The sequence below is a fragment of the Rattus norvegicus genome, chromosome Y (assembly GCF_036323735.1).
Source record: "Rattus norvegicus strain BN/NHsdMcwi chromosome Y, GRCr8, whole genome shotgun sequence".
In the NCBI taxonomy this organism is placed as follows: domain Eukaryota; kingdom Metazoa; phylum Chordata; class Mammalia; order Rodentia; family Muridae; genus Rattus; species Rattus norvegicus.
The window spans coordinates 12,815,067-12,887,155 of NC_086040.1; the positions used below are offsets into that span (position 1 = coordinate 12,815,067).

General features: G+C 37.4%; 1 long non-coding RNA gene across 1 annotated transcript; it reads right to left on the minus strand.

Annotated features, from left to right (window-relative positions):
* Nucleotides 1–26,882: 26,882 nt before the first annotated feature.
* On the minus strand, nt 26,883–47,942 carry LOC134484450 (uncharacterized). Its single transcript, XR_010061906.1, has 3 exons — nt 47,655–47,942; nt 35,971–36,084; nt 26,883–27,254 (listed from the first exon to the last, which is right to left on the minus strand). It is a non-coding gene; the product is annotated as an uncharacterized LOC134484450 (long non-coding RNA).
* Nucleotides 47,943–72,089: the final 24,147 nt, after the last annotated feature.

A 72,089-nucleotide genomic window follows, 5' to 3' on the forward strand; every position in this document is an offset into this window, starting at 1 on the left:
CAGCAAACACCATTTCTTTGTAAATATAGTGCCTAAGGTGTCCTGTCTTCTGCATAGACAACTGTTTTCTCAAATGTGATAATTTAATATTAAACACACATCCACTTGCTTCTTACCTTCATATATATATATATATATATATATATATATATATATATATATACACACACAAACACACATACACACAGAATCACACACACAGTCACACACAGAGACACATGCACAACTGCTCTTACCTTCAAGTTTACTTACATACTTACTTACTGTCTTACACACACACACACACACCCACACACACACTCACACACACCTGCTTCTTATCTTCAAGTAGATTTAGTTATTTTCACATAAATTTGTTTATTTATTCACTTTAAATGTTGCACACTGCCCCCCCCCATTCACCCCTCTCACAATTCTTTCCCCAGCACTTTCTCCTCTGAGCAGGAGGGGAACCCTCGGGTATCTCCTTACCTTGCATATCTAGTCTCTGTAATCACATCATCTGACTCTGAGGCCAGACACAGCAGCCTAGATGGATAGGGGTGGGGAGGTAGAGGTAATATCCAGAAAGAGGCAGAGAGCTGGGGTAAGAGATGCCCATGTATCAGTGGGTGTTTCCTTAGCTGAGACTCAACGCCTCAGTGATATGGACCTGAAGAAGTCATCTCCTGTAGCCAGAGAGCAAACAAAATGGAGTGATAGAGACACCAACTTTTGACCCAAAATTTATTCTGACCACAAGAAATGAAAGGGCCGTGCATAGAGCACAGAGTGAGGAATGATCATCCAATGGTTAGTGCAGATTAAGGCCCACCCCATGGATGAGCACCAATCCGTGACACTATTAAAGACACTCTGTTATGCTTGGAGAAAGGAGTCTATCATGGCTTGCCTGTGAGAGACTCCATTAAGCTGCTGACTCAGACAGAAGCAGACATCCACTAGCAAAACCACAGGTGGAGCTCGGGGACTCTGATGGAAGAAGAGAATTAAAAGGATTATGGACTCTAAGGGCATGGCACTCCATAGGCTTTGTCTTCATGTGGGTACCGAACAACTAGAATTGGGCTTTCCCAAAACATGTTGTCTGTAGATGGGATATCTGTGCCTTTAAAATTCATTTATTTATTTACTCACTTTACATCCCAATATCGGTGCTCCATCTTCCAGGTACACCAACACCCATTGTCGGGAAAACCCGTGAAAAGACAAAGCTACACATTTCCTACCTATGTCCTGGGGGCTCAATGTCAGTCCATGTTCACTCTCTGGTTGGTGGTTCAGTCTTTGGCAATCCCCAAGACTCCCGGTGAGTTGACTCTATTGGTCTTTCTATTGAGTCGCTCATATCAACTGGGCATCAATTCTTCACCTGTTTTTTATTTTTTTTAAAGACTCCCCAAGCTCCAGCTAATGTTTGGTGGTGAATCTTCACACTTCTTTCTCTCAGCTGTTGGGTGGAGTCACTCAGAGGACAGTTATGCTAGGAATATGTCTGTAAGCATGATAGAGTATCTTTAATGTGTCAGGGATCAGTGCTTGCCCACGGGGTAGGTCTCAATCTGTGCTAATCATTGGTTGAATGTTCCTTCCATGTCTGCTGTATCTATCTTTGTCTCTGAAGATGTTGTAGTATGTGTTCATGGTGGATTGAAGGTTTTGTGGGTGTTTTTTTTCCTTGTCACACCACTGGGAGTCATGCCTGGCTACAGAAGTGGCATATTAACGAATCTGTATCCCCAGTGCTAGAGTCACATCAATAGACACCCTGGGGATTTGCCTTTCCCAGGTCTCTGGCACTTCCTAGAGATGCCCACCCAACACTTGTGTTTTCCATTCCCTTTTCCATGGATTCACAATACCTAATTCCTCCAAACCCACTATACCTAATTCCTGCAAACCACTATACCTATTTCCTCCTACCCATTACTTTCTCTACTTCCCCTCCCATTCAGTTTCCTTCCTCCCTACATCCACCACAATATCTATTCTGCTAAATGCATTTTAACACAATATTTAGGAAAAACACTGAGTAAGTACAGGAAGTATCCCATAAGTATTTGCGGTGGATGTTTAGGCAAGTTATGCACATATTAAATTTTATAAAGGTCAAAATTACTACATATATTGTTAGAAGAGACATTGTCTTCATTACATTTACCATGAAGGAAAACCATTTATATATTCTATTAAGTTATACAAGGGAAACTGTTAAAAGAGTTATACACATCACACAACTTTATTACTTTTAATGCTCTCTTTATTGCAAATATTTACACAATGAAAAGTACAAAGGCTTAAACTCATGGGAGTGTACTTTGTTTCAAAGTTAAAGTTTATACATACAGGTTGATGACAACAGTCATCTCAGACTCAGTGGCGATAAATACATCAGGGAGTTCTCTATTACTTTACCTGTCTTCTTTCCTTTATTCCTGATGAAGACTCTTCTCATTTGCAGCCCCTATTGTGAGAGATGGATCATAAAATGCCTGAAAGTCTACAACCCAGAATCCATCTATAGGAAAGAAAAAAAGACAACATCTCCAAATGGTACACGCAATCAAAACTTTCTTGTAGATCTTAATACTTGAAACAAAATGCAAAGAGAAAACAAATTACCTAGGATATTACAATATACAGGAAATGATAGCTGTAGGAAGCATTCACAGGGGATTTTAAACATTTGTACCTAAGAATGAAACTGCCTCCATGAAGTTGAAGATTTATTTCTTTGGCAAGAAAGTCAGTTTGCCTCTTGAAAGTTGTGCCATCTGTCCATCCCTAGAGCAATGGCCATGCTTTATGAATGTGAACAAATAAACACATACCAGTTTTCACTTCTTCAAACAATTTCAAGAAGAACCTGAGAGAGAATGTATAATGTTTTAGAGATACAATACAGGAATTTAAATTAGCCAGCAAAAATATATTGTTAAAATTTTCTGCCTTCTATTAATAATTTTGACTATTCTTGCTATGAATAAAAAGATGGCTATGTAATGTGTACCAATCCCCAAAGCCTGAAACATTGTGGAAAACTGTCTTATTCCTCCATAACTTGGTGTCTCTCTCATGTAGAAGACCAAGGAACTTTCTGTACTTTAATGTATTTGATCTTGGGAGCATGCAAATAAATCTTTCAGTTCCAAGAACAAAGACATGGCCATCCAATGTGACCCATATGAAACAAAATCTTTCTTCCTGACGTCAATGAACTTTAGCACACTGGTAACAATGCAGAGAGCAATATGATGGAATAATCCTGTAATAATAATAATAATAATAATAATAATAATAATAATAATAATAATAATGGAATAATCCCCTCAAGGGATCACGGAATAAGGATAGTAAATGTTGAGATGTGTTTTTCAAGTGATATTGTATCCAAGAAAGCAAGTTTCAATAGGACAGACTCCTCACACATGAAAATTACTCAACCTGTCATGGCTTCACAGAGAGAGTTGAGAACCAGAGTGGTCTTTTAGGACAAGTGAAACATTCGCCAACCTCCTAAAAAGAAAAGCAATCCAGACAGTCTGTGTGAGGATGGTTAGCTTATGCATGACGGACACACACACACACACAAACACACACACACACATGCAACACACACAGATACACAGAGAAACACAGAAAGAGACATAGACAGACAAACTGACATACACACAGACACAGACAGACACAGACAAACACACAGACACAGACACACACACATACACAAACACACAGATACATACTCATATACACACACAGAGAGATACAAAAACACATACAGACACACACAGACACACACACACACATACACACACAAATACACAAATACAGACACACAGACGGTAACCAATATACAGATACACACACACACACACACAAATACACATACACACACACACACACACACAGACATAAACTCATCTCTTGTCTCCTTCCTAGAGTGTCCAGGTGCACAACAGGTGTGAAAGTATGGAGTGGACCCAGGAAACAGTCAGCCAGCAGAAGATTGGTCTGCGTGAAAGTGAATTATGGTTTCTTCCAAGGATTTCAGTGTCACAGCTCTGTTATAAGGCATTCAGGGACACACTATCATTGTGTGTATAATTTCTCAGGGTGAACAACGGCTAAACAAACCTTAGAGTGCAGGAAGGGTTTTCCTGTGCATTTACATCAGTTGCAGGTTTAAGGTACAAGGAAGCCCTCATTTGCTATATCTTTATAATCTCTTTCCCAGCATCAGTCTGTTGTTCAGGGATCTCAATTTTACCTCCTCAGAAATTGACTCCACTGAATGTGCCCCATCCCCGACCCTGAAGTCCTACTTGCTCGATTTGAAAGGATTGCAGGTTCGTACTCTGCATTCTCTGTCAGATTAAATCCTCAGGAACATGGCCCTCTAGACACCATGAATTAACCAGTGTTTTCATCGAGTTTCCACATTAACTCGTATGTTCCCTATTTCTGGCTGTTTCTCTCTGCACCGCGCTATCCCTCCATCTTCCCCGCTGACCCTCCGCTTCTGTCCTCAGTCGCCCTCACTCACTCACAGAATCTGTTCCAGTTTTCCTTTCAGATAGGTCTATGCTTTTCCCCTCACGGGCCTTCTCCTTTCCTTTGTTCTCTCTGCATTTGTGGATTGTAGATATAATATGATTAATCTCATAGCTGATACTATGCATAGGTAAAGGCCTTCCATGTCTGTGTCTCTAGTTCTCAGTTCCCTCTTGGGCTGATTTTTTTTTCTAGTTTCATCTATTTTCTCTTAAGCTTCATGATATCGTGCCTCAACCACTATGATGTCATTCACCCACCCCTATGATATCATGCCCCAAACCTATGATGTCATGCCCCACCCCCATGATGCCATGCCCCCATCCCCATGATGTCATGCCTTTGCCCCTTGCTAAAGTGTTTGTACATATTCACCAGGTAACATTCTGAATGATGCCCTGTCAACAACAGTCCTCCAGGCTCCCACCATTTATAGTATCTCCTCCTATCCTCTCCCATTCTACACTGAATGAGCAGAGGACCACTCTGGGTACATCCCCTCCCTGGGCACATCAAGTCTATGCAAGTCTAGATTCATTGTCTCCCAGCAGGTCCTGAAAACGCAGCCCGGGTAGGAGAACAGGATCCACAGACAGGCAACGGGTTTAGTGAACCCACGTGGGGACCATTGTGCTTCTCTACCTCTCTCTGTCCTTCCTTCAGCTCTTCAGTGAGACTCACTGAGCTCCATCTGATATTTGACCGTGCGCGTCTGCTTCAGTGTCAGTCGTCCCTTGGTGGAGCCTCGCAGAGGACAATAAACATAAAATGCAAACACAAGAAAGGACCATTAATAATGTCAGTGTTTGCCGTCTGCCCATAGGATAAGTCTCACATCCGGCCACTTATCCTTTGGCCATTCCCTCATTTCCTGTTCCATCTCTGTCCCTGTGTCTCTTACACAGTGGGCAATTTCTGGGTCAAAATTTTGGGGGTGGGTTTGGGTCCTTATCCTTCCACCTAGGGTCCTCTGTGGCTACAGAAAGTGACCATTTCAGTATCTGTATCCCCACTGTTACGAGTCTCAGCTAAAGTCACCCTCTTGGACTCAGAGGTAGCCTCACCCATCGCAGATTGCTGGTAAATCATAGAGATAGCGCCCACCCTGGACTGTCACTGATTTCAGTTTATTCGCTTGGCCCTATGTCCCTCTTGCCCGACACTCCCAAGAAATGATTCTCAAACCCCATTTCCCTTCCTATCCCCTTAGGCACACAATCCTTTCCTTCCATCTGCCTCCTCTAATTAGTTTATTCCTCCTTCTGAGTGAAATTCAAGCATTTTTCTTTGCCCTTTCTCCTTGTTTATCCTCCTTGGTTCCGTAAATCTTACTGTCGGAGGAAGAATGAAGAGGATGAAGAGATACAAAATGGGGAGGAAGCTGGCCTTCTATCTTGGTATAAAAAACAGGGAAGAAATATATGGTCCTTTGGAAAGCTCAGTTAGTCCTTGGTAGGTAGGGGTTGAGTGGTATCGTTGAAGAGATAGCCTTGATCTGAGCATTCTACATAAGGGACTAAGGAACTGTGAGGCTCTCAGAAGCAAATGAACTTCCCTGTTCTTATGGTTCCTGGAAATTAGAGAGTTTATATCCTTCATTCCTTTATTCCAAAACCCAAGTGTTGTGAAGGGCAAGGTTGTTTTCCTGAGAGGTCATGACCTTTACTCTTCTTTTTTTTTTCTTTTCTTTTTTCTTTTTTCTTTCTTTTTTTTTAACTTGACTATTTCTTATATACATTTCGATTGTTATTCACTTTTCCGGTTTCCGGCAAACATCCCCCTAGCCCCTCTCCCTCCCCTTCTTTATGGGTGTTCCCCTCCCCATCCTTCCTCCATTGCAGCCCTCCCCCCAACAATCTAGTTCACTGGGGGATCAATCTAAGCAGGACCCGGGGCTTCCGCTCTTTTTTTCATGAAGAAAAGGTCCTAAGGAAGAAGGGAAAAACAAGTATTGTGTCCCTAACTCACGGTAAACTCCTCCATGTTTTGGATACCTATAGTGAAGTTTGGGTCTGACACTGATATTTGAGAGAGAGAAGTGATTCTAGTGGAGACTTCAATAACTTAGTCGTTCCACTACTATTACTCTGACTACCACTTCAGATTTCCGAGATGTTTCTATATATACATTTTGAATATTATTTCCCTTCCCAGTTTCCTGCACATAAGATTCCTAACTTTTCCATTTCCTTCTACTCTAACCAACCTTTCTGCCTCATGATATTGCCTTGAACTGGGAGACAAACTAGGGAGGACAAGAGCTTCTCTTTTCAATGTTGCCGAAAAAGGCCATCCTCTGCAACATATGCATTTGTATCCATAAGTCAGTCCATGTACTTTCTATGTACATTGGTCTAGTATTAAAAAGCTCTGGTTCACTGGCATCGTTGTTCTTATGGGGTTGATAGCACCTTCAGCTCTTCTAATCCTTTTTCAAAATTTACCAACAATAGGTCCGTTTTCAGATCACTGGTTTGCCACTAGCATTCACTTGTGTATTTGACATGCTGTATCTGTGTCTCTCAGTAAATATCGGTAACCAGTTCCGTGCAGAATGTATTTCCTACCTTCATCAATGTTATCTAGTTTTTTGTCTGATGTATACATATGTACTTTGGTGCCTCTTAAACCTATGAAGTTAATTGGAAAGTTAACATGGATTCTAAACAACTATGTCAAGAATATAGAATTCAAAAATGACAATTTCAAAGAGACTCCCCCTGTTTTTATGAACCTACTGAAGTAAACTTTATTTTTTCTCCTTTTTTCGGAGCTGGGGACTGAACCCAGGGCCTTGTATTGCTAGGCAAGCGCTCTACCACTGAGCTAAATCCCCAACCCTGAAGTAGACGTATAACTGGTCCTCAAGCCATCCTTTTCCCTGCACATCACACGGTATCTTACGTTTGGCTTGAAGAAAGAATCATGTAAATCATCCTAAACCCTTATGTCTGGCCATGGGAACATTGGAAGCTAGATAGGGTAGTACAGATATCAAATGGGACAAGAAACAGAATTCAATAGTCCATGTTGCCCTTTGCTTTCCTGATGTCTGGTAATTTTTCGATAAAATAAGAATTTGGGAGATTAGCATTTGAAGTAAGTACACAGAATTTACACTATTATAGTTACTCTATAGCTGGGCCCCATTTGTGACCATATCATTGCAGAAAGTGGTATTGAAAACAGAATTTTTGTGTGTATTGAGAAATATTTACAAAGTCCCCTAACAAGGAATTTACAATAAGAAATTGAAATACAGGATATTTAAGTTCTTTTTTTTTTGTCCAGAGCTGGTAAGAGCACCAGTGGAAGGGGAAGCCCTGGGTCCTGCTAAGATTGAACCCCCAGTGAACTAGATTGGTGGGGGGATGGCGGCAATGGGGTGAGGATGGGAAGGGGAGCACCCATTAAGAAGGGTAGGGGGGGTGGGGGATGTTTGCCCGGAAACCGGGAAAGGGAATAACACTGGAAATGTATACAAGAAATACTCAAGTTAATAAAAAAAAAAGAAATTGAAATACAATATTCATTCAATTTTACGTCTGTAGGGAAAATACTGGTCATTGGGAAACAGAGGAAACCTAGAAAATTCAACTGTATGTCACAAGAATGAACTTAGGAATAAAAATATTATCTAGGAGAATCTCCTACTCTCCATGTTCCTAAATCTTTTTCAACCATGTCAAGCGCCACAGCATGTAACCACTAGTGAAGCTGCGAGAAGTCTCTAGGTTTAGAGAGAAGGAATATATAATGGTTTCCACTATGTCACAGAAGACATACCTTTAAAGTGCAAACTTGAATCTTGTCAATGTAAGGAAAATTGTTCATCAGGTAGTCCATGAGAGTTTTCAGTGACATCATCATTAGGCATCATGACCTTCACTCTTTTTGTCAAGTATAAAAGGTCCTAAGGAAGAAGTGAAAAAGAAGTATCTAGCTCTGAGTAAACTCCTCCATGCTTTGGATACCTATAATGCAGTTTGTGTCTGACACTGATATCTGGGAAAGGGAAGTACCTGTAGTTGAGACTTCATCATCTCAGTCTTTCCATTTGTATTATTCTGAATAACACTTCAGATTTCTGCATGAATATGTCTTACTTGGCAACTCTCTTTCTTTTATATCATTCTTTTTTATTTTTTACCAAAATTTGATTTTTTAACTGAATGTTTCTATACTTACTTTTAAAATATTATTTCTTTTCCCAGTTTCCTGCCCTTAAGGTTACTAGGCATTCCATTTCCTTCTTTCAAATCAGCCTTTCTGCCGCAATGCATTCCCTTGAACAGGGAGACAAAGTAGGGAATACAAGGGCTTCTCTTTCCAATGTTGCCCAAAATGGCCATCTTCTGCCACATTTGCATTTGAAGGCACAGGTTAGTCCATGTACTTTCTTTTTATATTGGTCTATTATGAGAAAGCGCTGGTTCACTGGCATTGTTGTTCTTCTAGTGTTGAAAGCACCTTCAGCTCTTCCAATCCTTTTTCAAAATTTACCAACAAGAGGTCCGTTTTCAGATCACTGGTTTGGTCCCAGCATTCACTTCTGTATTTGACATGCTGTATCTGTGTCTCTCAGTAAATATTTATATCTGGCTCCTGGCAGAATGCACTTCTTACCTTCATCATTCCTATCTAGTTTGGTTGTCTGATGAGTACAAATATAGATTTGGTGGGTCTTACACCTCTTTCGTCAAGTGGAATGTTCACATGGATTTTGCCCAACTATGTCAAGAATGTAGAATTAAAAAATGCCAATGCAAATAGACTCCGCCCTCTTTTTATGAACCTATTGAAGTAGTCGTATAACTGGTCCTCAAGCCATTCTTCTTCCTTCCCATCATCTGGTATCTTACTTTTGGTTTTAATTAAGAATCATGGTAAAACATCCTAAACCCTCAAGTCTGACCATGGGAACACTGGAAGACAGATCGCGTAGTACGGATATCAAATGGGACTAGATAACCAAATCCAATAATCCATGATGTCCTTTGCTTTCCTGATGTCTGGTAATTTTTTGTTAAAATAAGGATTTGGGAGCTTATCATTTGAAGGAGGTACATAGTATTTACACTGTTATGCTCACTCTATAGCTGGGCACCGTTTGTGACCAAAATCATTGCAGAAAATGGAATTGGAAAACAGAATTATCGAGTACACATTGAGGAATATTTACTATATCCCCTATCAAGGAATTAACCATAAGGAATTGAAATACAATATTCATTCAATTAAAGGTCTTTAGGGAAAATACTGGCCTTTGGCAGACAGAGAAAACAGAGAAAATTGAACTGTATATCACAGGAATGAAACTGGGAATAAAAATATTATCTAGAATTATCTCCTACACTCCATGTTCCTAAATCTTTTCTACCCATGCCAAGTCTCTGTCTAATTTTCTCCATTGAAAGCATGTAACCACTAGTGAAGCAGAGAGAAGTCTCTAGATTTAGAGAGATGGGTTATGTATAGGTTTTTACTGTGTAACAGGAGACATACCAGGAAAGTGCAAACTCGAATCTGGTCAATGTAAGGAAAGGTGTTCAGCAGGTAGGCTATTGCAATTCTCACTGATATCATCATTAGGCCTTCCCTGAAAAAGCTCTTTTATCCTGCAGAGGCCTAGTTTCTTTTGTGATGTCACGAGTGTTGTCCTGACTGCAATTGAATTGATGATATTCCTTCAGTACCTCTAGGGTTTACTAATTCGCTCCAAATTCAGAGTAAAGAGCCATTTGCAAGGGAGAACAATGAGGAAGATGATATCAGAGATGGGGAGGAGGAAGCTGCCCTTCTGTCTTTGTATAAAAAATAGAAGAAATATGTGGTCTACAGGAAAGCTCGGTGAGTCCTACACATGTGTTTAGTGGATTCGCTGAAGAGATATCCTTGACCTGAGCCTTCCACATATGGATATTAGTAGTTGGTAGCCTCTCAGAAGCATCTGGACTTCCCTGCTTGTTATGGTTCCTGGATATCAGAGAGTTTATACCATTAATTTCTAACAAAATTCAAGAGTTAGGAAGGGAATAGTTGTTTACCTGAGAGCTCATGACACTTATTCTTTTTGTCACAGAGGAAAAAGTTTCTAAGGAAGATGGAAATACAGGTATTGTGTCCTCAGCTCACAGTAAATTACTCCATGATTTGGATTCATTTAGTGCAGTTTGTGTCTGACCCTGTTATCTGGGAGAGAGAAGTGATCCTATTCACCACTTCATTGTCCCCGTCTTTTCACTAGTATTTCTCTGCCTACCATTCCCTGTCAATGACTTTTTAGATTTCTGACTCAATAGGTGTTATTAGTTGATTGTACTCTTTTCTTTAATTTCTTTCATTTTTCATTTTTTTACCATATTTTATTCCTAATTATTAATTGGATATTTCTATATTTATATTGAAATGTTATTTCGTTTCCCAGTTTCCTGCCCATAAGATCCCTAACCATGCTCCTGCTCTTGTTCTATTATGCCCCATACTGCCCCTTTACGTTCCAGTGAACTGTGAGTCTAACCCAAGGAGAACAAATGGGTTGTCCTTCCATTGATGCTTAAGGAGGACATAACCAGCCATAGTTGTGTCTGTGTACCTACATTGAATATTGGTTTAGTACCAGAGAGCACTGATTCATTTGCATTGTTGTTCATATGAAGTTAAAGACCCTTCACCTCTTGTAATACTTCCCCAAAATCTACCAACAAGAGGTCCATTATAAGTTCACTGGTTTGCCACTAGCACTCATTTATGAATTTTTTCTAAGGAAAGATCTATATCTGGTTACTGACAGAATGCACTTCTTAGCTTCATCAATATTATCGAGTTTTTGTGGCATTCATACACAATATTTACACTGTTTTACTCACTCTGTACCTATGCCCCTTTTTTTGCCAAAATCATTGCAAAAAATTGAATTGGAAAACAATTTTTGAGTACACATTCAGGAATATATATTTCCCCTCTCAAGGAATGTAGAAAAATATTAATACAATATTTCATCAATTGAAGGTCTGTAGGGAAAATACTTGCCTTAGAGAAACAGAGAATACCTGGGAAATTGAAGTGTATGTCACAGGAATGGACCTGGGAATAAAATTATTATCCAAAGTATCTCCTCTTCTCTATGTTCCTAGACCTTTTCTCCCCATTCCAAGTCCCTGACTAACTTTCTCCATTCAGACAACGTAACCACTAATGAAGCAAAGAGAAGTATCTAGCTTTAGAGAGATGTAGTACGTAAATTTTTCCACTGTGTCTCAGGAGAAACTCCTTGAAAAGCCACTTTCGAATCTGTTCAATGTAAGGAAAGCTGTTTAGCAGGTAGGCCATGCAGCTCTCAGTGACATCACCATTAGGCCATGCCTGAAAAATCTCTTCTATCCTGGAGATCCCTATCTTCTTCTGTGATGTCACAAGTGTTGTTGCAACTGCCTCTCAGATATTCCTTCAGTACCTCTAGGGTTTACTAATTGGTCTCTAATTCAGTCAATAGCCATTTGGGAGTGAGAAGAAAGAGGGAAAAAGAACAGTGATGGGGAGAAAGAAGTTCACCTTCTGTATTTGTCTAAAAAAGGAAGAAACATTTGGTCCATTGGAAAGCTCAGTGTGTCCTGGTTAGGGGTTGAGTGGGTTTGCTGAAGAGATATCCTCTATCTCAGCCTTTAACGTATAGGACTTAAGAACTGAGAGTCTCCCAGAAAAATCTGGACTTCCCTGCTCCTTGAAATCAGAGAGTTTATATCATTAATTTCTTTATTCCAAAAGCCAGGTATTGGAAAGGGCCCAGTTGTTTCCTGAGAGCTTATTGCTTTTATAACTTTTCCGAGAAGAGAAAGGTCCTAAGGAAAGAGGGAAAGACAAGTATTGTGTCCTCAGCTCAGAGTACACTCCTCCTTGCTTTGGATTCCTATAGTGCAGTATGTGTTTGACAGTGATATCTGGGAGAGAGAAGTGCTTCTATTTGAGACTTCATCATTTCAGTCTTTCCACTAGTATTACTCTACCATTCCCTGAAAGTTACCCTTTAGATTTCTGAGTCAATAGGTGTGATTTGCTTGCAGTTAACTTTTCTTTTTCTCTCTCTTTTTTTATTTTTTAGCAATATTTATTGCTTTTTCTAATTGGATATTTTTATATTTACATTTCAAATATTATTTCCCAGGTTCCTGTCCATGAGATTCCTAAGCAGTCCCACTAACCTACTTCTATAACCCCCGTTACTGCACGTTGACATTCCCTTGAACTTGTAGTCAAACCTCAGGAGGAGGAAGGGCTTCTCCTTCCATTGCGGCCCAACAAGGCCATCCTCTGCTACCTATGCAGTTGGAGCCATAGGTCTGTCCGTACACAGTCTTTGAATATTGGTTTAGTACCAGAAAGCTCTGCTTCGTTGAATTGTTTTTCTTATGGGGTTGAAAGTCCATTCAGTTCTTGTAATCTTTTCTAAACATCTACAAACATGAGGTCCATTTTCAGTTCTCTGGTTTTCCACTAGCACTCACTTCTGTATTTGACATGCTCTAGCTGTGTCTCTCAGTAAAGATCTATGTCCAGTTGCTGGCAGCATTCTCTTCTTAGCTTCAACAATCCATCTAGTTTTGGTGCCGGATATATATATATATACTTTTGGTGGCTTCTACTACTAAGAATTTTGATGGAAGATATACTTAGATTCTGTGTAACAAGGTCAAGAATATAGGATTCACAAATGACTATGCCAAATAGACTCCCTCCTGTTCTTATAACCTATGGAAGTTGAGGTTTCACTGGACCTCAAGCCAATCTTCTTGCTGACCATCACACAGAAACTTATGTTTGGCCTGAAGAAAGAATCGTGGTAATACATCCAAAACCCTCAAGTCTTGCCCTGGGAGCACAGGCAGGTCGATATTAGAGAATTGATCTAGAAGAACTACAAAACCGCATTCTATAGTCCATGTTGTCCTTTGCTTAACTGATGTCTGGTAATTTATGGACAAAATAAGTATTTGGAAGTTCAACATTTGAAAAAGGTACACAATATTTACACTGTTATATTCACTCTATAACTGGGCCCAATTTGTAGCCAAATTTATTGCAAATTCGAATTGGAAAAATGAAAATTTTGAGTACACATGCAGGAACATATATAATGTCCCCTACCAATGAATGTAAAATCAAAAAATGTAGCACAATTTTCACTCAATTAAAGGTCTGTAGGGAAAATACTGGCACCTGGGAAACAGAGAAATCCTTGGGAATTGAACTTTATGTCACGGGATTGGACCTGGGAATAAAATTAATCTCCAGAAGAATCTCCTTCTCTCTGAGTTCCTAGCTCTTTCTAAGCCCTTGACTAGCTTTCTCCATTCAGATCATGTAACCACTAATGAAGCGAGAGAAGTCTGTAACTTTAAAGAGATGTAGCAAATAAAAGTTTCTACTGTGTCACAGGAGACACGCCCGGAAAGGACACCCTTGAATCTGGTCAATGTAAGGAAAGCTGTTCAGAAGGTAGCCATGTCAGTTCTAAGTGACATCATCATTAGGCCATGCCTTAAAAATCTCTTGTATCCTGGAGAGCCCTAGCTTCCTCTATGATGTCACAAGTGTCGTCTTGACAGCAAATGCCTCACAGATATTCCTTCCTTATGTCTATGGTTTACTAATTGGCCTATAATTCAGAGTAAAGAGCCATTTTGGAGGGAGAACAAATAGGATGAAGAGATCAGAGATGTGGAAAAGGAAGCTGGCCTTCTGTCTTGGTATAAAAGGAAAGAAGAAATATGTGGTTCTTGGGAAAACACCCCGGGAAGATGGCTTTAGTTCTTTTGTTCTCTAGGTGCACCATGCTCTTGGAGAAATTGCTGAACATCCTAAAGACCTTTGGGCCGATGGTTAAGTTTCTAGATACCCCTTTTTAGATTTCGATGGTCCTGGGGATTGCATGACTGATGGTAAATGTTTCCCAGGAAGAGTTTGAGAGTCAGATTGATTTTTAGATGTTTTAGAAGACATGGAATTTTTCTGATATAAAATATTTTTCTGCATATCCATTAATAAAAAGGACACTAACTGGCAAGCCCCAACACAAGGAGGCAAGTAAAATCATAGATAAAGCAAGAAATTAATCTTTAGAACAAAAGAAACAGAAGCACACAAGCATAAACTAACCTCCAATTATGAAAATAAGAGAAAGTGACCATCACTAATCCTTAATATCTCTCAACTTCAATGTACTCAATTCCCCACTAAAAAGACCCATGCTCTCTCTTCCACATGGAGGTAGTCTCTACAAGGTCCCTCTACACACTCCCGGCATTTTACTGAGTCCTGATAGTCTCATACCTCTCAGGTCTCTGGAATATTGTAGAGCCACCAACTACCTCCAACATTTTAGCTCCTGAGATTGCCTGTTTCCATTCATTCTGCTGAAACTCAGGGTTTCAGTCTTACTCCCCACCAATAACTGACCATGTTCCTCTCTTTCCCTTACTATCTCCTTTCTCACCCAGGTCCCTCACTCTTCCCTCCTTAGGTTCATTTCTTCTCCCTCTCTAGTGGGATTGAGACACTTTGGCTGTTCAGCTTGTTAAACTTTTATTTTTTCTTTTATGAAAATTAGATATTTTTGTTTACATTTCAAATATTATTCACTTTCCCAGTTTTCCAGTCATAAGAGTCCTATGACTTTCCCCACCAGTTCTTCTATAAAGGTGTTCCCCCTCACGAACCACTCCCTTTCCCTGCACACCCTGACATTCCCCTACACTGGGGTACTAGCTTTGGTAGGTTAAGAGCTTCTCCTCCCATTGATGTCCAACAAGGCAACATATGCAGCTGCAGCCATAGTTCTGTCTATGTACAGTCTTTGAATATTGTTTTAGTACCAGAAATCTATGGGTCATTGGTATTGTTGTTGTTATGGGATTGAAAGCCCATTCACTTCTGGTAATCCTTTCTCCAAATTTACTAACAAGAGATTCGTTTACATTCAACTGGTCTGCCAATAACCTTCATTTCTATAATTGTCATGCTCTACCTGTGTCTCTCAGGAACGATCTATATCTGTTTCCTGGCAGCATGCACTTCTTAGCATCATCAATCTTATGTAGTTTGTGGCAGATCTCTCTCTCTCTCTCTATCTATCTATCTATCTATCTATCTATCTATCTATCTATCTATCTCTATCATATATATATATATATATACATACATATAAATACTTATACATATATACATATACATACACACACACACATATATATATATATGTATATATGTATTTATGTATATATTTGGTGGCTCCTACAGCTATGTGGTTAGTTGGAATTTTAGGATAGATTCTGTGCAACTAGTTCAAAAATGTAGAATTAGCAAAGGCCAATGCCAATCAGACTCCCTCCTGTTATTTTTGAACCTATTGAAGTTGAGGTATCTCTGGACATCAAGACATTCTTCTTCCTGCCCATCCTCCTGAGTCTTGTGTTTGGCCTGAATAAAGAATCATGGTAAAACCTCCAAAACCCTTAAGTTTGGCCCTGGGAACAGGAAGGTAGATATTATAGAACTGACATCTAATGGGACTAGACATCCACATTCTATAATCTATGATGTCCTTTTTGCTTTAATGCTGTCTCCTAATTTTTGGATAAAATAAGGATTTTGGACTTCATCATTTCAAGTTTCAGCAGAATGAATGGAAACAGGCAATCTCAGGAGCTAAAATGTTGGAGGTAGTTGGTGGCTCTACAATATTCCAGAGACCTGAGAGGTATGAGACTATCAGGACTCAGTAAAATGCCGGGAGTGTGTAGAGGGACCTTGTAGAGACTACCTCCATGTGGAAGAGAGAGCATGGGTCTTTTTAGTGGGGACAATATTTACACTGTTATATTCACTCTATATATTGGCATGCTTTGTTGCTTATTAATTGCAAAAATGGAATTGCAAAACAGAATTTTTGTGTACACAATCTGGAATATATATATATATATATATATATATATATATATATATATATATATATATATATATAAAGTCTCCTATAAGGAAAGTACAATACGAAAATGAAATACAATACTCAATCAATTAAAGGTCTGGAGGGAAAACACTGGCCTTTGGGAAACAAAGAAAACCTAGGAAATTGAAGTGTATGTCACAGGAATGGACCTTGGAATAGAATTATTATCCAGAATAAACTCCTCCACTCCATGTTCCTAGACCTTTTCTACCCATGCCAAATGCCTGATTAACTTTCTCCATTCAGAACATGAAACCATTAATGAAGGAAAAAAAAAAACTCACTAGGTTTGGAGATGGAATACATAAAGGTTTCCCCTGTGTTACAGGAGAGATACCTGGAAAAGGCACTCTCAAATCTGGTCAATGTAAGGAAATCTGTTCAGCAGGTAGGCCATGGCAGTTCTCAGAGACATCATCATTAGGCCCTGCCTGAAAAATATCTTGCAAACTAGAGATCGCTATCTTCTTCTGTGTTGTCACAAGTGTTGTCGTGACTGCAATTGCCTCTCATATAATCCTTCAGTACCTCTAGTACTTACTAATTGGCCTCTAAGTCAGAGTAAACAGCCATTTGGGAGGGAGAATAAAGAGGATGAAAAGATCAGATATGGGGAGAACGAAGGAAGCTGGCCATCTGTCTTGGTATAAAAAAGGAAGGAATACATGGTCCTCGGTATAGCTCAGTGTGTACTTGGTAGTGATTTAGTGGGAATGCTAAAGAGATAGCCTTTATCTGAGCCTCCCACCTATGGGAATCAGGAGATGGGATCCTCTCAGAAGAATCTGGACTTCCCTGTTTTAATGGTTCCTGGAAATCAGAGAGTTTATATCATTAACTTCTTTATTCCAAAAGTCAAGTGTTGGGAAGGGCACAGTTGTTTTCCTGAGAGCTCATGACCTTTACTCTTTTTGATAAGAAGAAAAATGTCCTAAGGAAAAAAGGAGAGACAGGTATTGTGTCCCTAGCTCAGAGTAAATTCCTCCATGTTTTGGATATCTATAGTGCAGTCTGGGAAGCAGCAGTGCTATTAGTTGAGATTTCATCATCTCAGTCTTTCCACTAATATTTCCACTGATTACCACTTTACTTCTCTGAGTCACTAGGTATGACTAGCTGTCAGTTTTCTCTTCGTTTATTCCTTTCATTTTTTTTTGTTTTAGCTTTATTTGTATTGCTTTTTTTAACATGATGTTTCTATATTTACATTTAATGTTATTTCGTTTCCCATTTAACTGCCCATAAGATTACTACCCATATCCTTCCCCTTCTTCTTTAACCCCTCTGACTGTGCATTCACATTCCCTTGAACTGGGAGACAAACCTAGAGTGGGCCAGTAGCTTCTGCTTCCATTCGTGATGAACAAGGTCATCTTCTGCCACATGCAGTTTGAGCCATAGCTCTGTCCATCTACATTCATTGAATATTGGTCTAGTACCAGAAAGCTCTGGGTCATTGACATTGTTGTTCTTATGGGATTGAAAGCTCCTTCACCTCTTGAATTCCTTTCTCAAAATCTGCCAACAAGAGGTCTGTTTCAGTTCACTGATTTGCCACTAGCATTAATTTCTGTAGTTGACATGATCTACCTGTGTCTCTCAGGAAATATCTATATCAGGTTGCTGGCAGAAGGCACTTTTTAGCTACATCAATATTATCTAGTTTTGGTGGCTGATGTATGTATATACTTTTGTGGCTCCTACAGCTATGTGGTTAGGTGGAATTGTGACATGGATTCTGAGCAAGTAGGTCAAGAATGTAGAGTTCAGAAATGACAGTGCCAAATAGACTCCCTCAAGTTATTATGAACCTATTGAAGTTGAGGTTTCAGTGGTCCTCAAGCCATCCTTCTTTCTGCCCATCCTCCGATATCTTATGTTTGGCTTTCAGTGAGAATCATTGTAAAACATCCAGCCCTCAAGTCTAGCAATGGGAGCACAGGAAAGTAGATAGTATAGTACTGATATCAAATAGGACTAGAGAACTGAATTCTATAGTCATTATGTCATTTGCTTTGCTGAAAATAAAATTGGAAACAGAATTTTTGAGTACACATACAGGAATATTAATAAAGTCTCTTATCATGGAATGGACAATGAGAAAATGAAATACAATATTCATTCAATTAAGGTCTGTAGGCAAAATACTGGCCTTTGGAAATAGAGGAAACCTGGGATATTGAACTCTATGTCACAGGAATGAACCTGGGAATAAAATATTATCTATAAGAATCTCCTTCACTCTATGTTGCTAAATTTTTTCTAGCCATGCTAAACCCCTAACTAACTTTGTCCACTGAGAGCATGTAACCCGTAATGAAACAAAGAGAAGTCTCTACCTTTAGAGAGATTTAGTATGTAAAGGTTTCCATTCTTAAACAGGAGACTCTTCTGAAAGTGTCACCCTCAAATCTGTTCAATGTAAGGAAATCTGTACAGCAGGTAGTCTACGGCAGTTCTCAGTGACATCATCATTAGGCCCTCCCTGAAAAATCTCTTGTATCCTGGAAGCCCGAGCTTCTTCTGTGATGTCACAAGTGTTGTCCTGACTGCAACTGCCTCTCAGATATCCATTCAGTACATCTAGGGTTTATTAATTGTCCTTTAATGCATTGTATACAGCAATTTGGGAGGGAGAAACAGAGGATGAAGTGATCAGACATGGGGAATATGAAGCTGGCATTCTGTCTTGGTATAAAAAGGGAAGAAATACGTGGTCAGTGGGAAAGGTCCTTGAGTCTTGGGTAGAGGTCGAGTAGGATCACTGAAGATATAGCCTTGATCAGAGATTTCCACATATGGCATCAGGAGCTGGGAGTCTCTCAGAAGCATCTGAGATGCTTCTCAGCAGATCTGAAAAATAACTTGTTATTTTTCTTGGAAGTCAGATACTTTATAAAATTAATTTCTTTATCCCAAAAGCCAGGTGTTGGGAAGGGCACTGTAATTTTTCTTGAGAGCTCATAGCTTTTACCATTTTACCTTGAAGGAAAATGTCCTAAGGAAGAAAGATAAGGCAAGTATTGTGTCCTCAGCACAGAGAAAACTCCTCCATTCATTGAATTCTAATAATGTAGTTTGTGTCTGTCTCTGATATCTGGGAGGAACAAGTGCTTCTAGATGAGACTTCATCATATCAGTCTTTCCACTAGTATTACTCTGAATACCATTACCTGACAGTAACCCCTTAAAATTCTGAGTCAATAGTTGTGATTAACCGGAAAATTTCTTTTCTATTATTTCTTTCATAATTTTTTTTTAATTTTTAACAAATTTTATTGCTTTTTTAATTGGATATTTCTAAATTTACATTTAAAATATTAATTCCTATCTCAGTTTCCTGACTATAATATCCCTTACCAGTCCCCTTAACCTTTTCATTATAACCCCTCTTTCTGCCCCTGGACATTCACTTGAACTGGGAGTCAAACCTAGGCAGGACCAAGGGTTCTATTTCCATTGTTACCCAACAAGGCCATCCTTTACAACATATACAGTTGGAGACAAAGGTCTGTTCATGTACATTCTTTGAATATTGGTCTACTACTAGAAAGCTCTGTTTCATTGGCGTTGTTGTTCTTACAGGGTTAAAAGCACCTTCACCTCTTCTAATCCTTTCTCAAAATCTACCAACAATAATTCTGTTTTCAGTTCACTGGTTTGACACTATTGTTCATGTTGTGGTTTGCCCTGAAGTTATCTGTGTTTGATGCTAATTCTACTGCCCCAAGGTCAGCTGCATAGTCCTGTACTCAGAACTAAGGTTACTTCACCAGAACCATGACCCCATTGAATTTGTAAAGTATATGTGAGTGGCAGGAAGAAGATAGAAGGAGGGTTATCATGGGAGGAGAAGGCAGAATGAGCGAGAGAGAAGTTTGAAGGGAGAGGAGGAGACTAGAGGAAAAAAAAGAGTGAAAGGAAGATGACAGAGTGAGAAGCCATGGTAAGTGAATTTAAGATTCTGCTCTGTGGAATTACAGGTCATTATTAATGTTCCTAAGGAATGGATGGTACCTGGTTTGTATGTTTAAGTGGACAATTATATCGAATCAACTGGATCAAAGTGTATTGTATTGTGTGTTTTTTTATGTGAGGGTTTGAGTATTGGAAAATGTGCGGTGGCATGAAACATTGCGCAGCTGAGGAGTGAGGTGTTTCTGCCAAGATATCTAGCAGAGAATCTCAGACACTTTGGTGCCAGAGTTAGCAGGGTAAAAGAAAATTTATTTTTTATTTTTATATTTTACAAGAACATATTCACTTCTGTATGTAATATGCTCTAGCTGTGAAATGTGCTCTCAGGAAATATCAATATCTGGTTCCTGGCAGAATGCACTTCTTAGCTTCATCAAACTTACCTAACTTTTGTGATATATATATATCCTTTGGGTGGATCCTACCGCTACGTGGATTTTCACATGGATTCTGCACAACTAAGTCAAGAGTGTAGAATCCACAAAGGACAATAACAAATAGACTCCCTCCTGTTCTTGTGAACATATTGATGTTGAGGTTTCCCTGGACCTCAAGCCATACCTCTCCCTGTCTTCGTCTAGGATCTTATTATCCTGAAGAATGAATCATAGTATAAGATCCACAACATTCAAGTCTGGCCACGGGAACACCGTAAGGTAGATAAAGCAGAACTGATATCAAATAGTTAGAGAACTGTATTCTATAGTTCATGCTGTCCTCTGCTTTACTGATGTCTGGTAATTTTGGGATTAAATAGGGATTTAGGTGTTTATCATTTCAAGTAGGTACACAATATTTGGACTGTTATATTCATTCTATAGCTGGGCAACATTTGTTGAAAAAATCATTGCAGAAAATGGAATTGGAAAACAGAAATTTTGAGTACACATTCAGCAATATTTATAAAGTCCCATATCAAGGAATGTACAATAAGAAAGTAAAATACAGTATTCATTCAATTGAAGGTCTTTTGGGAAAAACTTGCCATTGGAAAACAGAGAAAACCTACAAAATTGAACTGTATTTTATGAAAAGTACCTGGGAATAAAATTATTATTCAGAAGAATATCCTCTACTCCATGTTACAAGATCTTTTCTATCCATTCCAAGCCCTTGAATAACATATTCTTTAGAGAGATGAAGTACATAAAGGTTTCCACTGAATCACGGGAGACATACCAGGAAAGGGCACCCTCAAATCTAGTCAATGTAAGGAAAGCTGTTTAGCCAGTAGGGCATATCAGTTCTCAGTGACATCATGATGAGGATCTGCCTGAAAAATCTCTTGCAAGCTGGAGAGCTTTATCTTCTTCTGTGATGTCACAAGTTTTGTCATGATTGCATCTGCCTCTCAGGTATTCTTTCAGAAATTCTAAGGTTTAGTAATTGTCATTTAATTCAGAGTAAACAGCTATTAGGGAGTGAAAACAAAGAGGATGAAGAGATCAGAAATGGGGAGAAGGAAGATGCCTTTCTGTCTTTGTCTAAAAAAAATGGAAGAAAGATGTGTGATTGGAAAAGCTCAGTGACTCCTTTGTAAGGGTAGAGTGGTATTGATGAACAGAAAACATTGATCTTAGCCTTCCACATATGGGATTCAGGAGCTGGGGTCCTCTCAGAAGCATCTGGATATCTCTGTTCTTATGGTTCCTGGAAGGCATAGTGTTTATATCATTCATTTCTTTATTCAAAAGGGAAAGTGTTGGGAATGGCACAGTTTTTCCCTGAGAGCTCATGGCCTTCATTCTTTTTGTCCAAATGAAAAAGGTCCCACAGAAGAATGGAAAGGCAAGTATTGTGTCCTCAGCTCAGGGTAAACTCCTCCATGCTTTGGATTCCAAAAGTGCAGTATCTATCTGACTCTGATATTTGGGAGAGAGAAGTGCTTCTAGTTGAGACTTCATCATCTCTGTCTTTCCACTAGTATTACTCTGAATAACACTTTAGATTTCTGAGTCAATAGGCATGATTAGTTGACAGTATTCTTATCATTTATATCATTCTTTTATTTATTTTTTGTGAAATTTTAGTGGTTTCTTAATCTGGATATTTCGATATTTACATGTAAAATAATATTTTCTTTCTCATTTTCCTTCACATAACATCCCTACATATTCACTATCCCTACTTTAACCACACTTTCTGTCCCTTGAAAATCCCTTGAACTAGAAGATAATCCTAGGTTGTATCAAGGGCTTCTCCTTCCATTGGTGCCCATTAATGCCATTCTCTGCCACATATTCATTTAGGGCAATTGGTCTGTCCATGTAAAATCTTTGAATATTGTTCTAGTACCAGGAAGCTCTGGTTCATTGGCAAAGATGTTCTTATGGTGTTGAAAGCACCTTCAACTCTTGCAATCCTTTCTCAAAATCTACCAACAAGAGGGCAGTATTCAGTTCACTGGTTTGCAACTAGCATTCACTTCTGTATTTGACATGCTCTAACTGTGTCTCTCAGGATGTATCTACATCCGGTTTCTGGTAGAATTCACTTCTTAGCTTCATCAATCTTTCTAGTTTTGGTGGTATATATATATATATATATATATATATATATATATATATATATATACAAAGTATTTTTGGTGACTCCTACAGTATGAAGTTAGGTGGAATTTTAAAATGGATTAAAAATAGACTCTCTCTTGTTCTTATGAACCTATTGAAGTTGAGGTTTCACTGGTCCAGAAGCCATTCATCTTTCTGCCAATCCTCCTCTATCTTATGTTTGGTCTTAAGAAAGAATCATGGTAAAACATCCTAAACCCTTAAATATGACCGTGAGACACTGGAATGTAGATATTGCAGATGATATCAAAAGCGACTAAAGAAGAGAATTCTATGCTCCATGTGGTCCTTTGCTTTACTGATATCTGGAAATTTTGGATAAAATAGGATTTCAAAGTTTATCATTTGATGTCGGTACACCATATTTACACTGTTATACTCAGTCTGTAGCTGTGCGCCTTTGTTGTGAAATCATTGCAAACAATGGAATTGGAATTGTGAATTTTTGAGTACACATTCAGGAACATTTATAAAATCACCTATCAAGGAATATACAATAAGAAGTGAAATACAATATTCATTCAACTAAGGGTCTGTAGAGAAAATACTGACCTTTGGAGGACCGAGAAATCATAGAAATTGAACTGTATTTCATTGTAATTAACCTGGAAACAAAATATTATCTAGAAGAATCTCTAATATCCCATGTTCCTAAATCTTTTCTATCCATGCCAAGTTCCTGACCAAATTTCACCATTCAGAGCATGTAACCAATAATGAAGCAAAGAACAGTTTGCAGCTTTAGAGAGATGGAGTTCCTAAAGTTTTCCACTGTGTCACAGGAGACATACCAGGAAATGTCACCCTTGTATATGGTCCATGTAAGGAAAGCTGTTCAGCATATAGGCTATGGCTGGTGTCAGTAACATCATCATTAGGCCCTCCTTGAAAACTCTATTGTAACCTGGAGATCCCTAACTTTTTCTGTGATGTCCCAAGTGTTGTTGTGAATGAAACTCCCTTTCAGATATTTCTTCAGGACCTCTAGCATTTACAAATAATCCTTTAATTCAGAGTAAACAGCCATTTGAGAGGGAGAACAAAGAACATGAAAAGATCAGAGAAGGGGAGAAGGAAGTTGGTCTTCTGTCTTGGTCTAAAAAAAAAAAGGAAGAAATATATGGTCCTTGGGAAAACTCAGTGAGACCTTGGTATAGATTGAATGGGAATGCGGAAGAGATAGCCTTGTCCTGAGTCTTCCACATCAAGAGCTGCAAGCGTCTCAGAAGCATCAAGACTTCTCAGTTCTTATGGCTTCTGGAAGTCAGAGATTTTATATCATTCATTTCTTTATTCCAAAAGCCAAGTGTTTGGAAGATAACAGATGTTTTCTTGATAGCTCATGGCATTCATTCTTTCTGTCAATTATAAAAAAGTCCTAAGTAAGAAGGAAAAGCCAAGTATTGTGTCCTCTGGTCAGTGTAAACTTCTCTATGCTTTGGATGCCAATAGTGCAGTTTGTTTCTTATACTAATGTCTGGGAGAAAGTGCTTCTAGTTGAGATTTCAACATCTCAGTCTTTCCACTACTATTTACACTGACTAACACTTTAGATTTCTCAGTCAATTGGTGAGATAAGCTTGCAGTTTTCCTTTCTTTTATTTCTTTAATTTTTTAATTTTTTTTAGCAAAATTCTCAAATCTCATCGTGGATGACGATGTAGATAAGACCCATTAGATGAAATGAAGAATTAAAAAACTCTCCTGATGATGAAAGTGGTAAGGAAATCACATTGATGTATCATAAATGCAGTGCCAAGAGCAATATTCAGTCTAGTCTGGGGAGATGCTGCCTTCATCAGAGACCACAGACCTTTAGTGGAGTATGATTTAGTACTAAACTGGAAGGGAAAATTATGGTTGATATTGTTCTAGTAGATCTCACAACATTAAAAAGTGTTTCTTCCAGATAAATGAATGATTATTGTAAAGCAACTCCCGGAATGAACTTATGAGACCCACCATTAGCCTGTGAAATAATGTGTTAAAGAAGAAATCTGTGTCTCTCCAGGGACAAGCTGTTGCTTTCAAACCAACCGTAAAGTGTCCATTCTATGAATGATACAGGTATATACACGTTATAACAGGATGGATACAGAGTTTCTTCAGGTCCATGAATGAGGTATTCAGCAGTTGACCTGACTCAGCAATAAAGGTAATTTTTGCCAACTCTTGAGACCTGAGCTCCTTCACTAGGAGCTCCATGATTGAAGGAAAGACCAAACTTCAGACAACATGTCTCAGATTTGTATTTAGTTCAGGTTTCATGGTCTTGGTCCTCAGAAGGAAAGACATCTTGTTTTCCAATTCTTGTTTATCCTATAATCCTTCTCTCTGATGCACTCATGCAAATAAATTACTGTGCATTTCATTGATACGTTATTATTGCTATTTTAATTCTCTTGTCAAGAACTATAGAAAATAAGAATGACTGTATCAAAGCATCATATGAAAATCAGACTAAGGGAATGTGGCCATTGGAAATTTGTAACTGAGCTGAAACTCTTACTAGAGACAAACTGCTGTAAAAGGTCTTTTCTAGATACCTGGTGTAGTAGTTGTTGTTCCCCAACAGATACTAAACGATGAATATCTCTCTATAGAGGAATCAGACTAGTCACAAGGATCACAGATTATGGACCACATAATTTAACAATGGCTGACTATTTGTAAAGTCCTTGAATGTTTTATTAGTTTATTAGTCCAATAGGCTAGATGTCTCATCTGGTCATTGGTATATGGATAAATCTTCAGTATGTAGGTTCTAATGTTTGTGAGGGTTTGGTAGCAATGTGACTGCAAGCAGGAAAGGTAAAAGCTTCTTTCTTCCATGTTTTCTATGGGGATTCAAATAGAATGCATGGTTAAGAATACATTGCTATTGCCATGCTCAAACACACCAGTATCTTCAACTAAACATTCTTTTCTGGGAAGATGCACCCTGTCAGCAAGGCTCATGTGTATGTGAACTGCAAGATCTTGTGTGGGAAGGCTGTCCTGTTCATCAATCCCAATTGCCCCTATTACAGAAATATCCAAGACTTCCTCAATCAACTCCTTTGCAAACATGGTATTCTGAGATTTGAAGACATTACATCTAATAACAACACTAATGGGATTCAAGATTACTTACAAAAGCTCACTGGAGTGAGAATAGTTCCTTGGGTCTTTATATGTAGAGAAAGAATGCATAGGCAGACACAGTGATCTAATCTACCTGCAACAGAATGGGGAGCTGATGATGTGCCTGAAGCAGATTGGAGCTCTGCACTTATAAAAGGGGTGGCAGTAGAAGCCCATGCTGACAGGAGACATTCAGCCATCCTGAAGCCAGGCAGAGAGTTGATGTGCGTCACAGAAGATGTCAGCATTTTCTTATGATTGACATTTTCAACAAATTGGCTTTTATTCTATTACTCAGTGCAAAAATCGGTTGCTGTTTGCCTCAAAAATTGTGGTAGGGAAATTTAAGGGGCAACAGAGGTTTGATTATTCAGTCTTCATGTGCTGACATGTCTCTACCTTTAAGTCTATGTTCCACAATCCAATGCATTTAAATCTACAGAGAATCAGTTACTGTTTCTCTACCATGCTGATCTGCTGAAGTCATTTTACAGAAGTCCACTTCCTAGTAATTATTAAAGGAATGAATATTGAGAAGTTGTTTATGATCTACACACAGGCCTTTCACACCCAAAGCATGTACCATCCCACTTCTGCATTTGCAGCTCTCAGCCATCCTACAACCCACAGAAGTCAACAATTGTATGAGGATGCTGTTTGAAAAAGAGATGAATAGATTTATTATAATTGTTCTTCACTGTACCCATATTAACACAGACGGCAGAACATATGATGCATTCAGCTCTGTTTGTAGTGTTTAATTGTCCATAAAGTCACAAACAGTTGTGAGTTGATTCTGTCAGAGTACCAGCAAAGTCAAATATGAAAGGCAAAATTTCAGAACTCTCCTTCCAAGACTGTTTGTGAAAGATGTTGTTTGCAAAACACTGTCCTAATAAATTTATTCCATTCTCATTTTGATATTTTCCTTTGATGTCTTGAAGTGACGTTTATTATTGATATGCAGGTCCCGTCTATGGTCTCCAGTGAGAAGGATTCATTCCTCAAATGAATGTATCTGCAGATGCCTGAAAAAATATATATAACAATTAGATCTTGATAAAGTTCTAGGTTAAAGATGCAACATCCTACTCCAAAGATCCATATAAGAAGTACATTTGACCTTGCCCTTATGCAGAATTCGACACATATTCCCTTTGTCGTTGGAGTTTAATTAATCTCAGATGAATAGTTGACAACCAAGAATAGCCTTTAGAATAATTTTACCCTCTTCACTAATAGTTTTGAGCAAATGGAAAACTAAAAGATCACAAAGAAGAAATGGTTATAATCAAAAGATACATGTGGTTCAGCTCTAACTCTCATGGTCTAGGTGACTTTGGACACGCTCATTATGGTCATGTATTGCTCTCATAAGACTCTGCAGAAGGTTGTTCCTACTGCCTCACTTTAAGCTCCAGGAAGACCAAGCCACCAGAGCTGATCAAGTTCCCTTAGAATGCACTTGAAAGCCACATACGCTGAGGAACTTTTGATGTGCTTTAGCTCTATTTTCAGTTTTTTTTAAGCCTCTACCAAACAGCAGGCTACCCATTTTACTCCCTACTCAACACCTCTAAATCTGCCCTAACTCAGTTGCTCAGTTGACATTAGTCATTGCTCACCACCCCAAGTATGCTCTCATCTTACTGTGTTTCTAACATCCTGCCTGCTACACCAATTGCCACTCCATACTAGGTTTCACATGACTGGTAGCTCTTACTCCACACTTGTGTCTACTAACCTGCCTGCAGGAATACTAGATATACACAAAACTGGTTGACCAAGAGCATCTTTATTGAACTATACAGAATCAATTTGGAAACACGACCTTCAGTGTTCGCAGGATGATTCCTGATCTAAGAATCAAAACGCGACCATACAAGACTCAATACATGTCTCCGGTTTTGGAAGGGAGATAGAGCAGTTAGAATTTCTGAGTTGAAATTCAAATAATTATAATATATATGTAGTATAATTATGGCAGGAAAAAAGGATCCAAGAAAGTGTAAATGGGTAACATTAAAGGCAAAAGAAAAAACAAAAACAAACAAACAAACAAAAAAAAAACATACTACAGCCAACAATGTGGACCTGTCAGAAAGGCTGGGCTTTTTTCGGCCATCTGTATTTGTACTTGAAATTCTTCCGACCAATTATTGATCTCTGCATGTAGAAAAGAATAAAAAGAAAAAGAAAACAAAATAAAATAAAAAATCAACATAATTTAACAAAAAGCAAAAGCAAAAGCAAATCAACCCCATTTCTAAAAAAAGAGGATCGAGTGAAGATTGTTTGAGGTTCTCATTTTCAACTACAACTACAAGCCACCAATAGCTTTCAATGCAAAAATTATTCATTATTTTATTTGAAACTTCTCTGTGAGTCAAAGAAACAAGGTTTATACAATGCAAAAACAGAAAACAGAAACAAATCATACTGTAGAGCTCACCACTGATATTACAATGGTGACTGTGGGCAATGCGGAGAATACGTGTTTGACAATGGGTCTTGTGGTTTTCTATATGCTGGCAATATCTATGACTCTGATATGAGTTAGAGTCATCACCAAATCATCACTAAATGAACTGCTCCTTTTCTTTGGAGAACAAGATGTGGCAAACATTTGACTGACTATGATTTGTAATTTGGACCTAGCATCTGTAGTAAAGCTAAGGCATCTGATGGAATATCCTCCACCAAAACAATGGATCGTCAATGTTGTTGCCAGCCAAAAACCATGTCCTGAGTCTACTCTGCAATCTCCAGAAGAGGTTTCAAAATGTCAAACTTCACAATATTTTATTTGTGGCTTTGTCTTGTTGTCACTTTTTATTTTAAATAAAGTGTGATTTCTGGCATAATCCTTCTAATTTTTCCTCCTATAGAACTTCACTTTTGATCTCAAATTCCATTCATGAAGGGGTACTCTTTTGTTGACTAAGTTTTCTATTTTCCTTTCATGGCTTGCTGTGATTGCTTATTGTGGCTGTCTAAATGATTCATTATTGAGCAACTGACACCATCAGAATGGCTTGTAGGCATCAGTATTTTGCATTTTCTTGATGGCTAGATGATGTATGGGGACATTGCCCACTGTGGATGGTACCAACATTAGTAAGCTGAGGAGGTTATAGAGAAAAGGTAGCTGAGCAGATTAGTAAGCAGAATTCCTCTTAATTTTCATGCTGCTTCCGTGTGTCATTTTCTTGTATTCCATTATGAACTGTAACTTGTGAGGTGAAAAAAAACCTTCAATTTCCCTCCTTGGCATTTTATGATTACTATAACATAGTAGTACGAACAGAAACATTTGGCATTTTCTGGAGATCTGATCTGATAGTCTAGACTCCTGTTGCTATGTAACCTCACCTTTTAAATCAATAAATACATCCTGGACGCTCCAATCCTTTGAAATATTCACTCTGCCAACAACATCACACTGTGTATGTAACCCTTACATTTTTTTAATCTCATGATATTTTTCCTCCCTCTTTGTTGCTCTTTAAAATTATCTCCCTAATCATGCTAGCACTTAGCACTTTAAAGTTGTCCTCTGTCCCATAGTAGAATAATTATAGTCAAATTCTTGAGTTTCATATAAGTGGGTGATTTATTGTAGTAAAATTATCTAATCAATATTTATTGCATTAGCTTTATTAATTAATTAACAATAGACATTATTATATTATCCACTTATACTTAAAACTATAAAAGCTTTGATTTATTCAAGTCTTTAAGGTCCTTCAGAACATCAGCTGGAACATTTCCATATATATTCTGGATGGATCATCATTACTTCATATGTCTTCTATCTAATAGTATGCTTTACAACTTTGCTAATCCAGGGTATTTTGTTATATATTTTAAGAGGGTTTCAAGTGGAATATTACCCTGATTTTTCTCCCATTGCTTGAAATTGGAAAACAGGAAAGATAATGTGTTCTGAGTAATCACTTTGAATTCTACTATTTATGAATGTATTTTCAAATTTAAGAAACTTAATCATTTAGAGAGCAATTGTCTCTATTCAGGATCACTTCTATCTAATTCATAGTGGTCTTTGCATTTTAAATATTTTTATCCACAATATTTAATATTATATTTTCAGATTATTGTGAGGGGAATTTTACCCATATTTTCTCACAGTATGGTTTGTATTGGCAAAAAGTAAAGCTAAGGAATTTTGTGTGTTCATATGATGTTCTGCTTTTATGACCCTATTTTTCAGTCTTAAGAGACTGATACATTTTTAGAGTTTTTAAAATGGTATCACAACATCTGCAAATGAGAACATTTTGATTTCTTCGTTTTTCATTTGTATTCCCTGGATCTTCTTCAGTTGTCATATTGTTCTAACTAAAATTACAAATACTATAATACATAGGTATGAAACGAGTATATATTCTTGTCTTCTCCTGCTTGTAGTGGAACTGCATTTGATTTTTCTCTCTTTAGCAAGATGATTTTGGTAGGCTTCTTGTACCTTGCCTTTATTATGTTGAACTATATCCTCCATACCTACAGCTTCCCCAGGACTAATCAAACTTGTATGTCTGGGATTTGAAGAAAGCTTATCTGGTTGAAGATTATTTTTAATGTTGACTTGAATCTGTTCACAAGTATTTTATTGAGAATATGTGTGTATAGGTGTAAATTAGTGTGTAATACTCTCTCTTCCTCTCTTTGTGTCAGTCGTCTGTAACTTTTACTCCCTCTCTCACTACCTTCCCTTTTGCCTCATTTTCCCCCTGTCTCACTCTCTCTCCTTATACTCTTTGTCATTGTTAGATAAAACCAGATTCAAAAATATAATTTTAATGTATTCAATCCTTTTCTCTACTTTATGAAATAGTCTTAGACACTTTAAATGCTATTTAGATGTATATTCATTTCTTTTCAACTGAATACATGTGGTCCTATGATATTTGAGGTGGGAGAAATTAAATACCTGATTCAATGTAATTGTTTAGTATAGAGCTGTTTAAATTATAAAAAATGAGCTGATTTAATATTGATAAATCGAATACATCTAGTATTTATTGTCACTTCCAACCCTGACCAGCAGGAAAGGAGTGACACCCCACATTCTTCTCAAAGCAGTTTATTCAGGAACCCTTTTGTCTCCAAGCATGAACAATGCCTCCATCCAGCCCCCGAGCCCACTCCCTTATATCCTCCCTCAACCACCTCAACCGTCCAGTCTGCGTGACCTCCACTCATAGGTCCACGTCACATGGCCTGATCTATCGTCATGGTGCGCCTGGGCAGCTCTCACGGTTGGCCGTGGCTTAATTTCAGTTGCTAGTCTTGAAACTCGGCAGCAGTCCCCGGCTCCATCTTGGGATTGCCACTACACCTGCTCCCCACAGTAAATCACGAATGCTTTAAAATATATTCTAGATTTTGGACTGTAAATCTAAATAATCTGTGTTTTCTCCATGTTTCCTTTATTCTCTTTCATTTTATTAATTAAAACCTTTCATTACCTAACATGGCCAGAGGTTATGACAATCTTGTTAATACTTTCCAGGAGTGACCTCTTCCTTTCATTCATTATATAGTTGTCTACATTTTATTGATTTCAGCCATAATGAGTTGGATATGCATGTTATACCCCAAGGCTAAAAAGCCATCCTGAAACAAGCTGCTAAGAGACTGTAGGTGCCCAAATTGTGGGTGGGATCAGACATAAAGAGCGTCGTCTGGATACAAGAAGTGCTACTCTCATGTCACATAGCAGCTGTGGTTTCCTGCACAGCTTCAAGCCAGTCAACAGTCCAGAATGCAGTATAAATGCCTGAAAGCTGTTACTCCTAACTGACACACTGTGGACAGTTAGTGTCTTTTGTTGGAGGATTGAAAAATTTTTGTAAGGGATTATCATGGGATTATTAAACAGTATTTTAATGTAGAAGTTACAGAAAAGTAGGATTCAAAGAAATAGAGTGATGTTGACAAAATAAATGGGTAAATTGTTCTCAAAATACTTTGGTGGAAATTCTCAAAAAATTAAACAATTAAAGTATATTCTACAATTTTATGTACATAGAGTATGTTTTATGATATAGGGATGTTTCATAAAGTGACGTTAATGAATTTTCTTAGCTACAACAGATCTGCCAATTCTGTGAGTTTAATGGGAGCACATTATATGATTTGACCTTAGCAAATTTAAATTAAAGTGGCTATTTTCAAAAATACTAAGCATTGTTTACATGTACACGTTGAGCAATGAGCTTCTATAAACCAATATAAAAAAACTAAAGAACTATATATCAAGGAAAAATAATTAAATTGGGCTACATATCTAAACAAAAAATTCACAATTGAAGAACTCAAATCAATAAGAATCTAATGGCAAATATGCATCATCCTTATACATTATGGAAATGCAAAACAAAATTATTCTGAGATTGTTTTCATCCCTTTCAGAAAACCTAGGTTAATAACACATGAGCCAACTGATCTTTACTGTATTATGGAGAGAGGGGAGCATTCCTATTCTCCTGGTGGGAAGGCAAAATTCTATAACAACTTTTGAAATCAATATGATGTTTCTTCAGGAATATGGAAATGGATACGCCTAATGATATAACTCGAGGGTATAAATCCAAATGTTGATTCATCCTAGTATATAGACCCTTCATAATGTGAAAATATTCAAGTTCTTCCTTAACAAATGAAGACATAAAGAAAATGGATGCTTTTACAGATCAGAAAAAGGAAAGCATGGAATTTTCAGGACAGAAATGGATCTTGTGAAAGTCATCATAGATGAGGAAATCCAGATCAAAAAGGAAAAATGGGATACAAATTCACTATAATCTGAATGTTAATTCTCCAAACTGTGTATCTGTATGACCAGTTTAGTGTAAGTGTCAAGGGACATTGTCCAGACTGTCTCCATTTTGGGAAGTACAAATGTACTTATGGATTGCTGAGGGACACAGTCAGGAACAGGAATGTCAAATGTGAAGAAACAGAGGGTGACAATGGAGGGAATATAGAGAAATACAGCAAAGACTGAGAGACATTTGAGGCATGGAATGGAAACCTAATGGGATAGAAATACAAAATATGTTTGTTTTTTTTTTAATTTAACATCGAGGTAACTAAAGATTTATAGCTATAAGGACAAACGATAAAACTTTAATTTTGTTTTTCTTTGTGAAATTTCAATACTAAGTAATTTATGAAAATTATGGATTTCAACTTTCAGTAAACCTGAAACAGTACAGATAATGAATATATAATCCTTAAGGAGAACAGATGTGAACATCTCTATTGTAAACATAAATATCTTATATTATAAACAGTATGTGTGTAAAATAATCTCTTCTTTTTTTATATATTGAATGCCATTGCTCAAACTGGTATTTTTCTTGAATCCCCATTCTGATCCTTTGCGTTTCTAATATGGTGCTCCCCCATCTCCTTGCCACTTCACTTTAGCCCTCCAACATCCCCCTTCTCTGGGATATGATGTCTCCACAGGATCAATTGACTCCCTTCCCAGATATGGCAAATGAGGCAGTTGTCTTCTCCATATGCTCTACGACCTATGTAGCAGAAACCTTTGACTGACCCAAGTATATTCTATTTGGTAATAAATTTCCTGAGCCTCGAAAGTAAACTTAATGATCCTGTTATTCATTTTAGGCTCAATCCCCTTCAGATCCTTCAAGCATTCCCCTAACTCTTCATTTCTGGCTATCAGGTTCTTTCAAAAGGTTAGCTGTATCTACATCTGTCACGGTCAGGTGACGGTGGAGCCCCTCAGAGGACAGACATGTTAGGGTATTATCTGCAAGCACATCTTGAAATCAGTAATAAGGCCAGGATTTAGAGTCTGTGGATTAAATGGTTCTTATGGTGGGGAGGTCTCCTAAGGCTCTTCTCTTCAGTCTTTGCTCTGTTTTTGTATTTGCATTTTTGTAGGCCTTGGATTTTTATAGGATAAAGATTTTGAACTGTGTGTGCAGCACCATTCCTTCACAGGTGGGCATGTCTAGCTATAGGAGGCAGTCTCTAGTGGTTCTACCTCTTTGCTGCTTGGTCTTTCAACTACCATTATCCCATTCGGTTTATGGGAACCTCTTGCATTTCTGGCACCTGGGACTTTCCTGGGGATACCCAAGTTCACCACCCACCACTGATATACTTATTGTCATTTATTCCACTTTTCCTCTGGAATCCTCTCGTTTCTCTTTTCATTGTTGCAACTTACCTCACTTGTTCATCATTCTCTACCTATAAATAAGTCCCGCCATCCCTCTGCCTTTCATGATTATTTTGTTCTCCCTTCTAAGTTGTTTGCAAGCATCCACAATTTGACCTTCTAACATGTTACCCTTCATATGATATATGTTCTGTATAGTGGGCATTCTGAGATATGGGGTTAAAATCGACTTGTCACTAAGTTCATCCCATGTTATTTCCTTTTTGATCTCTGTTACTTCACTAATTTCCAGCTACATCCCTTTGCCTACAAAGTTCTTGGTGTCCTCATTTTTAATACCTGAGTAGTGTTCCTTTGTTTAAATAAAGCACATTTGTTTTCTCTATTTATTCCTCAGTGGAGTTGAGGTAAATCACACTTATTTCCAGCATTCAACTACTTTAAGTTAGGCTGCTGTGAACCTGTTCAACCACAGGTCCTTGTTGTATGTGGATCAAGTTTGTGTATATGTGGTGAAGTGAGTGGTAAAGCTGGGTTTTCAGGTAAAGCTATTCGCAATTTTCTCTGAACCTCCACATTTATATCCAAGTGGAGTAGTGTTCCACTTTGTCTACATCCTAGCCTACTCTGCTACTGCATCAGTTTTTTTATCTTAGTCATTCTGATTGGTGTAATATAGAATCTCTGGCTCATTTTGATTTGCCTTTTTCTGAGAACTATGAATGCTGAACATTTCTTGATGTCTTTCTCAGCTATTGAGATACCTCAGTTGAGAATTCTTGGTTTGGCTCTCTACCCAATTATAAAAGTTTGGACATTTGGTTGTCTGGGACAGTAAGGAAGGGGATATCAATATGGAGGGGACAACCACAATAAAAGGTGAGGGGAAGAGGTTAGGCGTGTGGACAGGAAGGATAAAAACAATTGAAATGCAAATAAATACCCAATTTAATAAAAATGGAAAAAGTAATCTTCCTCTTCTACAATCTTAATGTTAAGTAAATATAGCTTTTGAGATTTTAAAAAAAATTATTTCCTATGGAAATTAAAATTGTATATGCACAGGGAAGGCTAGTGCTCAGCACTATGTGAGCTGGTTATCTGGAGCCTGAGAATTAAACTTGTGTTCTAGATCTACCTATTAGTATATTTTGAGGAGTGTTTTTTTCAATTATTTCTACAAAATAACTGAGCCTGACACTTCTTTGTTGAATATGTCCAATTGTTTTTACAAAGATACAGAAAAGTTACTTAATCTTTTCACAAAAATTGTCACATATATTTCAGCATTGACTCCATATGAATTAGGGTTGATATTATAGGATATTATTAACTTATTGATTTCATATAAAAGCAAAATCTGTACCTGTTTGTTTATTGCCTCTTTTTATTTGTTTCATTGTATGAAATATCAAAATCTACATTTGCATCCCATTATCATTTATTTAAAATATTAATTTCATTGATTGTAATATGGCCCATATGCAGTGGAAAATGGGAGGAAAAATGAGGACTGCTGAGAAGCATTCAGTCTCCTGAATATGAGAAATCATTGAGATTACCTTTAAAAGTAGAAATTTTGCAGCCCTCTTTGTCTGATGGGGCCTGTCGTACCTCGCCTTGACAAGAGATGTCTTCTCCAAAACATTTGGAGGAGAATTGGAAAGACTGGAGACCTGTAGGATAGGGAATAAACATTTGAAACTCCTTTGGAAACTCTGTCGGACAGAGAACTGATCACCCAGAAGACTGGGCAGTACTTAGACATCAGGGATGGAGAGACTGCCACTTCTGCCCACCTGTGCCCACATCCCTAGCCCAAGAGGAAACTGCATAGTGCCGCTGGACACATGAATATAGGAGCAGTCAAGCTGTAGGAGCCCTGCAGTACAAATGGCATATGGATCGGAACTGGTCCAAACAATATCCTACACACAAATCTTCTGTGGGATGGGGAACACTTAGACCATCAAAAGGGCAGAAACTCCTGAGAACTCTGCTCACATTCTTGACAAAAAAAAACAAAAACAAAACACCTAGCTCCATCTGGGCCTCCTGTTCATAGTGACCTAGTAGACATTTCTGGTTGCAAGTCTCATTGAGAGCTGAATGGCAGCCCGAGAAGCAACTTCAGGCCTGAGACCAGAGGTGAATACAACTATTCTGCACTAAGTGACCTGACTAGTGGATTGGGGACATGCAAAAGCAGAACTCCTCTGGGACCAGGCACTTCCAGTTTCTAGCTGGCTCCTGAACCTTGCTGATCCTGGCCCAGAGCTCCCTGCTCCTAGACGATGTGGGAGAGAGAGCTGATCACCCAGGAGTCTGGGCAATACTGAGCATACAAGGCACAGAGACCGCAACTTCTGCCCACCATTACCCACATCTCTGGCCCAAGACAAAGCAGCATAGTGCCTCTGGACCCTGGCATATAGGAGGAGTAAAACTGCAGGAGCACCATCTTCCAGACTGTGCCTGGATCTGAACAGAACTGGTCAAACAGCTCCCTGCACACAAATCCTGAAGGTGGAAGAACTAGAACTTCAGAGGAGCGGGCATTCCTGGGAAACCAGAGGAGACTACTCTCTGCCCAGATTCCTGACTCAATAGGAAAACACCTTGTGCCTTCTGTGCTCCCTCCCCCCCACAGAAGGATATAAGAGAAATATGTGAAGTTCCTTCTGGTTCCAGCCCACAGGGACAGCTGAAAGCCAGTGGACAGGAAAAACTGCATGCATGAGGTAAGAATACTCTGTTCCCATAACTGGGTAAAAACAAAATAGGAAAACATGTCTACAGCAGTCCTGACACATGAGCCTACAGGACAGTCAAGCCACTGTCAGAAAGAGTAAGACATGCTAACTCCAGAGACAACCTGATGGCTAGAGGCAATAACAGGAATTCAAACAACAGAAATCAAGACTACTTGGTCTCATCAGAGTCCAAATCTCCCAACAATGCAAACACTGGATATCCAAACACACCAGAAAAGCAAGATCTAGATTTAAGTTCACATTTTATCATGATCATGGAGGATGTTAAGGAGGTCATAAATAACTCCCTTAAGAAAGTACAGGACAACAGAAAATTCAGAAGTAAACAAGTAGAATCCCAGAAAGAGGGAACACAAAAGTACCTTAAAGAACTAATGGAAAAAAAAAAACAGGAGAAGAAAATGAACAAAAAATCCAGGAGTTAAAAATGGAAAAAGAAACTATAAGGAAAGCACAAAGGAAGACAACCCTGGAGATGGAAAACCTAGAAAAGAGACCAGAAGTCATAGATGTGAGCGTCACCAACAGGATAAAAGAGATGGAAGACATAATCTAAGGAGCAGAAGATTCCTTAGAAAACATTGACACAACTGTCAAAGATAATGTAAAAAAGAAAAAAAAAAAAACTCCTAGCCCAAAACATACAGGAAATCAAGGACACAACAAGAAGATCAAACCTAAGGATAACAGGTATAGAAGAGGGTGAAGACTGCTAAAATCAAGGGACAGTAATATCTTCAACAAAATTATAGAATAAAACTTCCCTAATCCAAAGAAAGAGATGCCCATAAACATACACAAAGCCTACAGAACTACAAATAGACTGGACCAGAAAAGGAAACCCTCCCATCACATAATAGTCAAAACACCAAATACACAAAACAAATAAAAACATTAAAAGCAGTAAGTATATGTATAAATAACATATAAAGGCAAACCTATCAGAATTACGCCAGAATTTTCACTAGAGACTATGAAAGCCGGAAGATCCTTGACAGATATCATACAGACTAAGAGAAGAGAAATGCAATCCTAGGCTACTTTATCCAGCAAAATTCTCATTTAACATAGATGGAGAAACCAAGATATTCCATGACCAACCCAAATTTACACAATATCTTTCTAAATATCCAGTAATTCCAAGGACACTAACTGGCAAATCCCAAAAATGGAGGCAAGTAAAATCATAAAGCAAGAATTAATCTTTTCACAACAAAATAAAGAGAAGGGAAGCACACAAACATTAACTATCCTCCAATTAAGAAAATAAGAGAAAGTGATCATCGCTATTCCTTAATATCTCTCAACATCAATGGACTCAATTCCCCACTAAAAATACACAGATTGACACACCGGATATGTATTGCGGACACAGCATTTTGCACTACAGGAAACACACTTCAGAGACAAAGAGAGACACTACCTCAGAGTAAAAGAATGGAAAAATAATTTCCAAGCAAAATTTCGGAAGAAACAAGCTGGAGTAGCCATTCTAATATCATATAAAATCGACTTTCAATGAAATGTCATCAAAAACAATAAGGAAGGACACTTCATATTCATCAAAGCAAAAATCCACAAAGATGAGCTCGAAAACTCAATATCTATGCGACAAATACAAGGGCACCTACATACATAAAAGAAACCTTACTAAAGCTCAAAGAACATATGGCACCGGAAATAATAATATCAGGGGATTTCAACTCCCTACTCTCATCACGAGACAGATCATGGAAACAGAAATTAAACAGAGACATAGTCAGACTAACAGAAGTTATAAACCAAATGGTCTTAACAGATACTTTAGAAAATTCTATCATAAAAAAAAAGGATATAACTTCTTCTCACCACTTCATGGCATTTTCTCCAAATTTTATCATATAATCAGTCAAAAAGCAGGCCTCAAATGATACATAAAGATAGAAATAATCCAATGCATTCTATGAGACCACCATGGGCTAAGGCTGTTCTTCAATAACAATGAGGAAAGAACACCCACATATACATGAAAGTTGAACAATGCTCTACTCAATGATAACTTTGTCAAGGAAGAAATGAAGAAAGAAATTAAAGACTTCTTAGAATTTAATGAAAATGAAAGTACAATATACCCACAATTTTGGAACACAATGAAAGCTGTGCTAAAAGGAAAACTCATACCTCTGAATGCCTGCAGAAAGAAACTGGAGAGAGCATACAACAGCAGCTTGACAGTACACCTAAAACCTTTAGAACAAAAAGAACCAAATACATGCAGGAGTAGTAGAAGGCAGGAAATAATCAAACTCAGAGGAGAAATCAACCAAGTAGAAAAATGGGGATCATACAAAGAATGAACAGAACTAAAAGCTGGATCTTTAAGAAAATCAACTGATTACATTAACCCATAGCCAGACTAATCAGAGGGCACACAGAGTGTGTCCAAATTAACAAAATAAGAAATGAAAAGGAAGACAAAACAGCAGAATTAGAACAAATTAAAAAAGTCATCAGATCATCCTATAAAAGCCTATATTCAACAAAACTTGAAAATCTGGAGAAAAGGACAATTTTCTTGATGAATGTCAGGTACCAAAGCTAAACCAGGAACAGAAAAACCATTTAATCAACCAGTAACTTCTATAGAAATAGAAGAAATCAATAAATGCCTCCCAATCAAAAAGAGTCCAGGATCAGATGGATTTAGTGAAGAAATCTATCCAAAATTCATAGAAAATTTCATACTAGTACTTTGCAAACTATTCCACAAAAATAAGACAGAGCACTACCTAATTCCTTTCATTAAGCCACAATTAGTCTTATACCTTAACCACACAAATACCCAGCAAAGAAAGAAAACTTCAGACCAATTTCCCTTATGAATATCGATGCAAAAATACTATATAAGTCTTGCAAACTGAATCCAAGAACACATCAAAATAATCATCCATCATGATCAAGTAGGTTTTATCCCAGGCATGCAGGGATGGTTTTGTATATGGAAAGCATCAACGAAATCCATTATGTAATCACACTCAAAGATAAAAACCCAATGATCATTTCATTAGATGCTGAGAAGGCATTTGATAAAATTCATGACCCCTTCATGATAAAGGTCCTGGAAAGTACAGGAATTTAAGGCCCATTCCTAAACATATACAGCAAATCCATAGCTAACATTAAACTAAGTGGAGAGAAACTTAAAGCAATCACACTGAAATCAGGGAGGAGATAGGCTGCCCACTCTCTCACAACTTATTCAATATGGTTCTAGACATCTTAGCCAGAGAAAGCATACACTAAAGGAGTCTGCTTAGATTGGATTGGAAAGGAGGAATTCAAAATAGCACTGTTTTAGATGATATGAAAGTATACTTAGAGACCTAAAAAGTACCACCAGAGAATTACTAAGCCTGATAAACAATATCAGCAAAGTGGCTGGGTATAAATATAACACTGAACAAAAGCTAAACAAGTGGAGAAAGAAACTAGGGATACGACACCCTTCACAATACCCCTAAATAATACAAAATATCTCGGGTGACTTTATCCAAGCAAGTAAAAGATATGAGCATATGAGCAGAACTTCAAGTCTCTGAAGAAACTGAAGTGATTTCAGAAGATGGAAAGATCTCCCATGCTCATGGGCTGGCAGGATTAATACAGTAAAAATGGCCATAATACCAAAAGCAACCTACGGATTCATTCCTATCCCCATCAAATTTCCAATCCAATTCTTCATAGAGTTAGACAGAACAATTCATAAATTCATCTGGAATAACAAAAAACACAGAATAGCTAAAACTGTCCTCAACAATAAAAGGACTTCCTTGGGAATCACTATCCCTGAACTTAAGCAGTATTACAGAGCAACAGTGATAAAAACTGTGTGGCATTGAGACAGAGGCAGGCAAATAAACCAGTGGAACTGAACTAAAGACCAGAAATGAACCCATACACCTATGGTCACTTATTTTTTGAGAAAGGAGGCAAAACCATCCAATGGAAAAAAGATAGCATTTTCAGCATATGGTGATGGTTCAACTGGAGGTCATTATGTAGAAGAAGGCAAATTGATCCATTCTTACTGCCTTTAAGAAACCTTTAGTCCACCTGGATCAAGTACCACCACATTAAACCAGATACACTCAAACTAATAGAAGAAAAGTGGGGAAGCATCATGAACATCTGGTTTTCCACTAGCACTCACTTCTGTATTTAACATGCTCTAACTGTGTCTCTCTGGAACGATCTTTCTCCAGTTCTTGGCAGCATGCACCTCTTAGCTTCACCAATCTTATGTAGTTTTTTTGTCTCCTACACCTATGAGGTTAGGTGGAATTTTAACATGGATTATACACAACTAGGTCAAGAATGTAGAATCTACAATTGACAATGCCAAAAAGATTTCATTCTGTACTTATGAAACTATTGAAGATAAGCTTTCCCTGGACCTCAAGACATTCCTCTCCCTGTCCATCCTCCTGAACCTTACCTATGGCCTGAATAAAGAATCATGGCAAAACACTCTCAACCCTCAAGTCTGAACCTTGGAAATAAGGAATGTAGATATCAGAGAACTAATTATGTTTTGGGACTACAGAACCACATTCTAGAGTAGATGTTGTCCTTTGCTTTACTGATGTCTCTTAATTTTTGGATAAAATAAGGATTTGGGAGTTTATCATTTGAGGTAGGTACACAATATTTACACTGCTTTATTCACTCTATTGTTGGGCCCTCTTTGTTGCCAAAATCATTTCAAAAAATGGAATCTTAAAACAGAATTTTTGAGTACACATTCTGGAATATTTACAAAGGCCCCTATCAAGGAATGTACAGTAAGAAAGTGAAACACAATATTCATTCAATTAAAGGTCTGTAGGGAGAATACTGGCCTTTGGGAAACAGAGAAAACCTACAAAATTTTTCTGTATGTCACAGGAATGATCCTGGGAAAAATTATTATCTAGAAGAATCTCCCCCACTCCATCTTCCTAAATCTTTTATACCCATGCCACTTATGAAGCAAAGAGATTTCTATAGCTTTAGAGAGATGGACAACATAAAGGTTTCCACAGAGTCACAAGAGAGATACCTGGAGAGGGCACCCCAAATCTGATCAATGTAAGGGAATCTGTTTAGCAGGTAGGACATGGCAGTTCACAGTGACATCATTATTAGGCTCTCCCTCAAGTATATCTTATAACCTGGACTCCCCTAACTTCTTCTGTGATGTCACAAGTGTAGTTGTGGCTGCAACTGCCTCTCAGATATTCCTGCAGTACCTCTAGGGTTTACTAATTGACCTCTAAATCAGAGTAAATAGCCATATGGGAGGGAGAACAAAGAGGATAATGACATCAGTGAAGGGGAGAAGGAAGCTGGCCTTCTGTCTTTGTATAAAAAAAGGAAGAAATATGTGATACTTGGGATAGCTCAGAGAGTCCTTAGTAGGAATTGAGTGAGGTATTTAAAGAGTTTGCCTTGATGTGAGCCTTACACATATGAGATTCAGGAGCTGGGAGCTCAAAAGCATCTGGACTTCCCTGTTCTTATCGTTCCTGGAAGTCAGAGTGTTTATATCATTTTTTTTTGTATTCCAAAAGCAAGTGATGGGCAGAGCATAGTTGATTTCCTGATAGCTCATAGCCTTTATTCTTTATGTCAAGAAGAATAAAGTCCTAACAAAGAAGGGAAAGACAAGTATTGTGTACTTCACTCAGAGTAAACTCTTCCATGCTTTGGATCCCTATAGTGCAGTTTGTGTCTGACACTGATATCTGGGAGAGAGAAGTGTTTCTACTTGAGTCTTCATTATCTCTGTCTTTCCACTAGTATTACTCTGCTATCATTCCCTGACAATGAGCTTTACATTTCTGAGTCAATAGCTGTGAATACCTGGCACTGTTATTTTCTTTAACTTCTTTATTTTTTTAGTTTTAGCAAATTTTATTCCTTTTTATTTGGGTATTTCTATATTTACATTTCAAATGTTATTTCCTTTCCCTATTACTTGTCCATATGATCCCTAACCGGCCCCACTCCTCTTTTTCTATAACTCCCCTTAATATCCGTTTTCAGTTCACATATTTGCCTCTAGAATTCACTTCTGTATTTGATATACTCTAGCTGTGTCTCACAGGGAAGATCTATATACAGTCCCTGGCAGCATGCACTTCTTAGCTCTATCAATCTTTTCTAGTTTTGGTGACTGATGTGTATATATTTTTCCACATGTATGGCATGCTCTGAATGGGATTCCCTCAGTCTCTGCCCTAAATTCATATATATTATTGTTCCACCTTTTAAAAAGGAGTAGAGCATGCACATTTTGTATGTCCTTTCTTGAGCTTCCAGTTGTCTGAGGACCGCATCTTGGGTAATTTGAGCTTTTGTGCCAATATTCACTTTCGGTGATTTCATACCATGTGTGATTTCATACCATTCTGTGATTCGGTAACCTCAATCAGTATGATATTTTCTAGATCATTCCATTTGTCTATGACTTTCTTGAGATAATTGGTTTTGATAGCCGAGTAGTACATCATTCTGTAAATGTACCACATTTTCCATAACGATTCCTCTGATGAATGCCATTAGGGTTTCTTCTAGCTTCTGGGTATTATAAATAAGGCAGCTATGAACATATTTGATGATGTGTCTTTTTGTATGTTGGAGCATCTTTTGGTTATATGCCAAAAGATGTATATCTGGTTCCTCAAGCACTGCAATTTCCAATTTTTTGAGGAATCTCCAGACTGATTTCACGAGTGGTTGAACCAGTTCTTTGTGCCACCAAAAAAAAGGAGCATTCCTCTCACTTGATATCCTTATCAACTTCTGCTGTCTCCTGAATTTTTATTTCAGCAATACTTACATGTATGTGGTGGAATCTCAGGGTTGTTTTCATTTACATTTCCTTAATGACTAAATATGACAAACATTTCTTTAGATCCTTCTCAGATATTTGATATTCCTCAGTTGAGAAATCTTTGCTTAGTCCTGTAGCACAATTTTAATAGGATTATTTTCTCTCTGAATCATTATTTCTTTAGTTCTTTGTTTTTATTAGGTAATAGCCCTCTGTCAGATGTAGAATTGGTGTAGACCTTTTCCCAATCTGTTTCCTGCTGTTTTGTCCTAATGACAGTCTCCTTGGCAGGCAGTTTTATACTACATTGAAGAAATATGAATTAGAGAAATAGAAGAGGGACTGGCTCCTTCCTGTCTTCTGTACCTGTCCTGAACAGTAATTGAGGGAACTAAACAACCATGTTCTATTCCTATAAGGCATGTTTATCTACACTTGTAGGTCTAGAGAGACTTAGGAGTGATCCTGGGCACATCAACTGTATGCTGATGGAGTTTGTAGTTTTCATCCTTGCTTGTGTAACTACAGGCTAAGATGTTCTAAAGCCAAATTACAACCTCTGCAGATGTGCATATGCCTGAGGAGGCTGTCTCCTTGGTTTTCTGAAGCATAGTTAAGGGAAGCAGAGGAAAACAGAACTCCCTTCTCTTCTGATCTCTGGGAATGCTGACATTCTGGCTTCAGCTCTTTATATGTTCTTGAATATCCTTTGGTGTTCTAGAATTGGACTGCAAATATATACTATGCAGGAGATGTGTGGGAAACACCTGAACTCTTCCATTAGAGATCAGAGAGATGAGCTGTATTTGCATTCATTTGACTGTGTATGTTTCTGGTCTTTGTTTGACCATGCAGTTCTGATGCCTCATATTTCATTGTTAATGTATTCAAGTTGTAGGGAAAGCACACCTCACAATTTTTTCCCATCCTCCATCCTAGTGGAACCCTTCACATTTTATATTCTAGATCCACTGTCCTAACTTTTTCAACATGCACATCTCTATTATCCCTGCACACTGTGTGTGTGTGTGTCATTGTGTACCTGTGTATCTTTTGTGTGTATGTGTTTGTGTTTGTGTCCTTAAATGGTTAGTTTGTATGCAATTTACAGAAATCTTGTCACCGAAAGAAGTCTATGTAAGAAATCTAAAAGGTGTGGATGGGGCATAATCCAAATGTGCTGCCATAAAGTGGCCTTCTAGAAAGAGTAGCATAATCATCAGTAAAAGAATATGCTTGACAAAGAAGTGCAGACTGACAGGAACTTGATGTAGATCTCTCCTGAGAGACACAGCCAAAATACAGCAAATACATAGGCGAATGCCAGCAGCAAACCACTAAACTGGGAACGAGAATCCCGTTGAAGGAATGAGAGACAGGATTGGAAAGGCTTGAAGGGGCTTGAGACCCCATATGAACAACAATGCCAAGGAACCAGAGCTTCCAGGTACTAAGCCACTACCTAAAGACTGTACGTGGACTGATCCTGGTATCCCACCTCATAGGTAGCAATGAATAACCTTGTATGAGCACCAGTGGAATGGCAAACCCTTGGTCCTGCTAACACTGAACCCCCAGTGAACGTGATTGTTGGGGGGAGGGCGGTAATGGGGAGAGGATAGGATGGGAACACCCATATACAAAGGGGTTTAGGGGTAAGAAAGCAGGGTTAGGGGAATGTTGGCCAGGAAACCAGGAAAGGGAATAACAATTGAAATGTAAATAAGAAATACTCAAGATAATAAAGAAAAAAAATCCGCTTTTAAACAAAATTTGGAGGAAATACCCCGACATGTCTACATTATAACTGTGAACTGTGACATTGTTTTCTTGTTTCTGTGGTCAGACTTGTGGCCTTTGAAGCCAGGCTGCATCCCATGGATCTGTAAATAAGCTAAGACAGACTTTCAACTCGGTCACATGAAGCATGTGAAAGGCGTAACAAGACAGTTGCAGTCATTGTGACACTGCCATCCCAATGGATACATGTAACTGTTGAAAAATCACAGAGTGGGATGCTCAAGTCTGAACTTTAACACCCAGCTAGGAAAAGTATAACCTATCAGTTCACTTCCTGAGTACCATCCACAAGCAAAGGGTAGGCTCAGATGAAGTACTGTTGAAGAAATTTGCTCTTATTTGTGAGCAGCATCTGAGGGTATGTGGAAGACTATTCAGCCTCCTGTGACACGGGAGACCAGAGTAATGAGAAGCAGACAGAGGGGACAATTCTGTGTTGTTGTTTTTTTTCTGGGCCACCATAACTACATTTTCCAGGCTATGGATTTGCTCATTGAAATCGTGTGTCTCACATTGGCAAAGGCCAAGCTGTATGAAGCCTCAATATCAAAACTGGATCCAAGGTCCTTTCTTAGTTACTGAGATTTACAGGCAGTCTATCATACTTTGTCTTCTAGATTCACAAATTCTTTTCTGGCTTCATGTACATAAGGCATATTCTTTCATTCTCTCTGTGTGTGTCTCTCTCTCTGCCTCTCTGTCATATTTTTTTCCGCTATCCTACAACAGTCTTTACTAATGTTAATGTATTTCTTGCCAGTTTATTCCCTTCCTTATCTCATAATCCCCAGGGTGATTTGAACTTGGAGTCCTCTGGAGAACCACAATTAGAAATAGAGTTGACATCCAAATCTACTAGACAAGAACAACTGTGAAGATGCAGAATATTCAACAACCCCCAACAAGCATAGAGCCCAATACGCATGTATAAAAAGAAAATTTTTAGATATTCAAGAAATGCATGGCAGGCTGACCATAGGCTGGCTTCACTTTGCTGGGACTGCTAGCATCATGACAAAGGTTACATGGGGCTTTAATAAACATGTATAGTTTAATAATACCTAGACTCTACCCTACTTTACCATTCCCTGTCTGTATGTTTCTAATAGATGCTTTCCAGAAATGTAGTAGTGACACCCTTTAAAGAGTATAGACGTTGTCACATGTGGCACCCAACAGAAGAATTTGACTTTTCTTCTATGGTTAAAGCTCCTTATGATTGATCTACAACATACTTGTCCCCATGATTGATGCTTTGTTTTGGTGTGTGTGTGTGTGTGTGTGTGTGTGTGTGTGTGTCTGTGTCTGTGTCTGTGTCTGTCTGTCTGTCTGTCTGTGTCTCTGTCTGTCTCTTTCCTCCGCAGGATACCTCTCCATAGTACAGCATGACTTCTTAATTGCATTCTAAGGTTGACTCATCATGCTTCCTCCGTTTTTGAGGTCTCAAATTGCACCTATGTTAAGCAATGCACCTGTAGCCTGATCTGTGAACTGCTGCTCACATCATAAAGAGCCCCATGACTAAAACATGTTATTTTTTAGGCTCTGAACAATGTTTTTGTCTGAATTTACATAATTATTCCAAACTTTTACTACCGCACCTAAACTGTACTTCTCTGTGGATCTTTCCAAAGTCTTTGCTTACTTGTATTTATCTATGTACCAGCTCTACAAGGAAGGCAAAATCCCAACTCTCCAGCATTAATAAGGAGGAGCAATGGATGAGGAAATTGGATAAAATGATCATTTAGCTAAAGAAGATGTCCGCTTAGAGTGATTAACTGTTTAGAATCGTTGCATAAATGACAATCATACTGACCTAAGTTCTCAACTTCCTTTCTTCATTGTCATTTTCAGTGTGCATAGTAAGGTCCGGATGAACAATTTCTGGGCTTTGTTTGCAAGTTTAGGCTTCAATATCTGTACATGAAGGTGGGAAAATATTCAATTAATCAGTCATATCTCCATTTTTAGAAGGTAGAGTGATGGAAAGTCTTCCCTTGTGTCTCAGCAAAGGTACTGGAAAGGCCAACTTGGCTTGTTGATTTGGAGAATATCTGGTTAATGGATAATTATGTACTGTTGAAGGGGACACTCCTCTGGTACACTATTGCATGCCTGGAATTCTGTGGTATTCTTTGTGATGTCACTAGTGTTATGGAAACAGAAGCTGCCCTTGTGGTATTTTGTTAATGCTTATTGTTTTAGACACAGACATGTTTTCTAGGATTATCGAGTTATTTACAGGAAAAACAGAGTGCATGGAGAGATGAGAGAGAGACAAAAATGATATTAGGACTTCTTTCTTGTTATAAAAGTGCAAAATAAATAATCTGGTTTAAAGCAGAGAGAGTAAGCCCTGAGCCAGTACAGGGGAACTTCCTGGAGAAGCTGTGCTTGGGTCAGACCTTCTAGGAGCAGGACTTACGGTCTGAAACATCTGGACTTTTAAAGAAGGGACCAAGCGTCAAGAATATCTGATGAATATTTGGCAGACAGCCAGAAATTGACAAGCATGCATTTAGTTTGCTATGAGTTCCTTAATTTCACTCTGAATGAGAAAGATATCCAATAGGAGCCACACAGATAAATCTTCGACTCTCAGGGTAGAGTATAGGACTTCAACTACAGATGATTATTATACATGTCATTGATATGTTGTGACAAGGAGAGAAAGAGGGATAATCCCCTGGAAATGTATCAAGATTTCAGACTCATTTTTCTTGAACATACATGATTAGGGCTTGGTGGTCCTAAGAACTATGGACTACAGAACTTACCTGCATAAGTCTAGCAATCATCGTTGGAGGCAGGAGAGTAGCTAATAGGTCCAACTTGAAAAGAGCTTTCTTACTCTTTCAGTGCTTCAAAGTGTCTGTAGATTTCCCTTTTCCTCATGCTTTGTTGGGGGACTCAGAATGGTCTCTCCTGTGACTGGGCCATTAATATGCATGTTCCCTTGTGTTTATCTACAGGATCTGCTGGGAAGGCATCATGCCAACCTTCCACCATCAATGAGCAAGTTCAGCAGATTAAGAAGTAGGAGAAACTGACTATTGAGCTCAAGAAGAAAACCTGTGAGTTGGGTAAACTTCCAGGAATACTGACCCATGGCATCAGCAGAATTTGAACAAAAGATAGTTATTACACCCAGTCATTCATTGATCGTCTTGACCCCTCTGTGTTAAACCCAGTATTCTCACATCAGAAGAAATTTCAACTCCAACGTCCTCATGCACAAACACATTTTTCTGATGTGCCTCTCAAATGTAGAACTTGAAGGTAGGATAGGAGTGTAATGGGAAGCTATTTCATTTCTCAGAAAAGCAGAAGCTGTGTTTGAATAACAGACGAGATATAGCAAGCAGTGTGTGAGCTCTCATCCTGGATTTTAATAGACAGAGATGCATTTTCTGTCCTCAGAGGAACACAGAAAGCTGGTCAGCTACAGAAGCACAGTAACTTAAACTTAGATAAGTAAACTTTTGTTTTTTTATTTATTTTAAAGATTTATTTTATTTGATTTTTATGAGTATACTGTACCTGTCAGACTCACCAGAAGAGGGCATCAGATGACATTATAGATGGTTGGGTGCCACGATGAGTACACTTGGAATTGAACTCATGACCTTTGGGAAAGACAGGCAGTGTTTTTAAATGCTGAATAATCTTCCTAGTCTAAACTATTACTACTACTACTACTACTACTACTACTACTACTACTACTACTACCACTACTACCACTACTACTACTACTACTACTACTACTACTACTACTTATTATTATTATTATTATTATTATTATTATTATTATTATTATTATTATAAAAAGACTTAAAATTGAATCAGAACTGTGATACATAGCAGTAAGTGTTCCCAGTGAGGGTCACAAATAACATAAAGGGTATGTACTTGAGCAAGAGTTACTCTGCTGGAATCCTCATATTTCATATTTACTTGAAAATCTGTCACAGCAAACTATATTGATATCATACAGTAGTCCAGAGAGACCATACCCAAAAGTATATAATTCCTTCTGAAATAAAGTGTTGATAATACTGCACATCACACATTTGTATGTGAGCCTAAAATTAATGTTCTACATAGATGAAAGCATTCCCACAATCCTAATCTTAGTCACTTGATTTTTTTTTCGTTTGACAAATGGCTGAGTATTCTTCAGTTCCACACCTGAACTGAACTGACTCTTCCTCAGACTGTATACATAGAGGACATCTGAGTAGCAATTGACATTTTTAGCCAGGTGGGTCTCCCCATGGATCTTTTTGGGCATGAATAAGCATGCATAGACATATTTTACTAAAGGATTCATGTAGTAGCCTAAATATTACAGGATCCCTCTGCTGTAAATAATTTTATTTTACACATCTGAAGGAAGGTGTATCATAGGCTGTGTATCAAACGTTGTAGATATTACACCATCCATAGATGATAATATATCAAGAAGAATCCCTTAGGATTAAACACATTGATCTAGAAACTCACAGACGATTCTAATCCAGGACAGGTAATCACTTGGCTTGGAAACTTACAATAATATAATGCTCCGGATCTATGTGGAGTGTTAATAGATAATGAGAAACCACCTAAAAAGCATATGCATAAGTACAAGATGCTATTCAAAAATTATCCAGATGGAGTTTGGCAACCTACATTCAGCACAAAGGGACTGATTCGTCACTTCACAGATTCTGATCAGATCAATTTAGTATTGAGAAAACTATATGAGAACTTACTTGCGTATCCCATGACTGTACAACTAGGTAGTCACAGCAAACATGACATTCAGGAAGCATAGCTTGAACTTGCCAACAATGGACAGAGTGCATTTAGCTGACGAAGTCTGACCATGAAACTCAAATTTCTGAAATACCACATAGGTTTGAATTTACAGGACAATAAATACTTAATGAGTTTTGGGGCAAAATTCTAATCTAAAGATTAAAAAAAATTATTTATCAACCAGCTCTTAATCCCTATGGAGAGATTAATGGTAGATATAATGAATTTAAACTGTAGCCCAGAGGTATAAATAATAGGTGCAATTTGAGGTGATTTGATATGTTAAAGAAACATAAAAAAAGGAGTTCATTCTATCTTTGAACAGATTTGCTTCTCAAACATGTAGCACGAGTTACTGTGGAATGACCTAGACACATACATGCACATATCCTACAATTAATTGATTTGTTCTGTTCTGTGTGTGGTATGCCGGACTAATCCAAGGTAGGAAGTATATAATGCACAAGTATTTTAAACCCAATATCAATGAAAATAAATCAGAATTCCTCTTGTGAATGCCATCCTAGATGAGTTAATCCAGATCAAAAAGTAAAGAATGAGTTACATATTCACTTTAATCTGAATGTTAATTCTCTAAACTGTGTATCTGTATGATCAGTTTTGTGTAAGAGTCTAGTATGAACCAGACTGTCCATATTTTGAGAAGTGCAAGTGTACTTATGTATTGCTGAAGGACACAGTCAGGAACAGGAATATCAACTGTGAAGAGACAGGGAAAAGAGCAACAATGAAGGGAATGTAGTACATACAGTTAAATTGAGAGACATTTGAGGCATTAAATGGAAAACTAATGGAGTAGAAAGACAATTTTTTTTTTAATTTTCTATCAAGTAACTAAACATTTGCTATAGTTACAAGGGCAGAAGATAAAATATTGAATGGGTTTATCTATGTGAAATTCGAATAATAAGTAAGTCACAACAATTTTGGATTTCAACTTTCAGTAAACCTATGTTAGAAATACTGACTGTATAGTCATTAAGAGAGAGATGTTAACATCTCTGTTGGAAACATACATATCTTATATTATAAACATTGGAAGTGCAAAATAATCTATGTATTTGTTTACATTTCAAAGTCATTTCCCAAACTCTTCTTTCTTTCTTGAATCCCCCAAGCCTTTCCGATGCTCTTTGTTTCTACGATGGTGCTCCTCCATCTACATGCCCACTTCACTTTAGCCATCTAACATCCCCCTTCTCTGGGATATGACATTTCCACAAGACCAATTGCCTTCCTTTCCAGAGATTGCAGATTAGACAGTTGTCTTCTCCATATGCTTTGCTATCTATATAGCAGTATCCATGTACTGGCCAATTTCCTGAGACTCTGAAGGATAAACTTAATTGATACACTTGTGTTTCATATTTGTTTCCAATCCCCTTAAGATCCTTTAGGCATTAGACTAACTCATCTTATGTGGCTGTCAGTTTCTGTCAAATGTTTAGCTGTATCAGCATCTGTCTCAGTCAGGTGATGGCAGAGCCCCTCAGAGGACAGACATATTAGGGTCTTATCTGCAAGCACATCTTGACATCAGGAATAGTTCGAGGATTTAAGGTCTGTGGATGAAATGATTCTTATGGTGAGGTAGTCTCTGAAGGGGCTTTCTTCATTCTCTGCTCTTTTCTTTTACTTTTTTTTAGGCCTTGCATATTTATAGGTTAAAATTTTGAGCTGCATGGGTAGCACCATAACTTCACTAGGGTCATGTGTAGCTACAAGAGGCAGTCTCTAGTTGTTCTATCTCTTTGCTGCTTAGTATTTAAACTACTATCATCCCAGTAGGTGTATAAGAGCCTTTTGCATTCCTGAAATCTGGGACTTTCCTGGGGATACCCAAGTTCACCACCCACCATTGATGATTATTGTTATTTATTCCCTTTTCCTCTGGATTTCTCTCTTGTCTCTTTTCATTGTTGCTATCCCCCTCCCCACTTTGTCCATCCTTCTCTACCTCTAGCTAGGTCCCTTCATCCCTCTGCCTTCTAAGTTTGTTGCAAGCATCCATAATTGGATTTCTCTCATGTTACCCTCCATGTGATAAAGGATTTGAATACGGGGTATTCTTAACTTTGTGGCTAACATCCAATTGTGCCTAAGTACATTCCATGATATGACCTTTTCGTACTCTGTTACTTCACTATTTCCAGTTTCTTCCCTTTGTGTACAGTGTTCTTGGGGTCCTCATTTTTAATACCTGAGTCGTGTTCCTTTGTTTTATTATAGCACACGTTCTCTATTTATTCCTCAGTGGGGATGACATATTTCATGATTGGTTCCAGCATTTGACTAATATGAGTAAGACTGCTTTGAACATGTTCAAGCACATGTCCTTGTTATATGTGGACCAAGTGTGGGTATATGTGTTGAAGTGAGTGGTAAAGCTGGGTCTTCAATAAAGCTATTTGCAATTTTCTCTGAACCTCCACCTTGATATCCAAAGTGGCTATAGAGCTACTAATCCCACCAGCAGTGGCGTAGTGTTCCACTTTGTCTACATCCTAGACCACTCTGCTACTGCATCAGTTTTTTATCTTAGTCATTCTGATTGGTGTAATGTGGAATCTCTGGTTCATTTTGATTTCCTTTTTTCTCATAACTCTGGATGTTGAACATTTCTTGATATGTTTCTCAGATACTGAATTACATCAGTTAAGGATTCTTGGTTTAGCTCTCTAACCCATTTTAAAAGTTTGGATATTTGGTTGTCTGGGGCAGTAAGGAAGGGGGTGTCCATGTGGAGGAGACAATCACTAAAATACAGGAGTGGGAGAGACTAGGGGTGATGGAGAGGAACCCAGGAAAGATAAAAACATTTGAAATACAAATGAGAAATACCCTATTTAATGAAAATGAAAAAAATAATAAACTTACACTTCTGAAATCTTACTGTTGAATAAATATAGCTTTTGAGATTTTAAACATTTATTTCCTATGTAATTTAAAATTGTATGTGCAAATTGAATACAAGTGCTCAGTACTATATTATCTAGATATGGAGCCTGAGAATTAAACTTATATGTTGTATAACTGTCTTTTAGAATATTTTTTGGAACTTATTTTAATTATTTCTAAACCTTATCTGAGCCTGACACTTTTTTATTGACTATGTCCAATTGTTTTTAGAAAGATACATAAAAGATATTTAATCTTTTCATAAACATTGACACATATACTTCAGCACTGACTCAATATGAATTAGGGTGGATATTATAAGGTATTATTAACCTACTGTTTTCATATAAGCAAATTTTGTACCTATTCTTTTATTGGATCTTTTTACTTGTTTTACTGTAGGAAATATCAAAATATACATTTGCATCCCATTACCATTTACTTGAAAATATTAATTTCATTGATTGTAATATGGCCCAGATGCAGTGGAAAATGGGTGAAATGTGAGGACTGCTGAGAAACATAGGGTCTGCTCTTTGTTAAGCTTGTCATATATCAAAATAAGAGAGGTAGAGTGACTGATACTGATACGTAAAAATGAAGTAATTCCAAATGGTTATGTATTGTGAAAATGATAAGCAGTCTTCATATTTAAGATTTTTAATATTTAAATGGAAATTATTTTAGATTCCTTTATATGGATGTCCTTCTGAGGAGATTATTGGGTCTTAGTAACCAATGCCCACAAGTATGACACCCTGATCTGCATATTGTTTTAAATTAAAGATAACTGAAGTAGCAAAATGCTGGAAGAAAATTCTTCCAGTATACTCCTGTCTGTTTAAAGATTGGATATGCAAAAGATGAAAAGAGTTATCTTTGGTTCCTTTATTGAATTTTCTTAATTGAAATTAATGTTTTCAAAAAGAAATATTAAAAAATATATCCATTTTTGTCACAGGTTATTGTTAGTGTTCTCACTCTGTGTAATTTCACTATAGAGTCATGCAATATTTTTAGTATATCTGTGATATTCATCACATGAAATCAGCATGTTTAAACTGATAACATCCATAATGTAACCTGTACCAAATTTCCACTTTATTTCCTTTTCTGCTCTATTACACGTCGATGTCATTTTTTTTAGCATTTGCCATGTATTTATAAATAAACATACTTATGTAGTCCACTCAGAATCACTTGTAAATATTCTTCAACAAATTTCATTCAATATGCAAGTTCAGGTCTTTCACACTTTTTGTTTAAAATTGCATGAAGCACTTCTCTGCATGAGGTCTTCTCCAAGCTCTGCTTTCTCTTCCAGAAGTATTCTTCCTATGATTCTTGTCACATAGCCAGCTTTCTGTTTTAAATCTGAGTAGAACTAGAACTTTGTAACAACTTTGTTTTTCTTGTCTAAAGATTCAATGGAACAAACTGCTGGTGGAAAATTTATTGGGGAAAATAGATCATTTTATTATCTCATTTAAGGAGCAATTATAAAATGGTTGATGTTGAAAATAGTACTGAAAACACGGAAGCGGTCGTGATCTCATTTGTGACAGAGAAATAATAATTACCTGTATGAGAGCAATGTTAGTAAAGATAAAAAATGTTGGATCATGATTAAATTTCATGATAGCACATGAGGATCTCTTAGAGACTTAAATATAGTGATAAGTTTTGAGGTAGAATGCAGAGCAGGGTGGAAAGTAGCTGAAGATTTGCAAATAGAGACAAAGTATGATGTTATGCCTTTAAGTAACAAAGACGAGATGATGGGAGAATTTGACAGATTAATGTAAAGGAATCTAAGTATTTCATCTCTGTTAATTACCTGAGGGGAAGTGTTAAATAGACATTTTATTTTAAAAATTACGGCTGATAAATGTTCCTTTAGGTATTAAGATATGAACATAATTCACATTTAAAATTGTGCTTCATATAAGAAGATATTTCACATTTTAATAATTATTTCATGATTGATGATTCTGAGTATGTGACATTAATCTACTTATTATCTGTGATCTTTCATGTATGTAAATATGTATGTATGTATCTTTATATCATTATGATCTATCACATATAGCAGTCCATTTGTTATATTTTCTAACTCACATAGGTCCTTTAGTATCCTGAAATTATATCACATGATGGAAAAGATAATTAGAAATGTCTCATGCTAAAACCCATATACAGTCACATTACCAAACTAAATCTCTCTGTTTTATGAAATAGATGAGGAAATTTGATAGTATAAAAATTAATTAGCTACCTTGAATCTCTTTTCTGAACTGTTACTTTACAATGAATCAAAATTTATGAAACAGCTTTTAAAATTCTTGAGTACTAATGTATAGCTGTGAAAAGTTTCATAAAATTAGAAAGTAGAGTGCATTTTATGTTACATATATATATATATATATAAACACATATACATATACAAACAAATATATATATATATAAATGTGTCCACCTACACGTATATACATATATACATATAAACATATATACATATGCCCTTACGTACACATACACAATATATATATATATATATATATATATATATATATATATATATATATATATATATATATATATAATTATATATATATATAATTCCCTATGTACACATACACATATACAAATGTATACACATATACATATATACATACATACATTCTTTACTAACCAAAAACTTTGCTTTTGAAAGAAATTGCCTAGGCATAATGTATATGGTTTGGTCAAATAAGAGAAAAATGATGTTATTATCAAATGACTCTGTTTGAGTATTCATTTCTTCTTTTTTAACATGATGATGGTTCTACAAATCTGACTTTTGGTAATTGGAGATTATATGTACTACTCTAACTCATTCATACTCTTACTCCAAAAATAAGTGATTACTTATTAAGTTTCCAGTTCATGTCTAGAAAATAGGTTTATAAAAAAAATGAAGTTTCTGCTTTCCTTCATGGGCTTCACCATCTAGGGAGGATATAGTCAAATATCATTATTTATTAAGCCTATAATCTACACTAAGTATTTCCTTCAAATTATATCATTTTGCTCCTCTAAAACTCGATTTAGGTATAAGTACACTTCATTTTTCAAATTCAAGAAAGAAAAGTGTGAAAAAGTCCCCTTGAGAATCAGGAGTACTGGAGTTAAAATTCAAGTTCACATAATATATTGCTTAAAATCATTTTTAAAAATGTATTATATGGGGTTGGGGATTTAGCTCAGTAGTAGAGCGCTTGCCTAGCAAGCGGAAGGCCCTGGGTTCGGTCCCCAGCTCCGAAAAAAAGAAAAGAGAAAAAAATGTATTATACTTGCTGTCTTGAGTCACCAAGTTCAATAACTTTCTTAATAAAACATAAAACAAAATAAAATCCAAGGGAAATATATTAATAAGATACAATTCCAAATTGTTTTTCCACTCACTTATTACCTTTCATATCTTTACATTTAACATAGAACTAGAAAAAATAAAATAAAAACTCTACCACCGATTCTCAACAACCATGGGACAGTTGTTTGTAACGGATGGAATTTTATAGATGACAATGGAAATAAAACTGTGAGTTTGTGACCCTGCTGGTAGATGCATGAAAAAACATGTATATTTAGGTTGAGTTTCTACAATATAAACCAGACTAATCCCTACAACTAGATGGCATGTGCATTTGGCCAAACAGGATAGGAAAATTAGCAAATGAGCTCCATATCTTAAACACATCATTTTATAAACTTGCTTGAAATCATGCTTTTGATAATTATCATCTTGACCAAAATCACCGTCAGGCTAGCCCATTCAAAAACAAATCGTTATCACCTTTTGCCAATTAATTCTATTTTTTATACAAGAGTAAGAATATGTAACTGCTATTGAGGTGGTTGTTAAGGGTTTCCAGTACCATTAGAGCTCATAGGTTGTTTTTTAAGTGTTTTTAAATTTTTATATTGGAAACATGGTCAAAGCAGGTACACTGTCTTGAATTTTCTCAACTGATCACATATTGGATTACCCGTTTCAAAATTAGCAGCAATAACTGTAAAGGATTTGGATAGTGTCAATCCCTCTGAAGAGAAAATAATGTACAGGATTACTCAGCTACAGTAATGTATTTGTAGCAGCAGCAAACGTTTCAAACATATGCTATTTTTTCCAAGGGAAAGTTGGCTACACAGACTATGGCAAACAAATGAAGCAGCAGCAACAATGTTTGTGGATCTTGAGTCTCTGCTGATTTCAATTCCCTGAGAGAATCACAGCATGAAGCCTGGCTGTTCTACTAGGTTCTGCCACTGCTGCTATTTCCTGTTTGTTATGACAACTCTGCAAAATTGAACTACTAGTGTATTCATGAAATGTTTGCTAATGGAACAAGCTGCCTCTGCTAAACTGTGTAATGTAATTCTGCTATCCAGACAACACAGATGGGAGTTGCTCCAATGAACCTTTTTAAACAGGGCCACCACCACTAAACCCAATGCTTCCATCCTTTTTTTTACCTTGGGTGGGAGGAGGGCTACAAAGGATGTTAAAGCTTTTAAGAGTCATCAGCAAATATTGATATTTGGAAAAAACAAAGTTTTAGTTTGAAGAGATATCAGCTGTGGGCTCTCCTTGGGGTGTAATATCACTCAAGCATTTGGTGTATGCTGCATGGAAGGACCCTGAGAATGCCAAGCTAACTGCAAAAAGACAGGTATTTTCTGGTCCTGCATATATCATTGAATATAAAGTTTTTTTCAACACTGGTCAGAAGCAGGAGGTTTGGAGCCTGGGGGGAGAGAGAATGAAGATGTTTACTATGCATGGCATCACAGCTCCATAAATTAAAAGAGATCTGGATAAGAGAGGGAGTGAGAGACACACACCAGAGATGCTGAGCACTATACAAAAATGGTATATTAAAAGCATTTTATTTTATTTCTTGTAGGACAGTTAAAAAAGAACCCAAAAGCTATTCTTTTTAATCTTATTTAGCATTAGATAAGTATCTCCTTTATAAGACAAGATAGACTTTTTTCTAAAGTACTTTGGTAACTTGAGACATTAAAAAAATGAATTTTGCTTTCCTTTTCCAGGAGCCAATAGCAATGTACATGAAGAAAGTACATCAGTAGTGAGAAAGATAATTGCTGCACTTCTTCAATAATCATTTCCTTAGGTAAGTGAAAATTTATTCAGGTCTTTCAGAAATAATCTAACTATTGTCATTTCCATCAGTATATGTAGAAGGAACCATGATATAAACAAATGGAATTCATTGCTAGAGTAAAATCTCATTTAAGTAAAACCATATTTGTAAACTCAAGGAACTTTACCAAGCAATTCCAATTGACATTCTTACACAAATTATTTTTATAATAAATGTAGTAAACAAAATACACCCATACATACAGTAATATCTTTGGAGTTAAGTTCACATCTTATTAATTAATCTATTATTACTTTGGAAGTAAGAAAAGAGAATATGGATTGTGTTTGGTAGCAGGCCACAATCCAAAGCATCAATCCCTTTCTGGTAATCTAATAGATATGAATTTCATTTCTTCCAAGAATGTTTAAACAAGGTTCTCTCCTTTTAGTATCCCCAGTCTCTTGATTTCTTTTTGGATATCACAGATCCCATAATTGTTTGGTTAAAAATGTTCACTACGGCATGATAATAAACTTAGTATTAGAAATTCTCTGTTAGTTGCTATCTCTGAATAAGGAAGTTTGAATCAGATAAACTAACTTGACTCCACAGAGATGTCATACTTCTCTAACTAGCATTTGCACAATTTTGCCCATAATACTGTGTCTTAGCCAGAGTTTCCATTACTTTTATGAAATACCATGACCAAGGAGGAAAAAAAGCAAGTTGGGGAAGAAAGTGTTTATTATAGTTTATATTTTCTCTTTTAAAATTTTATTTAATAAAATTTTAGAGTTCAGATTTCATTCCTCTCAAAGCTCATATTCTGTTCTACATCCCATACCTTCTCCCCACATTCCCAACTGAATGAAGCTGTCTCCCACTCTACCCTCAGTCTACCAGACCTCTCCACTCCCTGGGAACTCAAGTGTCTTGAGGGTTAAGTGCATCTTCTCTTGTTGTGCCCAGAACCAGCACTCCAATCTTAGAGGCCTCATATTAGCTGGTGCATGATGCCGCATTGATGGCTCAGTGTCTGAAAAATCACTGAGGTCCAGGTTAGTTAACAATGCTGGTCCTCCGACAGGGTTGCTCCCCTACTCAGCTTCCTCCAGCTTTTCCCCAGTTCAACCACAGGGCTTAGCAGCTTCTGTTCATTGGCTGAGTGTAAATGTCTGCATCTGACTCTTTCAGCTGCTTGTTTTTTCTTTGGTAATGCAATCATGTCAGGTCCGTTTTGTGAACATGACAAAGCATGAGTAATAGTGTCAGGCCTTGGGGGCCTCTACTTAATCTGGTTCCCAGATATCGCGGGTCACTGGAATTCCTTTTACTCAGGCTCCTCTCTGGTTTTGTCCCTTAAGCAACAAATATGGGTCAGAGTTTTGATTTGTGGATGGCAACCTTATCCCTCACTTGATGCTCTCTCTTCCTCATGGAGTTAGCCTCTACAAGTTCCCTCTACCTACTCCTGGACATTTCACTGAGTCCTGATAGTCTCTTACCTCTCAGGTCTCTGGAATATTCTAGAGCCACCCCCACCTCCAACCTTTTAGTTCATGAGGTTGACTCTTTCCATTCATTCTGCTGGCACTCAGGACTTCAGTCAAACTCCCCATCAACACTTGAACATGTTCCCCTCTCCCTTACTGACTCCTTTCTCACCCAGGCCCCTCACTCTTCCCTCCTGAGGTTCATTTCTTCTCCCTTTCAAGTGGGATTGAGATTCCTCTTTGGCTGTTCAGTTGGTTAAAATTTTATTTTCCTTTTATAAAAATGGGATATTTTGTTTAATTTCAAATATTATTAACTTTTCTAGTTTTCCAGTCATAAGACTCCTATCCTTTCCCCAACCAGTTCTTCTATAAAGGTGTTCCCCTCACCAACCACTCACTTTCCCAGCACCCGTGACATTCCCCTACACTAGAGGTTCCAGCTTTGTTAGGCCTAAGAGCTTCTCCTTCCATTGATATCCAACAAAGCCATCCTCTACTACATATACATTTGAAGCCATAGTTCTGTCCATGTACAGTCTTTGAATATTGGTTTAGTACCAGAAAGCTATGGGTCGTTGGCATTGTTGTTATGGGCTTGAAAGCCCATTCAGTCCTGGTAATCCTTTCTCCAAATTTACAAACAAGAGGTTTGTTTGCATTCCACTGGTGTGCCAATTACTTTCACATCTGTAATTGGCATGGTCTACCTGGGTCTCTCAGGAAAGATCTATATCCATTTCCTGGCAGCATGCACTTCTTAGCGTCATCAATCTTATGTAGTTTTGTGGCAGATCTATCATCTATCTATCTATATATCATCTATCTATCTATCTACCTCTATATCTGTCTCTTGTTATCTATATCTATATCTTTATGTATATCTTTATCTATATTTATATTTATATATCTTTATCTATATCTATATCTATATATATATATATCTAAATATATCTATATCTATATCTATATATATATCTAAATATATCTATATCTATATCTATCTAAATATATATATCTATATCTATCTATCTAAATATATATATATATATATATATATATGTATGTATATATGTATATATGTATATATTTGGTGGCTCCTACAGCTATGTGGTTTGGTGGAATTTTAGGATGGATTCTGTAGAACTAGGTCAAAAATATAGAAATGCCAATCAAACTCCTTCCTGTTATTATGGACCTATTGAAGTTGAGGTTTCTCTGGACATCAGCCATTCCTCTTCCTGTCCATCCTTCTGAGTCTTGTGTTTCACCTGAGAAAGAATAGTGGTAAAACCTCCTAAACCCTTTAGTCTGGCCCTGAGAACACAGGAAGGTACATGTTATAGAACTGATATCTAATAGGAGTAGAGATCTGCCTTCTATAGTACATGATGTCCTGTGCTTTACTGATGTCTCATAGTTTTTGTATAAAATAAGGATTTGGGAGTAGTATTTGAAGTAGGAACACAATATTGACAGTTATATTCACTCTATAACTGGTCACGCTTTGTTGCTAATTTATTGCAAAAAAATGGAATTGCAAAACGGTATTATTGAGTACACATTCAGAAATATATATATATATATATATATATATATATATATATATATATATATATATATATATTTGGTGTCTCCTACAACTGTGTATATATATATATATATATATATATATATATATATATATATATATGTATGTATGTATATATAAATTCTCCTATAAAGGAAAGTACAATACAAAAATAAAATACAATGCTCAATCAATTAAAGGTCTGTAGGGAATATAATGGCCTTTGGGAAACAGAGAAATCATAGGAAATTGAGTGTATGTCACAGGAATGGACCTGGAAATAGAATTCTTATCCAGAATAAACTCCTCCACCCCATGTTCCTAGATCATTTCTATCCATGCCATGTGCCTGACCAACTTTCTCCATTCAAAGCATGAAAACACTAATGTAGGAAAAAGAAGTCTGTAGCTTTAAAGAGATAGAGTACATAAAATATTCCCATGTGTCATAGGAGACACTTCTGGAAAAGGCACTCTCAAAACTGGTCACTGTTAGGAAAGCTGTTTAGCAAGTAGGCCATGGCAGTTCTCTCAGTGATATCATCATTGATCCCTCCCTCCAAAATCTCTTGTAACCAGGAGATCCCTATCTTCTTCTGTGATGTCACAAGTGTTGTTGTGTCTGCAACTGCCTCTCAGATATTCCTTCAGTACCTCTAGGGTTTACTAATTGGCCTCTAATTCAGAGTAAACAGCCTTTTGGGAGGGAGAACAAAGAGGATGAAAAGATCTGATATGGGAAGAACAAAGGAAGCTGGCCTTCTGTCTTGGTATAAAAAAAGAAAAGAAATAAGTGGTCCTTGGAACAGCTCAGTGAGTACTTGGTAGGGATTTAGTGGGATTGACAAAGAGACTGCCTTGATCTGAGCCTCCCACCTATGGGAATCAGGAGTTGGGAGCCTCTCAGAAGCATCTGGACTTGCCTGTTTTCATTGTTCCTGGAAGTCAGAGAGTTTATATCATTAATTTCTTTATTCAATAGGCCAAGCGTTGTGAAGGGCACAGTTGTTTTCCTGACAGCTCATGGCCTTTACTCTTTTTGACAAAAGAAAAAAGTCCTAAGGAAAAAGGGATAGACAGATATCGTGTCTCTAGCTCAGAATAAACACCTCCATGTTTGCATATCTATAGTGCAGTCTGAGAAGCAGCATTGCTATTAGGTGACACTTCATCATCTCAGTCTTTCCACTAATATTTCCACTGAGCACCACTTTACTTTTCTGAGTCAATAGGTATGATTAGCTGTCAGTTTTTTCTTCTTTTATTTCTTTCATTTTTTTATGTTTTAGCAATTTTATTGCTTTTTTAACTTGATATTTCTATATTTACATTTAATGTTATTTCATTTCCCATTTTCCTACCCAAAAGGTTCCTACCCGTATCCTTCCCCTTTCTTCTCTAACCACCCCCCCAACTGTGCGTTCACATTCCCTTGAACTGGGAGACAAACCTAGAGAGGACCAATAGCTTCGGCTTCCATTCATGATGAACAAGGTCATCCTCTGCCACATGCAGTTTGATCCATAGTTCTGTCCGTGTACATTCACTGAATATTTGTCTAGTATCAGAAAGCTCTGGTTCATTGACATTGTTGTTCTTATGGGATTTTAAGCTCCTTCACCTCTTGTAATCCTTTCTCAAAATCTGCCAGCAAGAAGTCTGTTTCAGTTCACTGGTTTGCTCTAGCATTAACTTCTGTAGTTGACATGATCTACCTGTGTCTCTCAGGAAATATCTATATCCAGTTGCTGGCAGATTGCACTTTTTAGCGACATCAATCTTATCTAGTTTTGGTGGCTGATATATATATATATATATATATATATATATATATATATACACATATATATATATATTCTCCTTTAGGTGGCTTCTAGAACTATGTGGTTGGGTGGAGGCAACATGGATTCTGAGCAACTAGGTGAAGAATATAGAGTTCAGAAACGACAGTGCCAAATAAACTCCCTCCTGTTCTTATGAACCAATTAAAGTTGAGGTTTCACTTGCTCTCAAGCCATTCTTCTTTCTGCCCATCCTCCAGTATCTTATGTTTGGCCTTCAGAGACATAATGGTAAAATGTATGACCCTCAAGTCTAGCAATGGGAACACAAAAAGGTAGATCGTGTAGTACTGATATCAAAAAGTACTAGAAACTGAATTCTATAGTTGTGTTGTCCTTTGCTTTTTTGAAAATTAAATTGGACACAGAAGTTTTGAGTACACATACAGGAATATTAATAAAGTATCTTATCATTGAATGTACAATGAGAAAGTGAAATACAATATTCATTCAATTAAGGTCTGTAGGCAAAATACTGGCCTTTGGGAAATAGAGAAATCCTGGGATATGAACTGTGTATCACAGGAATGAACCTGGGAAACAAAAATTATCTAGAAGAATCTCCTCCACTCTATATTCCTAATTTGTTTCAAGACATGCTAAGCCCCTGACTACCTTTGTCCTTTCAGAATATGTAACCTCTAATGAAGCAAAGAGAAATCTCTAGCTTTAAAGAGATGGAGTATGTAAAGGTTTCCACTGTCAGACAGGAGAAACTACTGGAAATTGCACTCCAAATCTTTTCAATGTAAGGAAAGCTGTTTAGCAGGTAGGCCATGGCAGTTCTCAGTGACATCATCATTAGGACTCCCAGAAAAACCTCTTATATCCTGGAGAGACCTCGCTTCTCCTGTGATGTCACAATTGTTGTACTGACTGCAACTGCCTATCAGATATTCCTTCAGTACCTTTGGGTCTTCAAATTGGCATCTAATGCATTGTAAATAGCCATTTGGGAGGGAAAACATAGAGGATGAAGTGATCAGACATGGGGTGTAGAAGGTGACCTTCTGTCTAGGTATAAAAAGAAGAAACACATGGTCAATGGGAAAGAACCTTGAGTCTTGGGTAGGTGTTGAGTGGGTTCACTGAAGAGATACCCTTGATCTGAGCCTTCCACATATGGGAATCAGAAGCTGGGAGCCCCTCAGAAGCATCTGGACTTCCCTGCTTGTTAATTTTCTTGGTAGTCAGTTAGTTTATATAATTCATTTCTTTATCCCAAAAGCCAGGTTTTGGGAAGGGCACTCTAGTTTTTCCTGAGAGCTCATAGCTTTTATCCTTTTGTCAAAAAGGAAAAGGTCCTAACAGAAAAGGTAAGGCAAGTATTTTGTCTTCTGCACAGAGTAAATTCCTCCATGCATTGTATTATAATAATGCAGTTTGTGTCTGGCACTGATATCTGGAAGGGAGAAGTGCTTCTAGATGAGACTTCGTCATATAAGTCTTTCAACTAGTAACACTCTGACTACCATTCCCTGACAGTGACCCCTTAAAATTCTGAGTAAATAGGTGTGAATAGCTGGCAGATTTCTTTTCTTTTATGTCTTTCATTTTTTTTTAAATTTTAACTAATTTTATTGCTTTTTTAATTGGATATATCTAAATTTTCATTTAAAATATTTTCATTCCCAGTTTTCTGACTGAAAGATCCCTTACCGGTACTCCTACACTTCTCTTATAACCACCCTTACTGCCCCTGGATACTCCCTTGAACTGGGAGTCAAAGCTAGGCAGAACCACGGGTTCTCCTTCCATTATCACCCAACAAGGCTATCCTCTGCAACATATGCAGTAAGAGCCATAGGATTGTTCATGTACATTCTTTGAATATTGGTCTACTACCAGAAAGCTCTGTTTCATTGGCATTGTTGTTATTATGGGTTTGAAAGCACCTTCAACTCTTCTAATCCTTTCTCAAAATCTACCAACAAGAAGTTCGTTTTCAGTTTACTGGTTTGCCACTAGGGTTCATGTTGTGGTTCTCCCTGCAGTTATCTGTGTTTGATGCTAATTCAACTGCCCGAAAGTAAGGTGCATAGTCCTGTACTCAGAACTCAGGTTACTTCACAAGAACTACCTCCCCATTGAATGTGTAAAATATAAGTGAGTGGCAGGAACAGGATAGAAGGAGGGTTAATTTGTGAGGAGAAGGAAGAATGGTCAGTAGAGATGTTTGAAGGAAGAGGAGGAGACTAGAGGAAAAAAGAGGATTGTAATATGACAGAGTGAATTTAAGATTCTGCTCTGTGTATTTACAAGTCGTTTTTAATATTCATAAGGGATGGATAGTACCCTACGTGGTGTGTTTAAGTGGGCAATTATATCTAATCAACTAAATCAAAGATTATTGTGCTGTGTGTTTTTTTATGTGAGGGTTTGAGTATGGGAGAGTGTATGACAGCATGAAACACTGTGTAGCTGAGTAGTGGGAAGGTGTTTATGCCAAGATATCTAGCAGAGAATTTCAGACACTTCGGTGCCAGAGTTAGCAGGATAAAACAAAAATTTACTTTTTATTTTTATATTTTTACAAGAATACAGTCACTTCCATATATAATATGCTCTAGCTGTGTTTCTCAGGAAAAATCTATATTTGGTTCCTGGCAGAAAGCACTTCTTAGCTTCATCAATCTTATCTAGTTTTGGTGATATATATGTAGGTGGCTCCTTTTGCTGCTTGGGTTGGGGGAATTTTCATATGGGTTCTGTGTAACTAAGTCAAGAATGTAGAATCCACAAAGGACAATGCCAAATAGATTCCCTCCTGTTCTTATGAACCTATTGAATTTGAGGTTTCACTGGACCTCTAGCCATTCCTTTCACAGTCCTTCCTCTTCTATCTTATTATTCCTCAAGAAAGAATCATGGTCAAACATCCACAACCCTCTAGTCCGGCCACGGGAAAACAGTGAGGTAGATAATACAGAACAGATATCAAATGGGACTAGAGAACCTAATTCTATAGTCCATGTTGGCCTTCGCTTTACTGATATCTGATAATTTTGGGATAAAATAAGGACTTGGGAGTTTATCATTTCAAGTAGCTACACAATATTTACACTGTTATACTCATTCTATAACTGGGCCACCTTTCTTGCCAAAATCTTTGCAGAAAATGGAATTGGAAAACAATTTTTGAGTACACATTCAGCAATATTTATAAATTCCCGTATCGATAAATGTACATTAAGAAAGTGAAATACAATATTCATTCAATTGAAGGTCTGTAGGGAAAATACTGACCTTTGGGAAATAGAGAAAACCTACAAAATTGTACTGTATTTCAAAGATTGTACCTGGGAATAAAGTTAATATCCAGAAGAATCTCCTCCACTCCATGTTACAAAATCTTTTCTACCCATTCCAAGCCCTTGAATAACTTTTTCCATTCAGAGCATGTATCCACTAATAAAGCAAAGAGAAGTGTCTACCTTTAGAGAGATGTAGTACATAAAGATTTCCACTGAATCTCAGGAGACATAACAGGAAAGGGCACCCTCAAATCTGATCAATGTAAGGAAAGCTGTTTAGCAGGTAGGCCATGGCAGTTCTCAGAGACATCATCATTAGGCCCTGCCTGAAAAATCTCTTGTAACCTGGAGAGCTTTATCTTCTTCTTTGATGTCTCTAGTGTTGTCAAGTCTGCATCTGCCTCTCAGGTATTCCTTCAGTACCTCTAGGGTTTAGTAATTGGCATCTAATTCAAAGTAAACAGCCATCTGGGAGTTAGAACAAAGAGGATGAAGAGATCAGAATTGGGGAGAAGAAAGTTGCCCTTCTGTCTTGGTCAAAAAAAAAGGGGGAAGAAATATGTGTGCTTGGGAAAGTCCAGTGATGCCTTGGTAGGTTTTGAGTGGTATTGCTTAACAGATAGCATCGATCTGAGCCTCCCACATATGGGAATCAGGAACTGGGGTCCTCTCAGAAGCATCCGGACTTCTGGGTTCTTATGGTTCCTGGAATTCAGAGAATTTATATCATTCATTTCTTTATTGCAAAAGCCAAGTGATGGGAAGGGCACTGTTGGTTTCCTGAGAGCATATGACCTTTATTCTTTTTCACAAGAAGAAAAAGGACCTAAGGAAGAAAGGAAGGAAAAGTATTGTGTCTCTTGCTCAGAGTAAACTCCTCCATGCTTTATATATCTCTTGTGCAGTTGGTGTCTGACACTGATGTCTGCGAGGGAGAAGGGCTTCTAGTGGAGACTTCATCATCTCACTCTTTCCACTATTATATCATTTATTTCTCATATTTTTTTATTTTTTACAAATTTTATTTGTTTTTAAACATTTAAATTTCTATATTTACATTTAAAATACTATATCCTGTAAGAGTTTCCACGAATATGATCCCTAACGGGTTCCCCTCCACTTCTCCTAAAAACCAACTGACTCTCCCTTCACATTTCCTTTAACTGCGAGTCAAACCAAGGGAAGACCAAGGCCTTCTATTTCCATTGGTGCCCAACAAGGCCATCCTCTGCTACATATGCAGTTGAAGGCATAGGTCTGTCCAAGTACAGTCTTTGAATATTGGTTTATTACCAGAAATCTCCTGTTTTTGGCATATTTGTTCTTATGGGGTTCAAAGATCCTTAAGCTCTTGTTATCCTTTCTCAGAATCTACCAACAAGAGGTCCATTTCAAGTCACTGCTTTGCCACTAGTATTCACTTCTTTATTTGACATGCTCTAGCTGTTTCCCTCAGGACAATCTATATCTGTTTCCTGGCAGAATGCACTTCTTAGCTTCATCACTCTTATCTAGTTTTTGTGGCTGAAGTATATATGTATATATACACATATATATTTTTGTTCCCTCCTACAGCTATTTGGTTAGGTGGTTAGGTAGAATTTTAACATGGATTATGTGGAATGAGATCAAGAATTTAGAATTTACAAATGAAAATGTCAAATAGAATCCCTCCTGTACTTATGAAGGTATTGAAGTTGAGCTTTCACTGTTCCTCAAGCCTTTCTTCTTTCTGCACATGCTCCTGTTTCTTATATTTTGCCTTAAGAAAGAATCATGATAACACATCTACAGCCTTCAAGTCTGGCCATGGGAACACAGGAAGGTAGATCGTGTAGTACCGATATCAAATATGACTAGAGAACAGAAATGTATAGTCCATGTGGACATTTGCTTTATTGATGTCTGGTACTCTTTGGATAAAATAAGGATTTGGGACTTTATCATTTGAAATAGGTACACAGTATTTACACTGTTATACTCACTCTATAGCTGGGCCCACGTCACTGCCAAAATCATTGCAGAAAATGGCATAGTAAAACAGGATTTTTGAGTACACATTCAGGAATATTTATAAAGTCCCCTATCAAGGAATGTACAAATGATAAGTGAAATACAATATTCAATCATCTAAAGGTCTGTAGGGAATATACTGGGCTATACAAGGCAGAGAAAACTAGAAAATTGAACAGTATATCACAGGAATGGACCTGGAATTAAGTCCTCCTCTCCAAGTTCCCAGATCATTTCTACCTATACCAGGACCCTGACTAACTTTCTCCTTTCAGAGCATGTAACCACTATGGAAGAAAAGAGAAGTCTCTAGCTTTATATAGATGGAGTAATAAAGTTTTCCCCTGTGTCACAGGAGACATACCTGGAAACGGCACTCTCGAAACTGCTCAATGTAAAGAAAGCTGTTTAGAGGTAGGCCATGGAAATTCTCAGTTACATCATCATTAGGCCCTCCATTAAAAAATCTCTTGTATCCTGGAGATCCCTAGTTTCTCCTGTAATATCATGTTGTCATGTCTGCAGTGCCTATCGTATATTCCTTCAGTACCTATAGGATTTAGTAATTGGCCTCTAGTTCAGAGCAAACAGCAATTTGGGAGTGAGAACAAAGAGGATGAAAAGCTCAGAGATGGGGAGAAAGAATATGGCCTTCTGTCTTGGTATAAAAAAAGAGGAAGAAATATGTCGACCCCGGGAAATATCACTGAGTCTTTGCTAGGAGTTGAGTAGGTATGTTGAAGAGATACAATTGATCTGATCCTTCCACACATGGGTTCAGGAGCTCAGAACCTGTCAACACTAACTGGACTTCCCTGCTTCTAGTGATTCCTTGAACTCAGAGAGTTTATATCATTAATATATTTATCACAAAAGCCAGGTGTTGAGTAGGGCACTGTCCTTTTCCTTAGAGCTCATGCCTTTTATTTTTTTGCCCAAAAGAAAAGGGTCCTAAGGAAGAAGTGAAAGAAAATTATTGTGTCCTCAACTCAGAGTAAACCCCTTGATTATTTGATTACCTATGGTGCAGTTTGTGTCTGATACTGGTATTTGGGAGTGAGACATGTTTATAGTACATCATATCAGTCTTTCCACTAGGATTACTCTGACTGCCATTGCCTGATTGTGACCTTTTAGATTTCTAATTCAATATGTATGATTAGAATTCAGTTTTCTTATCTTTAACTTATTTAATATTTATTATTTTTAGCAAGATTTTTTTTTGCTTTTTTAATTTGATTTTCCATATTTACATTTCAAATATGTTTGCCTTTCCCAGTTTCCTGTCCATAAGATCCCTAACCAGTCCCCCTACCCTTCTTGTATAATCCCTCTTATTGCTGTTTGAAATTCCCTTGAATTGGTAATAAAACGTAGTTTAGACCAAGGGCATCTCCTTCCATTGGTGCACAACAAAACCATTCTCTGCTACATATGAAGTGGGAGCCATAGTTCTATCCATGTACAATCTTTGAATATTTGTATACTACCAGAAAACTCTGGTTCGATGGCATGGTTTTCCTTATAGGATTAAAAGCTCCTTCAGCTGTTGTAACCCTTCACAAAATCTACCAACAAGAAATGGGTTTTCAGTTCACTGGTTTGCCACTAACATTCACTTCTGTATTTGACATGTTCTTACTGTGTCTCTCAAGAAAGACCTATATCCGTTTCTTCTAATCATGCAATTCTAAGATTCATCCATCTTATCTATTTTGGTGGCTAATATATCTATCTATATCTATATCTATATCAATATCTATAATCTGTATATCTATATATCTATATATCTATATATCCATATATCTATATAACTATATATCTATATCTGTATATCTGTTTATCTATATATCTATATATCTACATATCATCTATATATACAAATATATATCTATATCATCTATATACACACATATATATGTATACACACACACACACACATATATATATATATATATATATATATATATATATATATATATATATGTAAATTATAGCTACGAAGTTAGATGGAATTTTAACATGGATTCTGGGATACAAGATCAAGAAAGTAGAATCCACAAATGACAGTTCTATATAGACTCTCTCCTGTTCTTATGAACCTAATGAAGCTGAGGTTTCACTGGACCACACTCTATTCCTCATCCTGCACATCCTCCTGAATCTTATGTTTGGCCTGAAGAAAGGATCAGGGTAAAACATCAAAAACCTTCAAGTCTTGTCATGGGAAAATAGTAAGGTAGATAATGCAGAACTGATATCAAATGGGACAAGAGAACCAAATTCTATAGTCCATGCTTTCCTTTGCTTTAATGATGTCTGGTAATCTTTGGATAAAATAAGTGTTTGGGAGTTTATCATTTGAAGAAGGTACACAGTATTTACACTCTTATACTCACTCTCTAGCTGTGCCCCCTTTGTTGACAAAGTCATTGCCAATAATTGAATTGGAAAACTGAATTTTTGAGTACACATTCAGGAATACGTATAACGTCCCCTCTCAAGGAATGTAGACAAAATAGTTAATACAATATTTATTCAATTGAAGGTCTTTAGGGAAAATACTTGCTGTGGAGATACAGAGAAAACCTAGGAAATTGAAGTGTATGTCACAGGAATGGACCTGGGAATAAAATTATTATCCAGAAGAATCTCCTCCACTCCATGTTCCTAGATCTTTTCTTCCCATGCCAAGCCCTTAACTAACTTTCTCCATTCAGAGAATGTAACCCCTAATGAAACAATAGAAGTACTTAGCATTGGAGAGATGTAGTATGTAACGGTTTCCACTGTGTCACAGGAGACAGTCATGGAAAAGACACCCTCGAAATTGGTCAATGTAAGGAAAGCTGTTTAGCAGGTAGGCCATGGAAGTTCTCACTGACATCATCATTGGGTCCTGCCTGAAATATTCTTGTATCCTGGAGAGCCCTAACTGGTTCTGTGATGTTTCTAGCATTGTCCTGACAGCAACTGCCTCTCAGATATTCCTTCAGTACCTCTAGGGTTTACTAATTGGCCTCTAATTTAGAGTAAACAGCCATTTGGGAGGGAGAAGAAAGAGGGTAAAGAGATTAGAGATGGGGAGAAGGAAGCTGGCCTTATGTCTTGGCATAAAAGAAAAGAAAAACTATGTGGTTCTTGTGAAAACACCCTGGGAAGATGGCTTTAGTTCTTTTGTTCTATGGGTTAACCAAGCTCATGGAGAAGT